The sequence below is a fragment of the Sebastes fasciatus genome, chromosome 4 (assembly GCF_043250625.1).
Source record: "Sebastes fasciatus isolate fSebFas1 chromosome 4, fSebFas1.pri, whole genome shotgun sequence".
Lineage (NCBI taxonomy): Eukaryota > Metazoa > Chordata > Actinopteri > Perciformes > Sebastidae > Sebastes > Sebastes fasciatus.
In genome coordinates, this window is record NC_133798.1 from 27,951,854 (window position 1) to 28,023,942 (window position 72,089).

Consider the following 72,089-nt stretch of genomic DNA (forward strand, 5'->3'; position numbering starts at 1 on the left):
TCTCAGCAAATCAAAACAAGATAATGTCCAAAGTCAGGCTGGTCGACCCATCGCACCTTTCTATGGACCTTTTCCTGCCTACCCCACTGTCCCTAAACATCGAGAAAAAGAAAAAGAAAACATCTGAGGTCCCATTATATTTAGAAACCATCATTTCCCAAGCATGTAATACACAAAAAAGAAAATTCATTTTCAATAATACTAAGGTAACATCTAAGAGAAGACATAAGACTGTATAACGCTGCAGTTTCTCAGCAGCCTTGATTCAGGTGTAGTATCGATGACGTCTTGACTCTGGATGTTGTATCGCCAGTCCACGTTCAGAGTTCTTCAGGCCATTCGTATTTTCATGTTTGAAGTGTCTGAATCCATTCAGCCCATCGGAGTCCCTGACAATCCACCACCCTCACAGTGTTCTTCCCCCAATATGTTCTAGAATGAAAGAAAAGAAAACCAGTATCTTTTGCATACATAACAGATACAAATTAAAACATCAAACACAGAATAAGAACACTTCTATAAGTAAAAATGTGAAATTAGAAATCATATTATCCATTAATCATATTGTTCATTTGTTGCCATACCCCCCCTTCGAGACTACACAAAGTCTTGAAAGAGCAAACCCAAATCAACACTACAAACTACGCAAGCAAAAACAGAGGTAAAGAACAGGATTATAATCCTCTGAGATATTTAAAATGGATATTCCTCCACCAATTCGATCTTTATTGCGTCATCCTCTTCCACGTCCGTGTCAGCTTCGTGTAATAATGGCATCAGCGTTTGATCGCCGGGCAGCACAACTCCAACCCATTTAATTATCATGGCCTTTGCAAAGGTCAACAACATCGTGCAAAAACAAAACATCACGCACAACGACATGACGAGCGCTACCAAAACCTGAACTAACACTGCTCCTAATGGCCCCAATTTATCCTGCAACCAAGCATTTGCAGACCATCCCGCGTCTTCTGATGGGCCAAACGCATCTCTTATGAGCTTCAATGCCCCTATGACACTAGTCATATTATCAGAGCTATCGGGAATCAAAGTGTAGCAAGCATCCCCTGTTAAATTTAAAGCAACACATAAGCCCCCTTGTTTGGCCAAAATATAATCAAGAGCCATGTCATGTTTCAGCAACGTCATTCTGTGACTTCTCTGGGTGTTTGACAACAATTCGAAACCTCTTATGGTTTCGTTCGCAAAGCCTTGCAAGGTGTAGGTAATGTTGTCGATGTGATCTGCCAAGAATGCCACCCCATACCATGGAAATAATCCTATACCCCACTTCTCTCCTAAACTTATTCTCCAATGGTAGGATTCCAACTTGTGAAACTGTGCCAACTCACGTTTTCTCCTACTACTTGAAGCAACATCAGATTGGACCCCCTTTGGCCCTTCTCCCTTCTGGCTAGTAAGAACCTCATATGGAAGTTTCAACAGTGCCATATAACAGCATCCTGTCCACCCATATGGTAGAAATATGTATGCCTTATTCCCACAGACCCACCAAATATCCTTGAAATTCCCGATAGTCACATTCCCTGGCAATATCTGATTATGTACCCTTACAATTGTCTTCTTTTTGTGTTGTGGTACCTGAAAAGACGCTTCATACGAATCATCACTATTCCCACGTTCCATTTTACCCAAGTCCATCATATATTTATCACACTTTGATAACCCCATAAACGTTCCCGGTCCTTCATGAGTTGTATTTGAACAAAAACAGCTGTTAGCTCCCACTGCTGTCACCTCCATTATATCAGGGACCGCTGTTCTGATATCTTCATGCTGATCAAGTACATTTACATATGGTAAACCTGCCAACCAAGAACAAGTCAATCTAGGCTTAAAAAGGTTCATTGCTAAAGCCATCACTTTATCCACTGATGATTGCTGTTGATACAAGAGCCATGATAATGCATAACTTTGACACATAGTGGTTAGTGGTTCTGGTATAGTCTCTAAAATCGAAGGCCATGAGCTTGGCGATCGGATTTTCACCAGACACGGACCATCCGTTTTCACAACCGATCTTACGGAGTGGGTTACTTGCTGAAACCATAAGTTCCTACCTGCCCAAGGGTCTACGATTTGTAACACTGAAGAATCAAACCCAAACGCCTTCCATTTAGTGTCTCTCTTTTGTATTGTATGGTATTGATCCATCATGTACCCTGGTGTCTGATCAGAGTCAGCAAAGTTATTATCTATGTTTAAAATAGTCCTCTGAGCTGTCGTAGATGACTCTACATACTTTTCTTCTATCCTCTGTTCTCTAACTTCAACAATGTCATTATTTCTGTTCACGCTAGGCTCTATTTTTGAGCATTCATCCCCTTTGAAGTCATAACTAGAGTAGTAGCCAGAGTCGGTGTATGAACATTCTTAGTTGTTTTTGGAACTAATGTAACAAGCTTTATCTGTGTACTAATCACCTTTGGAGTGGTTACTGTAGTAAATTGTCTCTGAACTTCTTTAGTACCCCTAGAAACTCCAATAGGCCCCAAATCTTTTATCAGGAGTGACACTCTACGAGTCACACGACCTGTGATCCAATAATTTTGATATGGAACAAATTTAAACTCCGGTTCTTCATAAGAACACATGTATTTTCCTTCGTCTTCCCGGGTAACGTTACGCAGGACAAGGGAACAATCATCTTTAATTTTCGTCCACCTAACCTCATTATACAAAATATACTTCCTCTGATCACGAGGCACAACGTCATCGTCAGGTCTTGTCAACAGCAAATCTTCACCACGACTATTTTCCCATTTGGGAAACAAGTTCCCTCCATTATTCCATCTCCCACACTGACAAGGAAGGTAAGCTGTTCCTCCTAACTTAGCTCTGATCACAGTACTCAAAGGAGGTGACGTTATAGATATCACCTGAGGCGCCTTTGTAGTTACATGTGATGCCTTTATACTTTCAATAGCTTTTGCCATTGAAGGAGTAGATTTCCCTTCCATCTGTCCAGCTTTCGTCTGGAGAGTTGATGTCATCGTTGTCAATTCTCTTGTTTCCCCAACCTCTTGTGAATCTATACTCTTATTCCCCCCTAGTATTACTAGAGACACCACGCGAACTCCAAATCCTAGCTCGGACCGCTCACTTCCAATATGTCGATCGTAAAAAGAACACCTGTAATCACCTTGATCTTCCTGTTGAGGCTTATATACATAGAGACTACAGTCTCCCTCAACCTTCACTCTCCTTTTGTCATTAACTAATGTATATTTCCCTAATGGTACTGTCTCTGACAGATCTAGGATCTTACCATGGTTATCTTCCCACTGAACTCTGAGTTTCCCTTTACCACTATTTTCTTCTGTACACTGACATGGAAGCCTAACTGACTGTCCCAAGGTTACTTCAACCCTGGTTCTAATAACGGTCTGGTTTGACTCTTCTCCTAACTGGTCTCGGGCTCCTTGGTCTAACTGGATCCCTGGGTTGTCCTGCAGCGGAGTCACCGCCCTTTGATATCTCTGGCGCTTTGCAGGCAACTGAAATAGGCCCTGCTGGGTCTGGGACATGTTGAAAGACAATGTCTCTATATCTTCTGTCCTGTCCATCAACTGCCGAGTCATCTCTGGCATCATCAGGAATGTGTACAGACACATCAACATTGTCCACAACCTGGGTGATCTCTCCTTCTGAATTCTGACTCTGGGGATTTTCATGCATCTCCCTCTCTGGAGTGTGTTCTCCCACATTGTCTTCGGGCTCTCTTGAGCCTTCAACATCTTGGATCAGTGACTGTGGCGCCCCTTCACTTGGTGCTTTGACACAATGTGATAAATGATACCATGTAGGAGACCCCTTAACCTGGACCGCGGTTCCTGTACTGCGAACCACTTCAAATGGTCCCTCACGGCGTTCGTTATACCACTTCCGTCTAAACACCTTCACGAACACCTTGTCTCCAGGTAGCACTGTGATCCTTTTTTGCTCATCGAGCTCCTCCTGCACCTCCTCCTTAGCTTGCCTGTCAGACACATATGTGAATATTCTTTTATGTAGATTAACCATGTATGTGACATACGTTTGCATTTCATCTTCTAAAAGGGCCAAACTTGGACCTTTCCCACTTGTCCGCAGACAAGGTGTTGGCATCAGTCTTCCTGTAACCAACTCATGAGGTGTCATATGTAAATCGCGGAGCTCACTAGAGCGACATACCATTAACGCCAATGGAAGTGCTGCTATCCAGTTTAACCCCGTGTGTTGGCATATTTTGACAATACGATTTTTCAGAACACCGTTCATTCTCTCGCAAATTCCTTGACTTTGTGGGTGGTAAATTGCCCCAAGACGTTGTTTAATTCCTAGTTTTTGCAAAATCAATTTCACCGTCTTATCCACAAACTCTTTCCCATTGTCTGAGGATATTCGATCTGGAAGTCCCCACCTGCTTATGACCTCTCTACATAAGAACTTGGCAACCGATTGAGCATTCCCTTCAATCGGTTTTATCATGTCAACATAGTCCACAACTAGTTACACCTGCCTATGACATAATCAATCTGTTCAAGCAAACATGGTGCCCAAAAATCACACTCTTTTGTAATCTTTCTCTTAACTTCCCCCCTTGCAGCGTGAGCTAAGCCATGCGCCTCCTGAATCATCAGACCCAACAGGTCTGGAGGTGATAGTATCAGCCCCTCATGATTTCTCCAAAGTCCAGTAGCATCTCGGGTGGCACCTCGGTCTAGCCACAACTGTTAATTTCTTTGATCTCTTCCTCTCCAGGGCTGCGCTTGATCAAAAGCTGGCTGTAGGTAGGCGACAACTGGAACCACCGGCGGTGTCTGGAACGATTGGAGCTGAACCTGGTTCGGCTGTGGTAGTGGTACCATTTGATTTAGTGGAGCCTGATTCTGCATAATCAGAGCCTGCTTCTTCTCCATCCTCTTATTATCCATCAGTTGCATGTGATTAAGTTTCCTGAGGGTCTCGTGGTCCTGGTCTTTTTGATCATTTTCCTTTTTCCTATACAGCTCCACTTGGTGGGCTATATGATCCGTGTAACCACTCTTTGCCATGCTTCCAAGCCCAACCACCTCTGCCAATTTGCTTCTCACTGGCAGGGGCAGCCCCTTCTGTATTCTGGTTCGCAAAATCGACTGCTCCATTTGATTCAAATCCGGGTCATTTCCTGTGACATTTCTCCACACTTGATGAACTCTCGACACATAGGCCCTCGGGTTTTCCTCTTGTCCCAGTGGATCAATAAAAATATTGTCCGGATGTACATTTGTCGGAAATGTTTCTTTCAGCGCCCTGCACACTTGACCTCTACTTGCAGAAAACAGCTCTGAATCATTCACAGCAGTTCCCACATATCGATTAAGTCCAGCTTTCTGTAGAATCTCTCCCATACCGTGAACTCCAATGAGGTTGGCCAAGAGTCTCTTGATATCTCCCATGGCCAGTTGCTCTCCCACTATGATCTCTTCCAACTTCGAAATCCAAGGATGTGCTCCATCTTGAAGAGTAGGTAACTTTTCAAGTATGTTTGACATATCTGTACTCTGCCAAGGCTTATACTCCAAATTCTGTCCTCGGATGACCACTGGACATATTTTGTTGAGATTTAGCTGTTTTCTAGAGCGCCCTCCAGTTGTTGTGGCAGATCGTTCGGAGTTTTCATTCTCTAACTGGTCCTTCCGAGACCACAGTTCCTCTAGCTGGTACTCTAGATCTATTAGGTCTTCTGGATTATCAGTTCTTAGTCGTTCGCGGTGACATCGGTCTATGCTTATTTTGATCTTTCTTAAGGCCTTCCGGGCTTCCTCTTCCTGGCCCTCTTCATCCTCACTGTCATCAGAGATAGCATTTCCTCTTATTTCCGCTCTTGCCAACATCCGTCTGACTGCAGGGTCATATCCTCCCCTGCTCCCTTCCTGATCGCTTTGGTCACTCTCGTTTCCATGGTCCTGCTTTTGCGTCCCAGACCCTAACCTTGATTTCTTCTTGGATCTTGGATACATCGTTATAGTTGTCTCCGCTCGTCCTGTTTCTATTGTTCTGTCCTCCTCGTTTCTGATACGGTAGTCACCCTCCTGACTGATCACCGGGATCTGAGGATAGATTTTCTTAGCCTTCTTCTTTGCCTCATACGGTGGTGGTCCCTTCACTGGGTTCATGTGTGAGAACGATGAATTGGTGTCTTTCCTTAGTTTTTCTGTTTGTTCTGTGTTTTGTTTTATTTCTTCTGCAACTTTATCCCTCTTATCGTTTGCAGCTTTGATCAGTTTCTGTCCCTCATCTTCAAATAACTGGAGAATGCCAAGCTCCACTTGCCTCTTCTCTTTGCGTTTTATCCCCTTTTTTCCCTTCTTTTGCTCAGCTTTGTATGTGGATACAAGTACCAGCATTATTTTAATTACATCTGGGTTAAGAGTCCCCTCCATTGGCCATGGTTGGTCAATTTCAGGCCAGCGTTTGTGCCATTTTTCCGATATTTTTGCAATGTTTGCGATGCCCCTAATTAAAGGATTATTCTTCTGTACTATCTCAACAGGAGTGATTATTTTTGGATTTTTAGTGTTCTTTTTCCTCATTATAACGGCTTCCTTATGTTCCGTTATTGTACTTTTAAGAAGTAATTGTTAAAATTAAAACTCCTCAAGGCTATTTAGAAGATTACTTTCCCCCTTTTTTTTTTTTTTTTTTTTTAAATCCAATTACCCAATTAATCAATTAACCAATTTAGCCAATCCAACCAATCAACCAATTATCCAATTAATCAATATTCAGCTCAAATCGTCAAACAGTCACCACCTTGAATGTCCACCACATCACAGATCAGACAAACTACGCACCATAACATAACTGAACATCTGTAATTGTCAGCAGAGTTTAGACTAAACAATCATATGCCATTAATTAATCAAATGCATTAACTGATCAATCCGTTGCCAAGTTCTCTATTAATTCATTTATTTATTTCTTCTGAATGAGCAGGTCAGTTTCCTCTTAGGCTTAATAAATGAAAGTAGGTCTATATGTGTACCATCAATATTGCTTATGACTGAGAACACATACAAATATGGGAATGCAGGTTTTGTTTTTGTTAAAGAGTTTGTGAATAAATTGTACCGGCCTTTTTAGTAGATTGACCTGGAGAGCCTCCAAGTTGACGTCAGTAATCCACCCTCCGTGATGTGCCGGCCCGCTGCCGTGCCTCCCGTCTCAATTCTCATTCACCATAAATGACATAACAGACAAAAAACATGTAATGATTTAGTCTCTTGTGAACCCATTAGGTCCCTTTAACAGCATCATCAATTTTATTCCTAACTTAAACCCCTACCTAAACATTAAAGCACTTAGTAAACCCCACTGATCCAAACAGTTCAAACGGCCAAGGATACTCCCACATTCCAACCTCCTCTAGGGAATTCTGAGACGAGTGAGAGATAGGGGGGGGTTTCAAACGCTACCCTTCTTAAACGAAGTTCATGGTTTTATACATTCTTTATTCTTATTATTATATATTTCTATTCTTTTCCAAGGGTTATACGGGTACTGCAGTTACACAACTCCACTTTATTCGTCCTGGTTTATAGTTATTTATCTTATGTGTATGCGTTTATCGTAACCAGGCTCATTTCAGTGGCTCATCGTTTTATTCTTTTACTGTATCTCCCGGAAGTCCCTCTTTTGCAGAGAAAACAAGCGTCCACTCCTACCGGCCGTGTCATCACGCCCAACGGCGTGAGTGACAGCAGAGATCCAGAGAGGGTGCGCTTCGATCTCTGATCCAGAGCAATTCCCACAATCAACAGCTTATGTTTTACATTATTTAATTAATTTAGTCTTCTGGAAACAGAAGCTCATGGTTTTATACAATACATCGGGCCACGTATCTATTCTTACAAATTATTAACTTTGACACATATATTCTCTTCCCATGCATTTTATGGCACACATATGGCGCCAAGTGTCACACACCCACATTTTTCCCAGCTGCATCTCCTCCCAAAGTCCATACACACACATTCTCTTCACTCCAACTTTAGATATCTTCATTCATACAGCATGCTTTCTGCCGCTATTTTCCTTACTTTTTCTCATAAAATTTGTGCTGCCGTTGAGGTGTAAAAATCTCCGAAGAGAGGCTACTTCTTGAACACCGTTCGTCAACAAGCGTCAGAGTGGTAACGGTCATTCGAATTGTGATTCTACACTCTCCAGTTATTAAACTGACCATAAGATGTCGTTTTCAGGTTTTAATTGCGGCCCATACTACATGCTCCTCCACTTGAGGGCTTTCTATTCTATCCGATTTGCGGCTTGTCATATGATCATTTCCTTTATTTCCTTCATTTCCTTTATTTCCTTATCTCTCTTAACACTCTTTTCATTTATTTATTCAAATTACCTGGATCCAGGTTTCCCAATCTTGTCTTTCTAAGTTAATTCCGGACTATGTCAGAGCCATCGTTACTCAGTGTCTAATATGCATTTTTTATGCATGTGTCTTAGCGTTAATCTTGCACAATACTCTTTAGTACACCTTATAGTTACCATGACTATTCTAAACTATTCCTTGTATTTCTCATACTTCTTTTCTTTACTTTTTTCTTTTCTCTATTCATTCCCCCTTTTTTTTCATTAAATTTAGCATGGAGCCTCACTTTAAACATCAAATCAACAGTACATGTCTATAACAAGAAGGTTCTTAATTTACGGTGTGTCCAAACAACTCCACATAACAGCCCCAATTTATGACCAGCATTACCGTTTTGTGAAGTTGTCGCTGAGGCCACTTCCGATCCTGTATTCGTGACGCCAAATTATGTCGTATCTCTCCTGCGACAGTGCTGTTGAAGTGATGAGGAAGGATGCTCCGCGGACACTGTTCTTTTTGGTATAATAGAGTTTATTACAAACAAGCAACAAATGTCATAACGAACGTCTAGAACGTCCGGAGGTCTCAACTCAAATCTGAGAGTCCTGCCTTTGGGGCTCTCGCGCCTCCTTATATCGGGCACAGCTGTTATGCAACATCTGTCATGTAACATGCGAGCTGAGCATAAGTCCATGTGTGTCCTACATGTTTATCTTTCAACCCCTGGACTTTGGACCCTATGTCCACGTATGCTATTTACCCATGTTTGCATAAGAGGGGCCCCGCTGTCTTGTATAAGACCTGAAAATATACCACAAAACGCCCAGGACACATGGAGACTCCAGCACCCCAGGGCATGTTGTAATATTTCACCTTCTTCCCTGCCTTGTAAAAATCAGTTTTCTTGCTCCCGTCTGGATTGAGAAAGCGGTCATATTTGAATGACTGTGGGTCGGGGTGGATCTCTGGGTCGACTTGAACAGCCAGGTAAGGAAACAATGCCATTCTGTCACCCTCGCGAATGAAGTATTCACGACCATCAGCCATCTTCAGGGTCATATCCTGAAGCACTGCTCTTGTGAGGAGAGGTGCAGTGGTGAGTCGGAGGGTCTCTTCTACAGCGCTGTCCAGGATCGGTGTTTTCATCAGTATTTCACGGGTCAGGTTGATTAAAGGGCCACCATGTTTGACTTCTTGCTTAAATTCCTTCAGAACTTTATCGACCTCTGACTTCACTGCTGTCATGGCTTCTGGGTGTTTTATGAGGAAGAGGAGCAGCCAGAATGCAGAAGGTCCTGTGTTGCCCTGAGAGGCCCAAAGAAGCGCAAACGTGTACCTGTCTATCATTGACTCCTTCATACCCATCTCCTCTTTGGCCCGCTGGAGGTCCCACACCCATCGGCTGATGTTATCCTTGACCTTCATCTTCTGCACTGAAAGAGTGTTCCAGAAGTACCTCAATAGCCTGCCTGCTTCCAGCCTCTCCCTTGGTGGCAGGACCCCATAAGCCAGTTTGGGAAAGAGTTGGTCATATTTACGAAACTCGTGAAATAAGGCTTCTGATTCAGCTCTGTCTTTCTCTTTGGCTTTTTCCTCACTTCCTTCTGACTCATGTGGCTCATTGCCAAACAGAGACAAGTAGCCAGCCCTGAAAACAATATTGTAGCTGTACATAAACAGTCCGTCCTCCATCCAAGTTCTTCGGTCTTCAGCCGAGTCGTTGTTGTGCAGCATGAGGTTCTGCAAATTACTCGTAATGGCTTGTGTCATTACCTCTAGGCCGTCCCCCTTGAGGTTCTTGTTGTTGGACATCTGGAGAATGTCGTGATCCCCCTCTATGGCTGTGTAACCAAACACCCTGCGCACCAAATGGTCAATAAACTTGCGGAAGTCCAGTTTTTCTCGGCTCTCCTTAACAAGTGACCCAAACGACAGAGGGTCCTGAATAAAGGTGATGTAAAATCCTCCCAGCTGTATTGTGAACACATCGCCATGCTTTTGCTTCATCCTCTCTAGGAACTTACTGGTGTTTCTGCGAAACTCTAAAACATGACCAAGCCAAGGGATGGACCCCTTATCCAGAGGGGGTTCTCCTGGTCGCCGCTGTCTAAACACCCCGAGGAGGTACAGCCCTCCAATCAGAGCGGCAAGAAAGCCAAGAAGGATCGGCAGCAGCATTCCCATGACTGATTCCTCTAACAGCCACACAGAGATTTGGAGTTAAGGTCCAAATCCTGCATGATATACAGACTTTTGCTCCTCCCTTTGCTTGTTGGATTGGTTTCAGCATCCTAGGAACTGCCTACTAAATACTTTTCCACAACAACAGGAAAGAAGAAACATGAAGCAACACTTTTGCTGTGCGTCAACTGACTAAACACATGGTTTTCTGAATGATTCAATTATAGGTATTTCACAAAAATGCCCACAAACAGGCAACATTATAATACAAGTTCTTTTACCTTATTTGTAGCAGACGTTGTTGACACAAAAAGAAAGGTAAAGATGTTGGAATGGAATTTGTGCCTACAGGTCAACATCATGTGAAACTTTCTGAGAAGTAAAACAATGTCCCTGTCATAGAAAGTTATACAACCATATTTCAGGTAAAAATATAGAGCTGAATTTCTCTAACATATATCTGGATTTTGTGATATCAAATGGATCACACAACACCCAACTGATTGGGAGTATAGCCCTGATCCTGACAACAGTTCACTGTGTTGATTAAATGTGGCAATTGCTTATCTATTATAGCTGCTGGATAAACCTTATATGGGAGGGTTCAAGGCGTTATGTTTATTTGGTCAAGGACAATATGCTTGCTTTTGTCTCATGAAATCCTTAAACCCTGGCTTCATAAAATATGATTATTTGGTCAAAATATTTATGTATGTGAATGTTTATTTATGATTACAGCGTACAAGACTTACCTGATAAAACCTGACCTTGACCGTCTAGTGAAACTTTATTGACAGAAAAGAAGCTACTGAAGATAACATCTGCCCTGTCTGATATAGGGGTTACACAAAGGGACATGATGACCATGTTACAGAAATGTATGTTAAGTATTAATGAGATAACTGCATCTTTGCTTTATTTTGCTTTTCTCCACATTAAGCTTTTATGTGCTGAGAGTTGAGAAATCATAAACGAATGTGCTGTACACATAAATAATTAAAGCAAAATATTTGGATTTAATAAGGAGTAAGAGATATGAAATTAAGTGCTTTTAGAGCAATATTTACAGTACTGAATTCACCACTTTAAGTTTTTTATATTGATCTTTTCAAAAGTAGAAAAAGAAGCAAGATAATATCCTCACAAAATGTATTTGAACATAAATTGTCAAGAGATATCTGATTTCTAAAGTCTGCTCTGTGTTGCTCCTCGACTATGTAGTCGAGACATGTAGCACCACCTTCTGGAATGTATATGTAATTGCAGCAGCAGGCTGTAAACAGTACAACTGTGAAACCATACAGTCTATGTGTGAAACATACAACCTAGCTTTATTTATCCATCCATTATCCATTATCTGTTACCGATTATCCTATTCAGGGTCGCGGGGGGGCTGGAGCCGATCCCAACTGACATTGGGCGAAGGCGGTATACACCCTGGACAGGTCGCCAGACTATCACAGGGCTTAGCTTTACTCATACAAGAGTATATAGTATGAGTTAGAGTAGAGTAGAGTTATATTTAATTACTGTTTGTATTGAGTTAAACAGCTCTCTAATGTTAGGCTAGAGGTGTAGATCTCCATTGTGATTTATAAGCAGAAGAGAGTTATATTAAGTTATATTGAAAGTAAAAGTGTCCATTTTTGAAGGCTACACCTAACAAAATGACAGAAATGTAATAAAATATTTATTGGCCTATAGCTACCAAATTTTATAGAGGCACCCATTAATTACGTTTATTCCACTATCTGTGGATCCCTTAGATTAAGTTTGTACAAGTGACAGGTGATGTACATGAAATTTCTAAATATTTTGTCTGACAAAATGACAAAATTTCTGACCATATTCTCGAGGTCCTTTATCATGTGAATGTTGTCCATCCTCTGTTAAATCTCTGTCACTCAACACAACAGGCTATTTCGTGCATTGTTTCTGTATTTGTTACCTTTTATGAGCAGTTTAGTGTGAAAATATGAGGTAAAACAACACATTTTTGCACAAGAGAGAGCAGCTGAGGCTGAACAAAATAGACTAACACAGGACAGAATAGATCATAGTTCTTACCTATCGTGTTATAGCAAATTATATATTTATCCAAATTAATAAAAAGTAATTCTGTTAAAGCTACATCCATTATGCACTTATTGTGATATCATTGGTTTTGTAAAGGCGGAGTAATTATTGGATGATTAAAATGAAGGTGAAGTGGGTCAAAATCTCAGGCCCTGACAGCAAAGGTCAGAAGAAGTCACAAAATAGTAAATTTGGTACCATCAGGTCCAACCAGCTGAGATGGAACTCCCTGCATGAGTGTGTGTTCAGACATAACTTCAGTGGAGTTTTAACTGCTCAGATGAGTAATTATCATTTTCATTTAGGCATGAACTGTTTCTTTAAATCTGTGTTGTATTACTCTCAAAACATCTCACTGGTTGTGTTCCTACAGCACAACTAGGGGACATAATGCAATGGACATTTGCAACAGTAAAATGTTTTTAAAAGAATGAAAAGCTTGAATAAATATTGGGATACACCCACAATTCAGTATTTAAGGATGATAACAGTTCATTTCTAATTAGGAAGTAAGGCTTGAAACTCTTGATACAACTTCTTCCGTGTGTGTTTTTTGGCACGCTACTCCTCCGGCAGCGTTGCCAACACCTGTACAAAAAATACATCAAAACGTGCGGAATGATCGGGAATCGCGTGCTATGATCTGGCTAAGAGATTCGCGCAGCGGTTTCCGAGAAAATCGCGTGAAAGCGCGATTTTTTTCTCCATTGGAATGCATTGAAAATCGACGTGAAGAGTGCTCATAAACACTCCTCTTTGGGGCCATACAGAGTCGCCATACTTTAACATAGAAACGGGATTAAAAGTTTAAACGGGTCACGAGACTTGGGACTTTATTTGGCCAAATGGAAATTTTTTGATAGCTGGCACGGTTTTCACGAAATCGCAGTTTACGTTTTGTGAAATTTTCAGACCGTTTCAGATTTTATAATGGGTGTGTATTGCGTGGGTCGTTAAGGGCTAGAGCGCGTGACATCATCGCTAGAGTGCGGGAAAGCTTTGAAATCTTTTGAAAATTTTCCGAACAAATTGCTCTGTAGCCCACAACGTCCACTACTCATACACAATTAATACATCAAAACGTAGGTATTTTTGTGCCGGTCGCAAACATGTAGCTATGGAATCAGTCGGACTTACACATTTGGCGACACATGCCTGAACGTGAGAGCAACTGCAGGCTTCGCTCCCATAGGGCCCCATATTAAATTTCACAGAATTTTTTTGATCAGAGAAAAAAGTTAATAGTTTTCGAAACTGCCGCCGAGGTCACATTTTTGAAACTACAGACCCAAATGTCGCACCATTTGTTCATCAGAGACTCCTAACTGGTCTCATGAACAATCTAAGCGATAGGAGTCACGGTTTCTGTCGTAGAAGCACTTTTATGACATGTACGTCTCTGGTTAACTCCTATTATAAACTGCCCCACTGCATCAGTTGCCAATCGCCACGGCAACTTCAGATTGCTGCTAGACAGCTGATTCACATTAGCCAATCAGAGCAGGCTGACTAACACACCCACACACACACACACACACGCACACACACACACGCACACTATTTACTGTATCACGCCATTTAAGTGAGCCAGCATGCTCTAAACCAGGGCTTCAATGGATCAGGGCCATAATTAATGTGATCAATTACACCTGTGATTAAAAGCCCCCAACTCTCATTGTATGATAACAGGAACTAGGTATTCACCTACTTTTCAAAATAAAATCCCTCAACTCTTACTGTATGTTAACAGGAAACTAAACACTCCTCACGACCCCCCAATCACCATGGCAACCACTGACAGACACGCACGCAGCGAAAGGGCCTACAGTGATGACCTCACTATGGACAGACAGTCTGAATTCTGCCCCCCCCTCCATACACACACCACCCCTAGCCCCCCCCCCCCCACCAGCACCAGGCACACTGGTCAAAATTTCTTGCGAAATTTTCTAGTTCTTATTCAGACTTCTGCCTAAACTTTGGCACGCTACTCCTCCGGCAGCGTTGCCAACACCTGTACAAAAAATACATCAAAACATGCGGAATGATCGGGAATCGTGTGCTATGACCTGGCTAAGAGATTCACGCAGCGGTTTCCGAGAAAATCGCGCAAAAGCGCGATTTTTTTGCTCCATTGGAATGCATTGAAAATCGACGTGACGAGTGCTCATAAACACTCCTCTTTGGGGCCATACAGAGTCGCCATACTTTAACGTAGAAACGTGATTAAAAGTTTAAACGGGTCACGAGACTTGGGACTTTATTTGGCCAAATGGAAATTTTTTGATAGCTGGCACAATTTAAGCGATAGGAGTCACGGTTTCTGTCGTAGAAGCACTTTTATGATATGTACGTCTCTGGTTAACTCCTATTATAAACTGCCCCACTGCAGCAGTGGCCAATCACCACGGCAACTTCAGATTGCTGCTAGACAGCTGATTCACATTAGCCAATCAGAGCAGGCTGACTAACACTAACACACCCACACACACACACACACACACACACACACACACGCACACTATTTACTGTATCACGCCATTTCAGTGAGCCAGCATGCTGTAAACCAGGCTTCAATGGATCAGGGCCATAATTAATGTGATTACACCTGTGATTAAAAGCCCCACCAACTCTCATTGTATGATAACAGGAACTAGGTATTCACCTACTTTTCAAAATAAAATCCCTCAACTCTTACTGTATGTTAACAGGAAACTAAACACTCCTCACAGCCCCCCAATCACCATGGCAACCACTGACAGACACACACGCAGCGAAAGGGCCTACAGTGATGACCTCACTATGGACCTCAGACAGTCTGAATTCTGCCCCCCCCCTCCACACACACACCACCCCTAGCCCCCACCCATCCCCCCAGCACCAAGCACACTGGTCAAAATTTCTTGCGAAATTTTCTAGTTATTGTTATTATTTATAGAGTTTATTAAATATATATATCGTGTATAAGCTTCTTCCGATTCGACAAAGTGGCAAAAAAACAACAAAAACCTATTAATGCAACTTTAAACATTAGCGTTACTCCTGAATCATGTTGGGGACTTCTTAGGCACTTTTATTTAATTAACATTCAAAAATCATTATTTATATTTTTATTAGAATATCATAATAACAACAGTACAGAAATGCTCCTTTCAGAGTGTTATATTATTATAATATATTTTGTTGTTGTAATTTGTCAATATAAAGCACTGCATCATATTTTATATCATAATTATTAGCTTGTCATGTTTATTATGAAAATTTGGAAAGTAACTAAAGTTGTAACTAAAAGAGTAGAAGTAGAAAATACTCACGTAAAGTACAAGTACCTGAAAGTACAGTACTTGAGTAACTGTACTTTGAAAATATACCGATTGGAATAATTTATATATTTATTCTCTGTCTGTTATTCAAAACATCTTCATTCTTTTATTTAAAACATAAACTGCTGTAAGTAGAAGTATAAAATGACATTTTTATGCTACTTTATACTTTTACTCCACTACATTAATGAAAATGGAACAAATGGAAATACTAAAGTAAAGTACAAGTACCTTCCAACACAGAATTACAGGAAGAGAGAAATACTATATAAGTATGTGATGATGTGTTCTCTATCACCCTCTAGTGGCTCCTCTCAGTCATTGTGTCCACACAGCAGAAAATAAAGACAACAATAGAGACACAAACTCTAACAGAACTACAGTTTTTCTCAGTCGCTTTGGCTCATTTCTTGAAACAGTCTTAACTTTCTCTAAACTGTAAATGCAATTATCACAACTGTTTGATGGGACATCACAACTCTATTACATGTCTGCAAAACGTAGTAAATCACGCTAAACACTTCAAATCTAGTTATTGTGTCAGTAAACTGGCCAACGGCACCAAAATGAAAAGTTGTTTTGTCATCATGTGAGGCGGACTGGTCAAAATGATTACGTGTTTTTTCACCATCAACCCTGGAAATGTTTCTTATATATTAATATCTGTTTTGTTGACACTGACTGCTTACTGTACTACACCAGGATGTCAGTTCTGTCTAGCTGAAGGCTGTTATATATCACACAGAGCTTTATACATTCACATTTCAACAGTTGGTCAAAGTTTACTGGGAAAAGTCAATACTGTACAATAGTACACAGATATGTACATGTGTTTATAGTAAATGTATTTGTGTAGCAATGTGTTACATGTATTATAAACAACAAAAAGTCATGTACTGTGAACAGAACATGTTTAATCTCACTGAGAGTCAACTCATCAGGGGTCCCTTGACCTCTGACCTCCAGATATGTGAATGAAAATGGGTTCTATGGGTACCCACGAGTCTCCCCTTTACAGACATGCCCACTTTATGATAATCACATGCAGGTTTTTGAATATTTCTGCATACTGGGGTCCATAAACAGTCTTGAATTACATAAATTGGATTTCACTGTAAAGCTGAGACTCTTGTGGATCCAATGAGCCCAACTGTATTCATGTGTAATGATGTTAGTCCCCATAGTAGACATTTCATTGTAGTGAGACCAGTTTTTGAAACGTGACCTCAGTGTATAAAATGACCTGTGGTGACCTCTAGGATAATCACAGCCTCATGAAACTTTACAGCCATAAACTAGAGACCTAGAGCATTCAGAGGATGGATGGAGTAGGTTTGGAGCGTTATTTAGCCTCCTTCCTGACAAGCTAGTATGACATGGTTGGTACCGATGGATTCTTTAGGTTTTCTAAATACCAGTATCTTCACTCTAGTTTTAAAATTGAAAAGCAGTAAAGTGTGTCAAGTCTCAGCGGGTTAATAGAAAAGTATGTTGAAAAATGAAATTTAAATAGAAATCATACCCAAAAAGTTCAGTCAGTCTGAGTCCACCCAAAGAGCACCTGAGTGGGAACCATCCCTTTATTTCTAGCACCCTCTGCTGTAACCCTCCAACATTACAGCTCCAGTCACACTGAGCATGAGTCAGAACTCCACGAGGTCAAAGACGGAGTCTCAGCCTTCATTTAATGTGCACTCATTTAGTGTCCACTTTGTAAGAAAAGACATTCAAAGGGCTTACCACCTTCTAACTTGGCTTTAAAGAACGAGCGTGAGAGTTTCTTACAGGAGAGAGATCAGAGATCTTCAGAGGCTCTCTGCAGTCTGCACTCTGAGAAACTCAAACTCTTCTGTCTGGACCATCAGCAGCCGGTGTGTGTCGTCTGCAGAGATTCAGAAAAACACACAAATCACAGATTCAGACCCATCGATGAAGCTGCACGACAACACAAGAAGGAACTTCAGGAAATTCTGGAGCCCTTAAAGGAGAAGTTAAAGTGAAGTTTGATCAAACAGCAGAACACATGAAGGTCCAGGCCCGACACACAGAGAGGCAGATTAAGGAGCAGTTTAAGAAGCTTCACCAGTTTCTAGAAGAGGAAGAGGAGGCCAGGATGGCTGCACTGAGGGAGGAAGAGGAGCAGAAGAGTCAGATGATGAAGGAGAAGATGGAGGCTGTGAGCAGAGAGATAGCAGCTCTTTCAGACACAGTCAGAGCCACAGAGGACGAGCTGAGAGCTGAAGACGTCTCATTCCTGCTCAACTACAAGGCTGCAGTGGAAAGAGTCCAGCAGCGCCCCCTGCTGGAGGATCCACAGCTGCTCTCAGGAGCTCTGATAGACCAGGCCAAACACCTGGGCAACCTGACCTTCAACATCTGGAACAAGATGAAGGACATGGTCTCCTACACTCCTGTGATTCTGGACCCAAACACTGCTCATCCAGAACTGATCCTGTCTGAACATCTGACCAGTGTGAGACAAGGAGAGAGACAGCAGCTTCCTGATAATCCAGAGAGGTTTGATGATTACTACTCTGTCCTGGGCTCTGAGGGCTTTAACTCAGGGATTCACAGCTGGGACGTCCAGGTTGGAGACAGTACATGCTGGTCAGTGGGTGTGTTAGCAGAGTCTGTCCAGAGGAAGGGAGTCATAGAGTCTGGATTATGGACAATAGGGTTCGATGATGGTGAATACAAAGCATTCTCCCCATCAGGTCCATCCACTGATCTCGTAGTCCAGAAGAAGCTCCAGAGGATCAGAGTGAATCTGGACTTGAACGAAGGAAAGCTGTCGTTCTCTGATCCTGATACTAACACACACATACACACCTACACACACACTTTCAATGAGAGGATGTTTCCATTCATTGCCCCTCTGGATGAACTGAAGGTATTACCAGTGAAGGTCTCTGTGACTGTAGGACAACAGAAATAGATGATGATGATGATGATGATGATGATGATGACGATGATAATGATGATAATGATGATGATGATGATGGTGGTGATGATGATAAATAATTGAAGCTTGTGATCTGATCTCAGTTCCCCGCTCTATATGTAAATATTCACGTAGTAAACACACTCATTTTTTGTCTGTATTTCAAAATGACAGAAAAAAATGTAAAAATGACATGCTTCATTTGTGATTTATATGTAAATGGTCTTAGATTTACAGTATTTTTTGTAAACACAATAGTAAATATCTGTATTTAAGCTTTTCTTGATCATTTTTAAAGATAATTATTCTGTTTTTTAGATGTTTATGACTATATTTTAACAATTAATTTCTGTTAGAAGAAAAGGATTTCATGGAATTCTAAAAATATTTCTTGTAAAAATACAGATTTTTTTTGCAAAACTTCTGAGAGTTAATGTAAATTCGGGGTTTTGCAACGTAAAATTAAATGTTTCATTTGTGATTTATATGTAAATGGTCTTAGATTTACGGTGTATGACTATTCTAACAATAAATATATATGTTAAAAGTAAAATATTTCTTATAATATTACAGTAATAAAGACTAATTATATAAAGATAATTACTGTTTTATTTTTTTACAGTTTATTTATGTTAATTAACGGACAGTATTTTTCCGTTTTTTAACAGACATTTCTGGCGCCCCTGCTGCCGGAAAATGTCCGTTATTTTACACTTTGTTTGTTTTTTTACAGTGTATAGTAGTCTGATAGTCTGTAGATATGTAGCCTAGAAACAAGATATATTTTAATAAAACACAGTTGTACTGACAGGATACAGTAGAGCACAGAGGTCGTTACCATGACGCCAGGCGTCTTCCTGTCTATTCACCTGAGGACTCAGAGACCTGCGGATCCCAGCGGGACGTCAGTAGAGTAGACGGTCCTTAATGTGGACCAGAACACATTCACTACACACTGCTAAAAGAATGAGGTCATATGAGACCCAGACCACCTCTGAATGTGGTCTGAGGGATCTGATCTCAATGCGTCTTTAGTGCGTTCACACCTGTACTTAGAGCTGTCCACTTGTGATCACTGAGGACGCATGTTAATACCAGGTCTAAACAGGGCCTACGGTCCAGGTCTGAACGGGGCCTCTATGGTCCAGGTCTGAACAGGGCCTACGGTCCAGGTCTGAACGGGGCCTCTATAGTCCAGGTCTGAACAGGGTCTATGGTCCAGGTCTGAACGGGGCCTACGGTCCAGGTCTGAACAGGGTCTATGGTCCAGGTCTGAACAGGTTCTATGGTCCAGGTCTGAACGGGGCCTTTGGAACCAGGTCTGAACAGGGTCTATGGTCCAGGTCTAGAACAGGGTCTATGGTCCAGGTCTGAACGGGGCCTATGGTCCAGGTCTGAACGGGGCCTACGGTCCAGGTCTGAACAGGGTCTATGGTCCAGGTCTGAACAGGTTCTATGGTCCAGGTCTGAACGGGGCCTTTGGAACCAGGTCTGAACAGGGTCTATGGTCCAGGTCTAGAACAGGGTCTATGGTCCAGGTCTGAACGGGGCCTCTATGGTCCAGGTCAGAACAGGGCCTACGGTCCAGGTCTGAACGGGGCCTATGGTCCAGGTCTGAACGGGGCATACGGTCCAGGTTTGAACAGGGCCTACGGTCCAGGTCTGAACAGGGCCTATATGGTCCAGGTCTGAACGGGGCCTATGGTCCAGGTCTGAACAGGGCCTACGGTCCAGGTCCAGGTCTGAACAGGGCCTATGGTCCAGGTCTGAACAGGGCCTACGGTCCAGGTCTGAACAGGATCTATGGTCCAGGTCTGAACAGGGCCTATATGGTCCAGGTCTGAACGGGGCCTATGGTCCAGGTCTGAACAGGGCCTACGGTCCAGGTCCAGGTCTGAACAGGGCCTATGGTCCAGGTCTGAACAGGGCCTACGGTCCAGGTCTGAACAGGATCTATGGTCCAGGTCTGAACGGGGCCTATATGGTCCAGGTCTGAACGGGGTCTATGGTCCAGGTCTGAGGACATTTACATGCCAATACACACTCATAGCTCCGCCCCTAAACTTTAGCCCCGCCTCTTCCATAACTCAGGACCCGTTAGTCGTAGACGGACTCTTCATCATTGCAGTCAGCAGAGTTCCTGTTTCTTTGTGCCTGGCTGCATGGATTATGGGTTTATTTAGTAACATGATGGTGGTGGGAGGGGCTACTCTTTGGTTTACCATTATTGATTACTGATTATATCTTTAATGTGAAGTTTCTGTGTATTTGAACAGCAGGTTCAAACATTGATTTGTTTATTCATGTAAAGTGTTAAAGAGATTTTATTTCACATCATCTGTTCACTGTAATTCATCATTAGAAATGAGATTAAAGCTTCAACAGGAAAATTAAAGTGTCTCATGAAGCACTGTGTGTCAAGTTGTTTTAGTCATAAATCAGAATTAAACACGAACGAATCTGGTACTCAGCCAAATATACTTTTCTGTAAACTTTTCAGTATAAACCAGGTATACTTGAATTTTTCTGTATTCTTGCCAAGTAAACTTAGACTTTTATGTATACTTGTCAGTATAAACCAAGTATACTTGAATTTGTCTGTGTACTTGCTAAGCACACTTAGACGTTTATGTATACTTGTCAGTATAAGCCAAGTATACTTGAATTTGTCTATGTATTTGCCAAGCACACACTTCTCTGTTTATTTGTCAGTATAAGCAAAGCACACTTAGACTTTTATGTATACTTGTCAGTATAAGCCAAGTATACTTAAAGGTTCCATATCATGCTCATTTTCAGGTTCATATTTGTATTTTGTGTTTCTACTAAAACATGTTTACATGCTGTAATGTTAAAAAAAAAATTATTTTCCTCATTCTGTCTGCTTGAATATACCTGTATTTACCATCTGTCTGAAATGCTCCGTTTTAGTGCATTTCAACGGAATTGCGTTGCTAGGCAACAGTTTGGGTCCATGTTTACTTCCTGTCAGCTGATGTCATTAACATACACTGCAAACAGGAATAAACTGGGTCACATTTAGAATGTTTAGGTTTTAAACCGTGTAATGGTCTAAATATTGTATATTTGTGACATCACAAATGGGACAGAAATCCTAACAGCTTGTTTCAAACGCACAATTTCTGAATACGGGCTGTGTGTATTTCTCTGTATATTGAGCGCTTTGATACTTTCACAGTATTTATAAAGCACTTAAACCTGCTTTATAATATAAAAGACATGAAAATCTTACTTTTTACAATATGGGTCCTTTAAGTATAATTTTGTTAAGTATATCTCTAATAAGTACATAAAAAGTAAACTGAAAGTATATGAATATAGTAAAAATACTAATAGCACACTTGAACAAACTTCTTGTTTGTAAGGGTGAATCCCTTTACGTCTGATTATCAGGTGAACTTTAGTCAGATTTAAAACAGTTACAAAATCGACACGCTGCTTTTCACAATTTATTAACAAAATGATAAAATAAATAAATACAAATTGATCAAATGCTCCTAATATCAACTCCTCCCCATGTTCCCTACAGTATTTCCTAAACACTGCATACAAAGAATTCATCACAGAAGAGGCTCAATACAGAGGTAAGAATCCCACCAGACCAGTCACAATGTCAGGCCAACAGAAGACACATCTGGAACAGAAGTCAAAAAAATAAACACATTCCTTTCCAAAATCATTATGAAAAAATACAAACAATTATACAAATATTCAGATTGTGTAATTACCAATTTACACATTATTCAGCACACCAGGTGAACTTTTTCTTTATTCATATCGCTACAATGCATCTCACCAAATGGAAGATTAAAAAAAGACTTCTTTTATTTTTTTATTTTTATTTTTTTGCACTCAACACGCCCCCGATGGAATTAGCTGTGGATGAGGTAAGAAGCTTCAGGTGTACGGTTGGATCCGGACAGGATGGATGTGAGCGGTAACAACGGGTTGATGATGTCATGTATCGACAGAATACTAGAAGGCCACAATCATGACTTGATCGCTTTAAAACTAAAAAGACTAGAGTCGGAGTAAGCGACTTTACAGGATGCTTCCAGAAGAATCGGCCACAGAAGGAACTGGACATGTCTGAATTAATGCATATAAGACGTCCTCACATACTGACTGAAGAGCTCTCAGCTGCCCACTAATGGTCTTCTTCCAGCTCGGTGAACGCACACGATGCGGACGCAGAAATTAACTTCTAATGATATGCTTCGACTACGTAAAAGGCTTCCAAACAGAAATGCACATTTGCAGTGTTCTTTGGATAAATTCACTTTTAGACTAAATAGAAAGCGAGGACTCGGCCTCAGCCCTGCTGGGATCCCAACATTCAGCATGGTGCATTAGCCAAATCAAAACCGACACTAAAACATGATGTCAGGAAGAAATGTTCACGCTGGATGACCACCGCACCGCTAAACTGCACACGTTTGAATGTTCAAAGAAAAAAAGGTGACTTGAGTTTCACATAAAAACTTAAAAAACAAAACAAATGCATATTAAAAAGATTTGACAAATCTTGTATAAAAATTTGCATAAGAAGGCATGCGCTCCACCAGACTGAGTGGACAGATGTTGCTAATCGGGTAAGCTAAGTCTGCCCGTCGGGGTGCAGGTTAGTTTGTTCACACACAGGCTGCGGCTCACATGACCTGATTGAGCAAACTCATCCCTCCCAAACACAAGAAGAAGAAGAACCACGGCACAGAGGGAACGATGGACGAGTCACAGGACAACGAGTCCGGACCAACACGCCTCCAGGAACCAGATTGATGAATGCGATTGACAGATTTTACACTCTGATAATAATAATAATAATAATAATAATACTGGTCAAACCAAAAGTGCATCACAAAACGACTGGTTGTCACACCGAGCAAAGATCTCATCATCAACAATCCCTCTTTATTAAAACGACCTCTGACCTTCGCCAGCGTCTGCAGCGATCTTTTTTTCTTCTTCTCAATGTAAATCACGTAAAAATGAAAATAAAACACATTTAAGGCAACTCCTATAATAAACAACAACAAAACACTATCTGGTCAATCTAAACGGCATAATCTGAAATGTAGTTTCCACTTGCATCGACTACTGGCAGCCTGAGGTGAAGGGACCGGGTCCGGGTCTCGGTGGGATGGGACAGACCAGGGGAGGGCGGGTCGGGTCGGGTGGGAGGGTTATCTGGAGGGTTAGTAAGGTTCTACAAGTCACAGTGCAAGTCAAGAGACAAATATTATCTGCTGTTTGAAGAAAGGCACTCGAGGTACCTACTGTACAGAGGGAGAGGTCCAGTTGGGCTGGAACACGAGTTCAGGCTCGTTCTGAGTGACGAGACGATGACTGATCTGCTCTATCCATGAGTGAACAACAGGTTGAAAGAAGAAGAACATCCACCCGAGTACGCCGACAAACAACAAAACACACAATGAACGGGATTCATGAGGAACTTGGGGACATTTTCTGTTAGAGCTGCATCCCTGGCCGGTCTTTTCCTTCCATGTTCTGAACTCTTCATCACAGACTAATGACATTTACCAGACAACACTGTGGCCAAACATAAAGATGTTACAGAGATTTTCTCTCGTTACTTCTCCTGGGATCTTCTGAATGAAGGCAGTTTGTACAGCTGATGTACAGCTTATATATATATATATATATATATATATATCATATGTTTCTATCTACAGTGGATCAGATGACTGAATGTAATGCCGCCTCACTCCACAGAGAGTTTTTTTTCCATTTATTTATTTTGTTGTAGAAATATTTTTAATAAAACTAACTCATATGTTGGGAATGAATTGGCATTAAACAAAACTAGAGTCAGAATAGAGATATAGAATTAACTAAAATGCATAAACGATGAAAATAACGTGAATGTATTTCCTAAACAGATTATTTATTATTGTTATTATTTAGTTTTGTTTTTTAGTGCAACATAACAGAAGATAAGTGAACAAGGCATGATGATGAGAGAGGACAAGCAAAAACTACAGCCAGAACAGCATATATAAATAACTAAAAGAGAAAATAATGATTCATGATAATCATTAAAAAGTATAGAGTTTATTAAATATATATATCGTGTATAAGCTTGTTCCGATTCGATTAAGTGGAAAAAAATAACAACAAAAACCTATTAATGCAACTTTAAACATTAGCGTTACTCCTGAATCATGTTGGGGACTTCTTAGGCACTTTTATTTAATTAACATTCAAAAATCATTATTTATATTTTTATTAGAATATCATAATAACAACAGTACAGAAATGCTCCTTTCAGAGTGTTATATTATTATAATATATTTTGTTGTTGTAATTTGTCAATATAAAGCACTGCATCATATTTTATATCATAATTATTAGCTTGTCATGTTTATTATGAAAATTTGGAAAGTAACTAAAGTTGTAACTAAAGGAGTAGACGTAGAAGATACTCACGTAAAGTACAAGTACCTGAAAGTACAGTACTTGAGTAACTGTACTTTGAAAATATACCGATTGGAATAATTTATATATTTATTCTCTGTCTGTTATTCAAAACATCTTCATTATTTTATTTAAAACATAAACTGCTGTAAGTAGAAGTATAAAATGACATTTTTATGCTACTTTATACTTTTACTCCACTACATTAATGAAAATGGAACAAATGGAAATACTAAAGTAAAGTACAAGTACCTTCCAACACAGAATTACAGGAAGAGAGAAATACTATATAAGTATGTGATGATGTGTTATCTATCACCCTCTAGTGGCTCCTCTCAGTCATTGTGTCCACACAGCAGAAAATAAAGACAACAATAGAGACACAAACTCTAACAGAACTACAGTTTTTCTCAGTCGCTTTGGCTCATTTCTTGAAACAGTCTTAACTTTCTCTAAACTGTAAATGCAATTATCACAACTGTTTGATGGGACATCACAACTCTATTACATGTCTGCAAAACGTAGTAAATCACGCAAAACTCTTCATTCATGCTTCAAAATCTAGTTATTGTGTCAGTAAACTGGCCAACAGCACCAAAATGAAAAGTTGTTTTGTCATCATGTGAGCCGGACTGGTCAAAATGATTACTTGTTCTTTCACTATCAACCCTGGAAATGTTTCTTATATACTAATATCTGTTTTGTTGACACTGACTGCTTACTGTACTACACCAGGATGTCAGTTCTGTCTAGCTGAAGGCTGTTATATATCACACAGAGCTTTTTACATTCACATTTCAACAGTTGGTCAAAGTTTACTGGGAAAAGTCAATACTGTACAATAGTACACAGATATGTACATGTGTTTATAGTAAATGTATTTGTGTAGCAATGTGTTACATGTATTATAAACAACAAAAAGTCATGTACAGTGAACAGAAAATGTTTAATCTCACTGAGAGTCAACTCATCAGGGGTCCCTTGACCTCTGACCTCCAGGTATGTGAATGAAAATGGGTTCTATGGGTACCCACGAGTCTCCCCTTTACAGACATGCCCAAGTTATGATAATCACATGCAGGTTTTTGAATGCAGTAAAAATGTGTTGTTGTCTCCTATTCTAAAATAGTGTATTTGAATATTTCTGCATACTGGGGTCCATAAACAGTCTTGAATTACATAAATTGGGTTTCACTGTAAAGCTGAGACTCTTGTGGATCCAATGAGCCCAACTGTATTCATGTGTGATGATGTTAGTCCCCATAGCAGACATTTCATTGTAGTGAGAGCAGTTTTTGAAACGTGACCTCACTGTATAAAATGACCTGTGGTGACCTCTAGGATAATCACAGCCTCATGAAACTTTACAGCCACAAACTAGAGACCTAGAGCATTCAGAGGATGGATGGAGTAAGTTTGGAGCGTTATTTAGCCTCCTTCCTGACAAGCTAGTATGACATGGTTGGTACCGATGGATTCTTTAGGTTTTCTAAATACCAGTATCTTCACTCTAGTTTTAAAACTGAAAAACAGTAAAGTTGGTCGGGTATCAAAGGGTTAATACAAAAGCATGTTGAAAAATTAAATTGAAATAGAAATCATACCCAAAAAGGTCAGTCAGTCCGAGTCCACCCAAAGAGCACCTGAGTGGGAACCATCCCTTAATTTCTAGCACCCTCTGCTGTAACCCTCCAACATCACAGCTCCAGTCACACTGAGCATGAGTCAGAACTCCACGGGGTCAAAGACAGCGTATCAGCCTTCATTTAATATCCTCGAGACAAACCAGGAAGCAGGTTGTTATTCTGCCTCACTGAGACAACACACACACACACACACACACACACACACACACACACACACACACACACACACACTGAGAGACGGACGATAAGATTCACCTTCAGACCAAAACCACCACTTCCACTGAGAGAGGACATCTACAGGAGGGAATACTGGAATACTACCACTTCAACCAGCTGCTGAATCCACAAACTGAACCAGAGTTTTACAAGAACAAAGACTCAAAGTGAAAGTAACTTTCAGGGAACAGGGAGTGGCTGAGCCGTCTGCCTGCTGTGTTTTCAGCTTCACTCAGAGACTATGGCTTCCAGATTAGAGGACGATTTCTGCTGTTCTGTCTGCCACGACATCTTTAAAGATCCTGTCATGCTGTCATGTAGCCACAGCTTCTGTAAAGTCTGTCTGCAGAGCTGGTGGACAGATAAACACGTCCAAGAGTGTCCACTTTGTAAGAAAAGACATTCAAAGAGCTTACTACCTCCTAACTTGAATTTAAAGAATGTGTGTGAGAGTTTCTTACAGGAGAGAGCTCAGAGATCTTCAGAGGCTCTCTGCAGTCTGCACTCTGAGAAACTCAGACTCTTCTGTCTGGACCATCAGCAGCCGGTGTGTGTCGTCTGCAGAGATTCAGAAAAACACACCAACCACAGATTCAGACCCATCGATGAAGCTGCACGACAACACAAGAAGGAACTTCAGGAAACTCTGGAGCCCTTAAAGGAGAAGTTAAAGGTTTTTGAAGACGTTAAAGTGAAGTTTGATCAAACAGCAGAACACATGAAGGTCCAGGCCCGACACACAGAGAGTCAGATTAAGGAGCAGTTTAAGAAGCTTCACCAGTTTCTAGAAGAGGAAGAGGAGGCCAGGATGGCTGCACTGAGGGAGGAAGAGGAGCAGAAGAGTCAGATGATGAAGGAGAAGATGGAGGCTGTGAGCAGAGAGATAGCAGCTCTTTCAGACACAGTCAGAGCCACAGAGGACGAGCTGAGAGCTGAAGACGTCTCATTCCTGCTCAACTACAAGGCTGCAGTGGAAAGAGTCCAGCAGCGCCCCCTGCTGGAGGATCCACAGCTGCTCTCAGGAGCTCTGATAGACCAGGCCAAACACCTGGGCAACCTGACCTTCAACATCTGGAACAAGATGAAGGCCATGGTCTCCTACACTCCTGTGATTCTGGACACAAACACTGCTGATACAAGACTCATCCTGTCTGAAGATCTGACCAGTGTGAGAGGAGGAGAGGAACAGCAGCTTCCTGATAATCCAGAGAGGATTGATCGTTACTACTCCTCTGTCCTGGGCTCTGAGGGCTTTAACTCAGGGACTCACAGCTGGGACATCCAGGTTGGAGGCAGTACATTCTGGGAACTGGGTGTGTTAGCAGAGTCTGTCCAGAGGAAGGGAGACATATGGTCTGGATTATGGAGAATACGGTTCTGTGATGGTGAATACACAGCATTCTCCCCATCAGATGAATCCACTGATCTCGTAGTGCAGAAGAAGCTCCAGAGTATCAGAGTGAATCTGGACTGGAACGAAGGAAAGCTGTCGTTCTCTGATCCTGATACTAACACACACATACACACCTACACACACACTTTCACTGAGAGGATGTTTCCATACATTAGCACTGTGGATCAGGATGAGCTCCCACTGAAGGTTTTACCAGTGAAGGTCTCTGTGACTGTAGGACAACAGAAATATGATGATGATGATGATGATGATGATGATGATGATGATGATGATGATGATGATGATGATGGTGATGATGGTGACTTCCCCGCTCTATATGTAAATTAACACGTAGTAAACACACGGCTACTACAGCAGACGTTGTGATGTAACATTACAGGAATGTCAGTAGTAATATCCTACATATTTGTGAATTCAGGTACATTTTATTAACATTTTATTAACATCAAAATAAACGCAGAGACCTGTGGATCCCAGCGGGACGTCAGTAGAGTAGACGGTCCTTAATGTGGACCCGGACACATTCACTACACACTGCTAAAAGAATGAGGTCATATGAGACCCAGACCAGCTCTGAATGTGGTCTGAGGGATCTGATCTCAATGCGTCTTTAGTGCGTTCACACCTGTACTTAGAGCTGTCCACTTGTGATCACTGAGGATGCATGTTAATACCAGGTCTAAACAGGGCCTATGGTCCAGGTCTGAACAGGGCCTATGGTCCAGGTCTGAAAGTACATGCATGGTGTATCTGAATATTTCTGCATACTGGGGTCCATAAACAGTCTTGAATTACATACATTGGGTTTCACTGTAAAGCTGAGACTCTTGTGGATCCAATGAGCCCAACTGTATTCATGTGTGATGATGTTAGTCCCCATAGTAGACATTTCATTGTAGTGAGAGCAGTTTTTGAAACGTGACCTCACTGTATAAAATTACCTGTGGTGACCTCTAGGATAATCACAGCCTCATGAAACTTTACAGCCATAAACTAGAGACCTAGAGCATTCAGAGGCTGGATGGCGTAAGTTTGGAGCGTTATTTAGCCTCCTTCATGACAAACTAGTATGACATGGTTGGTATCAATGGATTCTTTAGGTTTTATAGATACCAGTATCTTCACTCTAGTTTTAAAACTGAAAAACAGTAAAGTTGGTCGGGTCTCAGAAGGTTAATACAAAAGCATGTTGAAAAATGAAATTGAAATAGAAATCATACCCAAAAAGTTCAGTCAGTCCGAGTCCACCCAAAGAGCACCTGAGTGGGAACCATCCCTTTATTTCTAGCACCCTCTGCTGTAACCCTCCAACATCACAGCTCCAGTCACACTGAGCATGAGTCAGAACTCCACGAGGTCAAAGACGGAGTCTCAGCCTTCATTTAATATCCCTTTGACAAACCAGGAAAACAGGTTGTTATTCTGCCTCACTGGGATGACACACACACACACACACACACACACACACACACACACACACACAGACACACACACTGAGAGACGGACGATAAGATTCACCGTCAGACCAAAACCACCACTTCCACTGAGAGAGGACATCTACAGGAGGGAATACTGGGAATACTGGAATACTACCACTTCAACCAGCTGCTGAATCCACAAACTGAACCAGAGTTTTACAAGAACAAAGACTCAAAGTAACTTTCAGGGAACAGGGAGTGGCTGAGCCGTCTGCCTGCTGTGTTTTCAGCTTCACTCAGAGACTATGGCTTCCAGATTAGAGGACGATCTCTGCTGTTCTGTCTGCCACGACATCTTTAAAGATCCTGTCATCCTGTCATGTAGCCACAGCTTCTGTAAAGTCTGTCTGCAGAGCTGGTGGACAGATAAACACGTCCAAGAGTGTCCACTTTGTAAGAGAAGACATTCAAAGAGCTTACTACCTCCTAACTTGGATTTAAACAAGGTGTGTGAGAGTTACTTACAGGAGAGAGATCAGAGATCTTCAGAGGCTCTCTGCAGTCTGCACTCTGAGAAACTCAAACTCTTCTGTCTGGACCATCAGCAGCCGGTGTGTCTCGTCTGCAGAGATTCAGAAAAACACACCAACCACAGAATCAGACCCATCGATGAAGCTGCACGACAACACAAGAAGGAACTTCAGGAAACTCTGGAGCCCTTAAAGGAGAAGTTAAAGGTTTTTGTAGAAGTTAAAGTGAAGTTTGATCAAACAGCAGAACACATGAAGGTCCAGGCCCGACACACAGAGAGGCAGATTAAGGAGCAGTTTAAGAAGCTTCACCAGTTTCTAGAAGAGGAAGAGGAGGCCAGGATGGCTGCACTGAGGGAGGAAGAGGAGCAGAAGAGTCAGATGATGAAGGAGAAGATGGAGGCTGTGAGCAGAGAGATAGCAGCTCTTTCAGACACAGTCAGAGCCACAGAGGACGAGCTGAGAGCTGGAGACGTCTCATTCCTGCTCAACTACAAGGCTGCAGTTGAAAGAGTCCAGCAGCGCCCACTGCTGGAGGATCCACAGCTGCTCTCAGGAGCTCTGATAGACCAGGCCAAACACCTGGGCAACCTGACCTTCAACATCTGGAACAAGATGAAGGACATGGTCTCCTACACTTCTGTGATTCTGGACCCAAACACTGCTGATACAAGACTCATCCTGTCTGAAGATCTGACCAGTGTGAGACAAGGAGAGAGACAGCAGCTTCCTGATAATCCAGAGAGGTTTGATTACGACTGCTCTGTCCTGGGCTCTGAGGGCTTTAACTCAGGGACACACAGCTGGGACGTCCAGGTTGGAGACAGCACATACTGGTCAGTGGGTGTGTTTGCAGAGTCTGTCCAGAGGAAGGGATTAATACTGTCTGGATTATGGAGAATAAGGTTCAGTGATGGTAAATACAAAGCATTCTCCCCACCACTTCAATCCACTTTTCTCGTAGTCCAGAAGAAGCTCCAGAGGATCAGAGTGAATCTGGACTTGAACGAAGGAAAGCTGTCGTTCTCTGATCCTGATACTAACACACACATACACACCTTCACACACACTTTCACTGAGAGGATGTTTCCATACATTAGCACTGTGGGTTATCTCCCACTGAAGGTTTTACCAGTGAAGGTCTCTGTGACTGTAGGACAACAGAAATAGATGATGATGATGATGATGATGATGATGATGATGATGATGATTATGATGATGATGATGATGATGATGATGATGATGATGATGATGATGATGGTGGTGATGATGATGGTGGTGATGATGATAAATAATTGAAGCTTGTGATCTGATCTCAGTTCCCCGCTCTATATGTAAATATTCACGTAGTAAACACACTCATTTTTTGTCTGTATTTCAAAATGACAGAATTTTTTTTTTTTTAAATTACATGTTTCTTTTGTGATTTATAAGTAAATGGTCTTAGATTTACAGTATTTTTTTGTAATCACAATAGTAATTATCTGTATTTAAGCTTTTCTTGATCATTTTTAAAGATAATTATTCTGTTTTTTAGATGTTTATGACTCTATTTTAACAATTAATTTATGTTAGAAGAAAAGGATTTCATGGAATTCTACAAATATTTCTTGTAAAAATACAATTTTTTTTTGCAAAACTTCTGAGAGTTAATGTAAATTTGGGCTTTTGCAACGTAAAATTAAATGTTTCATTTGTGATTTATATGTAAATGGTCTTAGATTTACGGTGTATGAATATTTCAACAATAAATATATGTTAAAAGTAAAATATTTCTTGTAATATTACAGTAATAAAGGCTAATTATATAAAGATAATTACTGTTTTTTTTTACAGTTTATTTATGTTAATTAACGGACAGTATTTTTCTGTTTTTTAACAGACATTATCTGGCGCCCCTGCTGCCGGAAAATTTCCGTAATTTCACACTTTGTTTTTTTACAGTGTATAGTAGTCTGATGGTCTGTAGATATGTAGCCTAGAAACAAGATATATTTTAATAAAACACAGTTGTACTGACAGGATACAGTAGAGCACAGAGGTCGTTACCATGACGCCAGGCGTCTTCCTGTCTATTCACCTGAGGACTCAGAGACCTGCGGATCCCAGCGGGACGTCAGAAGAGTAGACGGTCCTTAATGTGGACCAGAACACATTCACTACACACTGCTAAAAGAATGAGGTCATATGAGACCCAGACCAGCTCTGAATGTGGTCTGAGGGATCTGATCTCAATGTGTCTTTAGTGCGTTCACATCTGTACTTAGAGCTGTCCACTTGTGATCACTGAGGATGCATGTTAATACCAGGTCTAAACAGGGCCTATGGTCCAGGTCTGAACAGGGCCTATGGTCCAGGTCTGAACGGGGCCTATGGTCCAGGTCTGAACAGGGCCTATGTTCCAGGTCTGAACGGGGCCTACGGTCCAGGTCTGAACGGGGCCTATGTTCCAGGTCTGAACGGGACCTATGGTCCAGGTCTGAACGGGGCCTTTGGTCCAGGTCTGAACAGGGCCTATAGTCCAGGTCTGAACAGGGCCTATGGTCCAGGTCTGAACAGGGCCTATATGGTCCAGGTCTGAACAGGGCCTATATGGTCCAGGTCTGAACAGGGCCTATGATCCAGGTCTGAACGGGGCCTATATGGTCCAGGTCTGAACAGGGCCTATGGTCCAGGTCTGAAAGGGGCCTATGATCCAGGTCTGAACGGGACCTATGGTCCAGGTCTGAACAGGGTCTACGGTCCAGGTCTGAGGACATTTACATGCCAATACACACTCATAGCCCCGCCCCTAAACTTTAGCCCCGCCTCTTCCATAACTCAGGACCCGTTAGTCGTAGACGGACTCTTCATCATTGCAGTCAGCAGAGTTCCTGTTTCTTTGTGCCTGGCTGCATGGATTATGGGTTTATTTAGTAACATGATGGTGGTGGGAGGGGCTACTCTTTGGTTTACCATTATTGATTATTGATTATATCTTTAATGTGAAGTTTCTGTGTATTTGAACAGCAGGTTCAAACATTGATTTGTTTATTCATGTAAAGTGTTAAAGAGATTTTATTTTACATCATCTGTTCACTGTAATTCATCATTAGAAATGAGATTAAAGCTTCAACTGGAAAATTAAAGTTTCTCATGAAGCACTGTGTGTCAAGTTGTTTTAGTCATAAATCAGAATTAAACACGAACGAATCTGGTACTCAGCCAAATATACTTTTCTGTAAACTTTTCAGTATATATCAAGTATACTTGAATTTTTCTGTATACTTGCCAAGCACACTTAGACTTTTATGTATACTTGTCAGTATAAGCCAAGTATACTTAAAGGTCCCATATCATGCTCATTTTCAGGTTCATATTTGTATTTTGTGTTTCTACTAAAACATGTTTACCTGCTGTAATGTTAAAAAAAAACTTTATTTTCCTCATTATGTCTGCTTGAATATACCTGTATTTACCATCTGTCTGAAATGCTCCGTTTTAGTGCATTTAGACGGAATTGCGTTGCTAGGCAACAGTTTGGGTCCATGTTTACTTCCTGTCAGCTGATGTCATTAACATACACTGCAAACAGGAATAAACTGGGACACATTTAGAATGTTTACGTTTTAAACCTTGTAATGATCTCAATATTGTATATTTGTGACATCACAAATGGGACAGAAATCCTAACGGCTTGTTTCAAATGCACAATTTCGGAATACGGGCTGTGTGTATTTCTCTGTATATTGAGCGCTTCGATACTTTCACAGTATTTATAAAGCACTTAAACCTGCTTTATAATATAAAAGACATGAAAATCTTACTTTTTACAATATGGGTCCTTTAAGTATAATTTTGTTAAGTATATCTCTAATAAGTACATAAAAAGTAAACTGAAAGTTTATGAATATAATAAAAATACTAATAGCACACTTGAACAAACTTCTTGTTTGTAAGGGTGAATCCCTTTACGTCTGATTATCAGGTGAACTTTAGCCAGATTTAAAACAGTTACAAAGTCGACACGCTGCTTTTCACAATTTATTAACAAAATGATAAAATAAATAAATACAAATTGATCAAATGCTCCTAATATCAACTCCTCCCCATGTTCCCTACAGTATTTCCTAAACACTGCATACAAAGAATTCATCACAGAAGAGGCTCAATACAGAGGTAAGAATCCCACCAGACCAGTCACAATGTCAGGCCAACAGAAGACACATCTGGAACAGAAGTCAAAAAAATAAACACATTCCTTTCCAAAATCATTATGAAAAAATACAAACAATTATACAAATATTCAGATTGTGTAATTACCAATTTACACATTATTCAGCACACCAGGTGAACTTTTTCTTTATTCATATCGCTACAATGCATCTCACCAAATGGAAGATTAAAAAAAGACTTCTTTTATTTTTCATTTATTTTTTTTTTGCACTCAACACGCCCCCGATGGAATTAGCTGTGGATGAGGTAAGAAGCTTCAGGTGTACGGTTGGATCCGGACAGGATGGATGTGAGCGGTAACAACGGGTTGATGATGTCATGTATCGACAGAATACTAGAAGGCCACAATCATGACTTGATCGCTTTAAAACTAAAAAGACTAGAGTCGGAGTGAGCGACTTTACAGGATGCTTCCAGAAGAATCGGCCACAGAAGGAACTGGACATGTCTGAATTAATGCATATAAGACGTCCTCACATACTGACTGAAGAGCTCTCAGCTGCCCACTAATGGTCTTCTTCCAGCTCGGTGAACGCACACGATGCGGACGCAGAAATTAACTTCTAATGATATGCTTCGACTACGTAAAAGACTTCCAAACAGAAATGCACATTTGCAGTGTTCTTTGGATAAATTCACTTTTAGACTAAATAGAAAGCGAGGACTCGGCCTCAGCCCTGCTGGGATCCCAACATTCAGCATGGTGCATTAGCCAAATCAAAACCGACACTAAAACATGATGTCAGGAAGAAATGTTCACGCTGGATGACCACCGCACCGCTAAACTGCACACGTTTGAATGTTCAAAGAAATAAAAGGTGACTTGAGTTTCACATAAAAACTTAAAAAACAAAACAAATGCATATTAAAAAGATTTGACAAATCTTGTATAAAAATTTGCATAAGAAGGCATGCGCTCCACCAGACTGAAGCTAAGTCTGCCCGTCGGGGTGCAGGTTAGTTTGTTCACACACAGGCTGCGGCTCACATGACCTGATTTAGCAAACTCATCCCTCCCAAACACAAGAAGAAGAAGAACCACGGCACAGAGGGAACGATGGACGAGTCACAGGACAACGAGTCGGGACCAACACGCCTCCAGGAACCAGATTCATGAATGCGATTGACGGATTTTACACTCTGATAATAATAATAATAATAATAATACTGGTCAAACCAAAAGTGCATCACAAAACGACTGGTTGTCACACCGAGCAAAGATCTCATCATCAACAATCCCTCTTTATTAAAAACGACCTCTGACCTTCGCCAGTGTCTGCAGCGATCTTTTTTTCTTCTTCTCAATGTAAATCACGTAAAAATGAAAATAAAACACATTTAAGGCAACTCCTATAATAAACAACAACAAAACACTATCTGGTCAATCTAAACGGCATAATCTGAAATGTAGTTTCCACTTGCATCGACTACTGGCAGCCTGAGGTGAAGGGACCGGGTCCGGGTCTCGGTGGGATGGGACAGACCAGGGGAGGGCGGGTCGGGTCGGGTGGGAGGGTTATCTGGAGGGTTAGTAAGGTTCTACAAGTCACAGTGCAAGTCAAGAGACAAATATTATCTGCTGTTTGAAGAAAGGCACTCGAGGTACCTACTGTACAGAGGGAGAGGTCCAGTTGGGCTGGAACACGAGTTCAGGCTCGTTCTGAGTGACGAGACGATGACTGATCTGCTCTATCCATGAGTGAACAACAGGTTGAAAGAAGAAGAACATCCACCCGAGTACGCCGACAAACAACAAAACACACAATGAACGGGATTCATGAGGAACTTGGGGACATTTTCTGTTAGAGCTGCATCCCTGGCCGGTCTTTTCCTTCCATGTTCTGAACTCTTCATCACAGACTAATGACATTTACCAGACAACACTGTGGCCAAACATAAAGATGTTACAGAGATTTTCTCTCGTTACTTCTCCTGGGATCTTCTGAATGAAGGCAGTTTGTACAGCTGATGTACAGCTGATATATATATATATATATATATATATATATATATATCATATGTTTCTATCTACAGTGGATCAGATGACTGAATGTAATGCCACCTCACTCCACAGAGAGTTTTTTTTCCATTTATTTATTTTGTTGTAGAAATATTTTTAATAAAACTAACTCATATGTTGGGAATGAATTGGCATTAAACAAAACTAGAGTCAGAATAGAGATATAGAATTAACTAAAATGCATAAACGATGAAAATAACGTGAATGTATTTCCTAAACAGATTATTTATTATTGTTATCATTTAGTTTTGTTTTTTAGTGCAACATAACAGAAGATAAGTGAACAAGGCATGATGATGAGACAGAGGACAAGCAAAAACTACAGTCAGAACAGCATATATAAATAACTAAAAGAGAAAAAATAATGATTCATGATAATCATTAAAAAGTATAGAGTTTATTAAATATATATATATCGTGTATAAACTTCTTCCGATTCGACAAAGTGGCAAAAAACAACAACAAAAACCTATTAATGCAACTTTAAACATTAGCGTTACTCCTGAATCATGTTGGGGACTTCTTAGGCACTTTTATTTAATTAACATTCAACAATCATTATTTATATTTTTATTAGAATATCATAATAACAACAGTACAGAAATGCTCCTTTCAGAGTGTTATATTATTATAATACATTTTGTTGTTGTAATTTGTCAATATAAAGCACTGCATCATATTTTATATCATAATTATTAGCTTGTCATGTTTATTATGACAATTTGGAAAGTAACTAAAGTTGTAACTAAAGGAGTAGAAGTAGAAAATACTCAAGTAAAGTACAAGTACCTGAAAGTACAGTACTTGAGTAACTGTACTTTGAAAATATACCGATTGGAATAACTTATATATTTATTCTCTGTCTGTTATTCAAAACATCTTCATTCTTTTATTTAAAACATAAACTGCTGTAAGTAGAAGTATAAAGTCACATTTTTATGCTTTATACTTTTACTCCACTACATTAATGAAAATGGAACAAATGGAAATACTCAAGTGAAGTACAAGTACCTTCAAACACAGAATTACAGGAAGAGAGAAATACTATATAAGTATGTGATGATGTGTACTCTATCTCCCTCTAGTGGCTCCTCTCAGTCATTGTGTCCACACAGCAGAAAATAAAGACAACAATAGAGTCACAAACTCTAACAGAACTACAGTTTATCTCAGTCGCTTTGGCTCATTTCTTGAAACAGTCTGTCTCTAAACTGTAAATTCAATTATCACAACTGTTTGATGGGACATCACAACTCTATTACATGTCTGCAAAACGTAGTAAATCACGCAAAACTCTTCATTCATGCTTCAAAATCTAGTTATTGTGTCAGTAAACTGACCAACAGCACCAAAATGAAAAGTTGTTTTGTCAAAATGATTATGTGTTTTTTCACCATCAACCCTGGAAATGTTTCTTATATACTAATATCTGTTTTGTTGACACTGACTGCTTACTGTACTACACCAGGATGTCAGTTCTGTCTAGCTGAAGGCTGTTATATATCACACAGAGCTTTTTACATTCACATTTCAACAGTTGGTCAAAGTTTACTGGGAAAAGTCAATACTGTACAATAGTACACAGATATGTACATGTGTTTATAGTTAATGTATTTGTGTAGCAATGTGTTACATGTATTATAAACAACAAAAAGGCATGTACAGTGAACAGAAAATGTTTAATCTCACTGAGAGTCAACTCATCAGTTTTGATCAGCAGACATGTGAAAGTAGTTATTGTAATCACTCTTTGGCACACATGAGACAAAACACGTGAAATTTGCTTGACTGAATGAGAAATTATAATCTGTTGTGAACGACAAACTAATTGTTCAGAGATTTGAGCTCTTTGTGGTGAATAAAAAATAATTCTCATATGAGAATTGAGCCAAAGCGAATACTTAGATACTGGTATCATCTGAAACTAGAAAACCTAAAGAATCCATTGGTACCAACCGTGTCATACTAGCTTGTAGAGAAGGAGGTTAAATAACGCTCCAAACTGTCATGTCCATTTTCAAAGGGGTCCCTTGACCTCTGACCTCCAGATATGTGAATGAAAATGGGTTCTATGGGTACCCACGAGTCTCCCCTTTACAGACATGCCCACTTTATGATAATCACATGCAGGTTTTTGAATGCAGTATAAATGTGTTTTTCTCTCCCATTCTAAAATAGTGTATCTGAATATTTCTGCATACTGGGGTCCATAAACAGTCTTGAATTACATACATTGGGTTTCACTGTAAAGCTGAGACTCTTGTGGACCCGATGAGCCCAACTGTATTCATGTGTGATGATGTTAGTCCCCATAGTAGCCATTTCATTGTAGTGAGAGCAGTTTTTGAAACGTGACCTCACTGTATAAAATGACCTGCGGTGACCTCTAGGATAATCACAGCCTCATGAAACTTTACAGCCACAAACTAGAGACCTAGAGCATTCAGAGGATGGATGGAGTAAGTTTGGAACGTTATTTAGCCTCCTTCTTGACAAGCTAGTATGACATGGTTGGTACCAATGGATTCTTTAGGTTTTCTAGATACCAGTATCTTCACTCTAGTTTTAAAACTGAAAAACAGTAAAATGTGTCGGGTCTCAGAGGGTTAATACAAAAGCATGTTGAAAAATGAAATTGAAATAGAAATCATACCCAAAAAGGTCAGTCAGTCCGAGTCCACCCAAAGAGCACCTGAGTGGGAACCATCCCTTTATTTCTAGCACCCTCTGCTGTAACCCTCCAACATCACAGCTCCAGTCACACTGAGCATGAGTCAGAACTCCACGAGGCCAAAGACGGAGTCTCAGCCTTCATTTAATATCCCTTTGACAAACCAGGAAACAGGTTGTTATTCTGCCTCACTGAGACGACACACACACACACACACACACACACACACACACACACACACACACACAGACACACACACTGAGAGACGGACGATAAGATTCACCTTCAGACCAAATCCACCACTTCCACTGAGAGAGGACATCTACAGGAGGGAATACTGGGAATACTGGAATACTACCACTTCAACCAGCTGCTGAATCCACAAACTGAACCAGAGTTTTACAAGAACAAAGACTCAAAGTGAAAGTAACTTTCAGGGAACAGGGAGTGGCTGAGCCGTCTGCCTGCTGTGTTTTCAGCTTCACTCAGAGACTAAATGGCTTCCAGATTAGAGGATGATTTCTGCTGTTCTGTCTGCCACGACATCTTTAAAGATCCTGTCATCCTGTCATGTAGCCACAGCTTCTGTAAAGTCTGTCTGCAGAGCTGGTGGACAGATAAACACGTCCAAGAGTGTCCACTTTGTAAGAGAAGATCTTCAAAGGACCCACCTCCTAACTTGGCTTTAAAGAACCTGTGTGAGAGTTACTTACAGGAGAGAGATCAGAGATCTTCAGAGGCTCTCTGCAGTCTGCACTCTGAGAAACTCAGACTCTTCTGTCTGGACCATCAGCAGCCGGTGTGTCTCGTCTGCAGAGATTCAGAAAAACACACCAACCACAGATTCAGACCCATCGATGAAGCTGCACGACAACACAAGAAGAAACTTCAGGAAACTCTGAAGCCCTTAAAGGAGAAGTTAAAGGTTTTTGAAGAAGTTAAGGTGGAGTTTGATCAAACAGCAGAACACATGAAGGTCCAGGCCCGACACACAGAGAGGCAGATTAAGGAGCAGTTTAAGAAGCTCCACCAGTTTCTAGAAGAGGAAGAGGAGGCCAGGATGGCTGCACTGAGGGAGGAAGAGGAGCAGAAGAGTCAGATGATGAAGGAGAAGATGGAGGCTGTGAGCAGAGAGATAGCAGCTCTTTCAGACACAGTCAGAGCCACAGAGGACGAGCTGAGAGCTGAAGACGTCTCATTCCTGCTCAACTACAAGGCTGCAGTGGAAAGAGTCCAGCAGCGCCCCCTGCTGGAGGATCCACAGCTGCTCTCAGGAGCTCTGATAGACCAGGCCAAACACCTGCGCAACCTGACCTTCAACATCTGGAACAAGATGAAGGACATGGTCTCCTACACTCCTGTGATTCTGGACCCAAACACTGCTCATCCAAGTCTCATCCTGTCTGAAGATCTGACCAGTGTGAGACGAGGAGAGGAACAGCAGCTTCCTGATAATCCAGAGAGGATTGATGGTTACTACTACTCTGTCCTGGGCTCTGAGGGCTTTAACTCAGGGACTCACAGCTGGGACGTCCAGGTTGGAGACAGTACATACTGGTCACTGGGTGTGTTAGCAGAGTCTGTCCAGAGGAAGGGAGACATACGGTCTGGATTATGGATAATATGGTTCAGAGATGGTAAATACAAAACATTCTCCCCATCAGGTCCATCCATTGTTCTCGTAGTGCAGAAGAAGCTCCAGAGGATCAGAGTGAATCTGGACTGGAACAAAGGAAAGCTGTCGTTCTCTAATCCTGATACTAACACACACATACACACCTTCACACACACTTTCACTGAGAGGATGTTTCCATACATTAATACTGTGGATCTCCTACTGGAGGTTTTACCAGTGAAGGTCTCTGTGACTGTAGGACAACAGAAATAGATGATGATGATGATGATGATGATGATGATGATGATGATGATGATGATGATGATGATGATGATGTTGATGGTGATGATGTTGATGATGATGGTGACGGTGGTGACTTCCCCACTCTATATGTAAATTAACACGTAGTAAACACACAGCTACTACAGCAGACGTTGTGATGTAACATTACAGGAATGTCAGTAGTAATATCCTACATATTTGTGAATTCAGGTACATTTTATTAACATTTTATTAACATCAAAATAAAAGGTTATTGTACCGGCAGAGAGCCGGGGATGTGTGAGAGCGCGAGCGGGTACCAGCTCCGTGCAAAGCAGCAGAACAAAAACACAGACACATCTCCAACAGTCTGATAATAATGACCTTCCCCTGACTACACTTTAAAAAAAAACTTTTTTTACAGTTTTTTTCAAGAAATTTTAAATTTTTTGTCTGTATTTCAAAATGACAGAATTTTTTTTTTTTTAAATTACATGTTTAATTTGTGATTTATATGTAAATGGTCTTAGATTTACAGTATTTTTTTGTAATCACAATAGTAAATATCTGTATTTAAGCTTTTCTTGATCATTTTTAAAGATAATTATTCTGTTTTTTAGATGTTTATGACTCTATTTTAACAATTAATTTATGTTAGAAGAAAATGATTTCATGGAATTCTAAAAATATTTCTTGTAAAAATACAGATTTTTTTTGCAAAACTTCTGAGCGTTAATGTAAATTTGGGCTTTTGCAACTTAAAATTAAATGTTTCATTTGTGATTTATATGTAAATGGTCTTAGATTTACGGTGTATGACTATTCTAACAATAAATATATATGTTAAAAGTAAAATATTTCTTGTAATATTACAGTAATAAAGGCTAATTATATAAAGATAATTACTGTTTTTTTTTTTTACACTTTATTTATGTTAATTAACGGACTGTATTTTTCCATTTTTTAACAGACATTTTCTGGCGCCCCTGCTGCCGGAAAATTTACAGTGTATAGTAGTCTGATGGTCTATTCACCTGAGTCCTCTGAGACCTGCGGATCCCAGCGGGACGTCAGTAGAGTAGACGGTCCTTAATGTGGACCAGGACACATTCACTACACACTGCTAAAAGAATGAGGTCATATGAGGCCCAGACCACCTCTGAATGTGGTCTGAGGGATCTGATCTCAATGCGTCTTTAGTGCGTTCACACCTGTACTTAGAGCTGTCCACTTGTGATCACTGAGGACGCATGTTAATACCAGGTCTGAACAGGGCCTATGGGCCAGGTCTGAACGGGGTCTATGGGCCAGGTCTGAACGGGGTCTATGGTCCAGGTCTGAACGGGGCCTACGGTCCAGGTCTGAGGACATTTACATGCCAATACACACTCATAGCCCCGCCCCTAAACTTTAGCCCCGCCTCTTCCATAACTCAGGACCCGTTAGTCGTAGACGGACTCGTCATCATTGCAGTCAGCAGAGTTCCTGTTTCTTTGTGCCTGGCTGCATGGATTATGGGTTTATTTAGTAACATGATGGTGGTGGGAGGGGCTACTCTTTGGTTTACCATTATTGATTATTGATTATATCTTTAATGTGAAGTTTCTGTGTATTTGAACAGCAGGTTCAAACATTGATTTGTTTATTCATGTAAAGTGTTAAAGAGATTTTATTTCATATCATCTGTTCACTGTAATTCATCATTAGAAATGAGATTAAAGCTTCAACTGGAAAATTAAAGTGTCTCATGAAGCACTGTGTGTCACGTTGTTTTAGTCATAAATCAGAAATAAACACGAACGAATCTGGTACTCAGCCAAATATACTTTTCTGTAAACTTTTCAGTATAAGCCAAGTACACTTAGACTTTTATGTATACTTGTCAGTATAACCCAAATATACTTGAATTTGTCTATGTACAAAAAAGACATGAAAATCTTACTTTTTACAATATGGGTCCTTTAAGTATAATTTTGTTAAGTATATCTCTAATAAGTACATAAAAAGTAAACTGAAAGTATATGAATATAATAAAAATACTAATAGCACACTTGAACAAACTTCTTGTTTGTAAGGGTGAATCCCTTTACGTCTGATTATCAGGTGAACTTTAGTCAGATTTAAAACAGTTACAAAGTCGACACGCTGCTTTTCACAATTTATTAACAAAATGATAAAATAAATAAATACAAATTGATCAAATGCTCCTAATATCAACTCCTCCCCATGTTCCCTACAGTATTTCCTAAACACTGCATACAAAGAATTCATCACAGAAGAGGCTCAATACAGAGGTAAGAATCCCACCAGACCAGTCACAATGTCAGGCCAACAGAAGACACATCTGGAACAGAAGTCAAAAAAATAAACACATTCCTTTCCAAAATCATTATGAAAAAATACAAACAATTATACAAATATTCAGATTGTGTAATTACCAATTTACACATTATTCAGCACACCAGGTGAACTTTTTCTTTATTCATATCGCTACAATGCATCTCACCAAATGGAAGATTAAAAAAAGACTTCTTTTATTTTTCATTTATTTTTTTTTTGCACTCAACACGCCCCCGATGGAATTAGCTGTGGATGAGGTAAGAAGCTTCAGGTGTACGGTTGGATCCGGACAGGATGGATGTGAGCGGTAACAACGGGTTGATGATGTCATGTATCGACAGAATACTAGAAGGCCACAATCATGACTTGATCGCTTTAAAACTAAAAAGACTAGAGTCGGAGTGAGCGACTTTACAGGATGCTTCCAGAAGAATCGGCCACAGAAGGAACTGGACATGTCTGAATTAATGCATATAAGACGTCCTCACATACTGACTGAAGAGCTCTCAGCTGCCCACTAATGGTCTTCTTCCAGCTCGGTGAACGCACACGATGCGGACGCAGAAATTAACTTCTAATGATATGCTTCGACTACGTAAAAGGCTTCCAAACAGAAATGCACATTTGCAGTGTTCTTTGGATAAATTCACTTTTAGACTAAATAGAAAGCGAGGACTCGGCCTCAGCCCTGCTGGGATCCCAACATTCAGCATGGTGCATTAGCCAAATCAAAACCGACACTAAAACATGATGTCAGGAAGAAATGTTCACGCTGGATGACCACCGCACCGCTAAACTGCACACGTTTGAATGTTCAAAGAAATAAAAGGTGACTTGAGTTTCACATAAAAACTTAAAAAACAAAACAAATGCATATTAAAAAGATTTGACAAATCTTGTATAAAAATTTGCATAAGAAGGCATGCGCTCCACCAGACTGAGTGGACAGATGTTGCTAATCGGGTAAGCTAAGTCTGCCCGTCGGGGTGCAGGTTAGTTTGTTCACACACAGGCTGCGGCTCACATGACCTGATTTAGCAAACTCATCCCTCCCAAACACAAGAAGAAGAAGAAGAACCACGGCACAGAGGGAACGATGGACGAGTCACAGGACAACGAGTCGGGACCAACACGCCTCCAGGAACCAGATTCATGAATGCGATTGACGGATTTTACACTCTGATAATAATAATAATAATAATAATAATACTGGTCAAACCAAAAGTGCATCACAAAACGACTGGTTGTCACACCGAGCAAAGATCTCATCATCAACAATCCCTCTTTATTAAAAACGACCTCTGACCTTCGCCAGCATCTGCAGCGATCTTTTTTTCTTCTTCTCAATGTAAATCACGTAAAAATGAAAATAAAACACATTTAAGGCAACTCCTATAATAAACAACAACAAAACACTATCTGGTCAATCTAAACGGCATAATCTGAAATGTAGTTTCCACTTGCATCGACTACTGGCAGCCTGAGGTGAAGGGACCGGGTCCGGGTCTCGGTGGGATGGGACAGACCAGGGGAGGGCGGGTCGGGTCGGGTGGGAGGGTTATCTGGAGGGTTAGTAAGGTTCTACAAGTCACAGTGCAAGTCAAGAGACAAATATTATCTGCTGTTTGAAGAAAGGCACTCGAGGTACCTACTGTACAGAGGGAGAGGTCCAGTTGGGCTGGAACACGAGTTCAGGCTCGTTCTGAGTGACGAGACGATGACTGATCTGCTCTATCCATGAGTGAACAACAGGTTGAAAGAAGAAGAACATCCACCCGAGTACGCCGACAAACAACAAAACACACAATGAACGGGATTCATGAGGAACTTGGGGACATTTTCTGTTAGAGCTGCATCCCTGGCCGGTCTTTTCCATCCATGTTCTGAACTCTTCATCACAGACTAATGACATTTACCAGACAACACTGTGGCCAAACATAAAGATGTTACAGAGATGTTCTCTCGTTACTTCTCCTGGGATCTTCTGAATGAAGGCAGTTTGTACAGCTGATGTACAGCTTATATATATATATATATATATATATATATCATATGTTTCTATCTACAGTGGATCAGATGACTGAATGTAATGCCGCCTCACTCCACAGAGAGTTTTTTTTCCATTTATTTATTTTGTTGTAGAAATATTTTTAATAAAACTAACTCATATGTTGGGAATGAATTGGTATTAAACAAAACTAAAGTCAGAATAGAGCTATAGAATAAACTAAAATGCATAAACAATGGAAATAACGTGAATGTATTTCCTAAATGGATTATTTATTATTGTTATTAATTTGTTTTTGTTTTTTAGTGCAACATAACAGAAGATAAGTGAACAAGGCATGATGATGAGACAGAGGACAAGCAAAAACTACAGTCAGAACAGCATATATAAATAACTAGAAGAGAAAAAATAATGATTCATGATAATCATTAAAGAGTCTAGAGTTTATTAAATATATATATATATCATGTATAAGCTTGTTCCGATTCGACAAAGTGGCAAAAAACAACAACAAAAATCTATTAATGCAACTTTAAACATTAGCGTTACTCCTGAATCATGTTGGGGACTTCTTAGGCACTTTTATTTAATTAACATTCAAAAATCATTATTTATATTTTTATTAGAATATCATAATAACAACAGTGCAGAAATGCTCCTTTCAGAGTGTTATATTATTATAATATATTTTGTTGTTGTAATTTGTCAATATAAAGCACTGCATCATATTTTATATCATAATTATTAGCTTGTCATGTTTATTATGAAAATTTGGAAAGTAACTAAAGTTGTAACTAAAGGAGTAGAAGTAGAAAATACTCACGTAAAGTACAAGTACCTGAAAGTACAGTACTTGAGTAACTGTACTTTGAAAATATACCGATTGGAATAACTTATATATTTATTCTCTGTCTGTTATTCAAAACATCTTCATTCTTTTATTTAAAACATAAACTGCTGTAAGTAGAAGTATAAAGTCACATTTTTATGCTACTTTATACATTTACTCCACTACATTAATGAAAATGGAACAAATGGAAATACTAAAGTAAAGTACAAGTACCTTCAAACACAGAATTATAGGAAGAGAGAAATACTATATAAGTATGTGATGATGTGTACTCTATCTCCCTCTAGTGGCTCCTCTCAGTCATTGTGTCCACACAGCAGAAAATAAAGACAACAATAGAGACACAAACTCTAACAGAAGTTTTTCTCAGTCGCTTTGGCTCATTTCTTGAAACAGTCTTAACTTATTCTAAACTGTAAATGCAATTATCAAAACTTTGATGGGACATCACAACTCTATTACATGTCTGCAAAACGTAGTAAATCACGCAAAACTCTTCATTCATGCTTCAAAATCTAGTTATTGTGTCAGTAAACTGGCCAACAGCACCAAAATGAAAAGTTGTTTTGTCATCATGTGAGCCGGACTGGTCAAAATGATTACTTGTTCTTTCACTATCAACCCTGGAAATGTTTCTTATATACTAATATCTGTTTTGTTGACACTGACTGCTTACTGTACTACACCAGGATGTCAGTTCTGTCTAGCTGAAGGCTGTTATATATCACACTGAGCTTTTTACATTCCCATTTCAACAGTTGGTCAAAGTTTACTGGGAAAAGTCAATACTGTACAATAGTACACAGATATGTACATGTGTTTATAGTAAATGTATTTGTGTAGCAATGTGTTACATGTATTATAAACAACAAAAAGTCATGTACAGTGAACAGAAAATGTTTAATCTCACTGAGAGTCAACTCATCAGGGGTCCCTTGACCTCTGACCTCCAGGTATGTGAATGAAAATGGGTTCTATGGGTACCCACGAGTCTCCCCTTTACAGACATGCCCACTTTATGATAATCACATTCAGGTTTTTGAATGCAGTAAAAATGTGTTGTTGTCTCCTATTCTAAAATGGTGTATCTGAATATTTCTGCATACTGGGGTCCATAAACAGTCTTGAATTACATAAATTGGGTTTCACTGTAAAGCTGAGACTCTTGTGGATCCAATGAGCCCAACTGTATTCATGTGTGATGATATTAGTCCCCATAGCAGACATTTCATTGTAGTGAGACCAGTTTTTGAAACGTGATCTCACTGTATAAAATGACCTGTGGTGACCTCTAGGATAATCACAGCCTCATGAAACTTTACAGCCATAAACTAGAGACCTAGAGCATTCAGAGGATGGATGGAGTAAGTTTGGAGCGTTATTTAGCCTCCTTCCTGAAAAGCTAGTATGACATGGTTGGTACCAATGGATTCTTTAGGTTTTCTAGATACCAGTATCTTCACTCTAGTTTTAAAACTGAAAAACAGTAAAGTTGGTCGGGTATCAGAGGGTAAATACAAAAGCATGTTGAAAAATGAAATTGAAATAGAAATCATACCCAAAAAGGTCAGTCAGTCCGAGTCCACCCAAAGAGCACCTGAGTGGGAACCATCCCTTAATTTCTAGCACCCTCTGCTGTAACCCTCCAACATCACAGCTCCAGTCACACTGAGCATGAGTCAGAACTCCACGGGGTCAAAGACGGAGTCTCAGCCTTCATTTAATATCCCTTTGACAAACCAGGAAACAGATTGTTATTCTGCCTCACTGAGACAACACACACACACACACACACACACACACACACACACACACACACACACACTGAGAGACGGACGATAAGATTCACCTTCAGACCAAAACCACCACTTCCACTGAGAGAGGACATCTACAGGAGGGAATACTGGAATACTACCACTTCAACCAGCTGCTGAATCCACAAACTGAACCAGAGTTTTATAAGAACAAAGACTCAAAGTGAAAGTAACTTTCAGGGAACAGGGAGTGGCTGAGCCGTCTGCCTGCTGTGTTTTCAGCTTCACTCAGAGACTAAATGGCTTCCAGATTAGAGGACGATTTCTGCTGTTCTGTCTGCCACGACATCTTTAAAGATCCTGTCATGCTGTCATGTAGCCACAGCTTCTGTAAAGTCTGTCTGCAGAGCTGGTGGACAGAGAAACATGTCCAAGAGTGTCCACTTTGTAAGAAAAGACATTCAAAGGGCTTACTACCTCCTAACTTGGCTTTAAAGAACCTGTGTGAGAGTTTCTTACAGGAGAGAGCTCAGAGATCTTCAGAGGCTCTCTGCAGTCTGCACTCTGAGAAACTCAGACTCTTCTGTCTGGACCATCAGCAGCCGGTGTGTGTCGTCTGCAGAGATTCAGAAAAACACACCAACCACAGATTCAGACCCATCGATGAAGCTGCACGACAACACAAGAAGGAACTTCAGGAAACTCTGGAGCCCTTGAAGGAGAAGTTAAAGGTTTTTGAAGAAGTTAAAGTGAAGTTTGATCAAACAGCAGAACACATGAAGGTCCAGGCCCGACACACAGAGAGGCAGATTAAGGAGCAGTTTAAGAAGCTTCACCAGTTTCTAGAAGAGGAAGAGGAGGCCAGGATGGCTGCACTGAGGGAGGAAGAGGAGCAGAAGAGTCAGATGATGAAGGAGAAGATGGAGGCTGTGAGCAGAGAGATAGCAGCTCTTTTAGACACAGTCAGAGCCACAGAGGACGAGCTGAGAGCTGAAGACGTCTCATTCCTGCTCAACTACAAGGCTGCAGTGGAAAGAGTCCAGCAGCGCCCCCTGCTGGAGGATCCACAGCTGCTCTCAGGAGCTCTGATAGACCAGGCCAAACACCTGGGCAACCTGACCTTCAACATCTGGAACAAGATGAAGGCCATGGTCTCCTACACTCCTGTGATTCTGGACACAAACACTGCTGATCCAAAACTCATCCTGTCTGAAGATCTGACCAGTGTGAGACAAGGAGGGGAACAGCAGCTTCCTGATAATCCAGAGAGGTTTGATTACGACTACTCTGTCCTGGGCTCTGAGGGCTTTAGCTCAGGGACTCACAGCTGGGACGTCCAGGTTGGAGGCAGTACATTCTGGGAACTGGGTGTGTTAGCAGAGTCTGTCCAGAGGAAGGGAGTCATAGAGTCTGGATTATGGACAATAGGGTTCGATGATGGTGAATACAAAGCATTCTCCCCATCAGGTCCATCCACTGATCTCGTAGTCCAGAAGAAGCTCCAGAGGATCAGAGTGAATCTGGACTGGAACGAAGGAAAGCTGTCGTTCTCTGATCCTGATACTAACACACACATACACACCTTCACACACACTTTCACTGAGAGGATGTTTCCATACATTAGCACTGTGGGTTATCTCCCACTGAAGGTTTTACCAGTGAAGGTCTCTGTGACTGTAGGACAACAGAAATATGATGATGATGATGATGATGATGATGATGATGATGATGATGATGATGATGATGATGATGATGATGATGATGGTGATGATGGTGACTTCCCCGCTCTATATGTAAATAAACACGTAGTAAACACATGGCTACTACAGCAGACGTTGTGATGTAACATTACAGGAATGTCAGTAGTAATATCCTATATATTGTGAATTCAGGTACATTTTATTAACATCAAAATAAACGCAGAGACCTGTGGATCCCAGCGGGACGTCAGTAGAGTAGACGGTCCTTAATGTGGACCCGGACACATTCACTACACACTGCTAAAAGAATGAGGTCATATGAGACCCAGACCAGCTCTGAATGTGGTCTGAGGGATCTGATCTCAATGCGTCTTTAGTGCGTTCACACCTGTACTTAGAGCTGTCCACTTGTGATCACTGAGGACGCATGTTAATACCAGGTCTGAACAGGGCCTATAGTCCAGGTCTGAACAGGACCTACGGTCCAGGTCTGAACAGGGCCTATAGTCCAGGTCTGAACAGGACCTATGGTCCAGGTTTGAACGAGGCCTATGGTCCAGGTCTGAACAGGGCCTACGGTCCAGGTCCAGGTCTGAACAGGGCCTATGGTCCAGGTCTGAACGGGGCCTATGGTCCAGGTCTGAACGGGGCCTATATGGTCCAGGTCTGAACGGGGCCTATATGGTCCAGGTCTGAGGACATTTACATGCCAATACACACTCATAGCTCCGCCCCTAAACTTTAGCCCCGCCTCTTCCATAACTCAGGACCCGTTAGTCGTAGACGGACTCGTCATCATTGCAGTCAGCAGAGTTCCTGTTTCTTTGTGCCTGGCTGCATGGATTATGGGTTTATTTAGTAACATGATGGTGGTGGGAGGGGCTACTCTTTGGTTTACCATTATTGATTATTGATTATATCTTTAATGTGAAGTTTCTGTGTATTTGAACAGCAGGTTCAAACATTGATTTGTTTATTGATGTAAAGTGTTAAAGAGATTTTATTTCACATCATCTGTTCACTGTAATTCATCATTAGAAATGAGATTAAAGCTTCAACTGGAAAATTAAAGTGTCTCATGAAGCACTGTGTGTCAAGTTGTTTAAATGATAAATCAGAAATAAACATTAATTAAAACAGTGAAAGTGTATAAGGGTTTAGAACATTATGATAGAAGTATATGATGGTCATCCCCATGCTCTATTATGACTCATAATTTTTGGGTTGATACCATTTGTTACACAGATTTGGTGCTAAATTTATCAATTTTTTACCACTGGAGATTTGATAAAAATTATCAATAATCCCTCCAAAATACCACATTAAGACACCAAGACCTTGAGAAACACCATAGAAAAAGCCATGCTGTGATTTGGGATCAAAAACTTTTGACATTTGGAGATTTCTGCAAGAATTGACATTAAACAAGACTAGAGTCAGAATAGAGATATAGAATTAACTAAAATGCATAAACGATGGAAATAACGTGAATGTATTTCCTAAACAGATTATTTATTATTGTTATTATTTAGTTTTGTTTTTTAGTGCAACATAACAGAAGATAAGTGAACAAGGCATGATGATGAGACAGAGGACAAGCAAAAACTACAGCCAGAACAGCATATATAAATAACTAAAAGAGAAAAAATAATGATTCATGATAATCATTAAAAGGTGTAGAGTTTATTAAATATATATATCATGTATAAGCTTGTTCCGATTCGATAAAGTGGCAAAAAACAACAACAAAAACCTATTAATGCAACTTTAAACATTAGCGTTACTCCTGAATCATGTTGGGGACTTCTTAGGCACTTTTATTTAATTAACATTCAACTATCATTATTTATATTTTTATTAGAATATCATGATAACAACAGTACAGAAATGCTCCTTTCAGAGTGTTATATTATTATAATATATTTTGTTGTTGTAATTTGACAATATAAAGCACTGCATCATATTTTATATCATAATTATTAGCTTGTCATGTTTATTATGAAAATTTGGAAAGTAACTAAAGTTGTAACTAAAGGAGTAGAAGTAGAAAATACTCAAGTAAAGTACAAGTACCTGAAAGTACAGTACTTGAGTAACTGTACTTTGAAAATATACCGACTGGAATAACTTATATATTTATTCTCTGTCTGTTATTCAAAACATCTTCATTCTTTTATTTAAAACATAAACTGCTGTAAGTAGAAGTATAAAGTCACATTTTTATGCTTTATACTTTTACTCCACTACATTAATGACAATGGAACAAATATAAATACTCAAGTAAAGTACAAGTACCTTCAAACACAGAATTATAGGAAGAGAGAAATACTATATAAGTATGTGATGATGTGTTATCTATCACCCTCTAGTGGTTCCTCTCAGTCATTGTGTCCACACAGCAGAAAATAAAGACAACAATAGAGACACAAACTCTAACAGAACTACAGTTTATCTCAGTCGCTTTGGCTCATTTCTTGAAACAGTCTTAACTTTCTCTAAACTGTAAATGCAGTTATCACAACTATTTGATGGGACATCACAACTCTATTACATGTCTGCAAAATGTAGTAAATCACGCAAAACTCTTCATTCATGCTTCAAAATCTAGTTATTGTGTCAGTAAACTGGCCAACGGCACCAAAATGAAAAGTTGTTTTGTCATCATGTGAGCCGGACTGGTCAAAATGATTACGTGTTTTCTCACCATCAACCCTGGAAATGTTTCTTATATACTAATATCTGTTTTGTTGGCACTGACTGCTTACTGTACTACACCAGGATGTCAGTTCTGTCTAGCTGAAGGCTGTTATATATCACACTGAGCTTTTTACATTCACATTTCAACGGTAGGTAAAAGTTTACTGGGAAAAGTCAATACTGTACAATAGTACACAGATATGTACATGTGTTTATAGTTAATGTATTTGTGTAGCAATGTGTTACATGTATTATAAACAACAAAAAGTCATATACAGTGAACAGAACATGTTTAATCTCACTGAGAGTCAACTCATCAGTTTTGATCAGCAGACATGTGAAAGTAGTTATTGTAATCACTCTTTGGCACACATGAGACAAAACACGTGAAATTTGCTTGACTGAATGAGAAATTATAATCTGTTGTGAACGACAAACTAATTGTTCAGAGATTTGAGCTCATTGTGTTGAAAAAATAATTCTCATACGAGAATTGAGCCAAAGCGAAAACTTCGATACTGGTATCATCTGAAACTAGAAAACCTAAAGAATCCATTGGTACCAACCGTGTCATACTAGCTTGTAGAGAAGGAGGTTAAATAACGCTCCAAACTGTCATGGCCATTTTCGAAGGGGTCCCTTGACCTCTGACCTCCAGATATGTGAATGAAATTGGTTTCTATGGGTACCCACGAGTCTCCCCTTTATGATAATCACATGCAGGTTTTTGAATGCAGTATAAATGTGTTTTTCTCTCCTATTCTAAAATGGTGTATCTGAATATTTCTGCATACTGGGGTCCATAAACAGTCTTGAATTACATACATTGGGTTTCACTGTAAAGCTGAGACTCTTGTGGATCCAATGAGCCCAACTGTATTCATGTGTGATGATGTTAGTCCCAATAGTAGCCAATTCATTGTAGTGAGACCAGTTTTTGAAACGTGACCTCACTGTATAAAATGACCTGTGGTGACCTCTAGGATAATCACAGCCTCATGAAACTTTACAGCCACAAACTAGAGACCTAGAGCATTCAGAGGATGGATGGAGTAAGTTTGGAGCGTTATTTAGCCTCCTTCATGACAAACTAGTATGACATGGTTGGTACCAATGGATTCTTTAGGTTTTCTAGATACCAGTATCTTCACTCTAGTTTTAAAACTGAAAAACAGTAAAGTGTGTCGGGTCTCAGAGGGTTAATACAAAAGCATGTTGAAAAATGAAATTGAAATAGAAATCATACCCAAAAAGTTCAGTCAGTCCGAGTCCACCCAAAAAGCACCTGAGTGGGAACCATCCCTTTATTTCTAGCACCCTCTGCTGTAACCCTCCAACATCACAGCTTCAGTCACACTGAGCATGAGTCAGAACTCCACGAGGTCAAAGACGGAGTCTCAGCCTTCATTTAATATCCCTTTGACAAACCAGGAAACAGGTTGTTATTCTGCCTCACTGGGATGACACACACACACACACACACACACACACACACACACAGACACACACACTGAGAGACGGACGATAAGATTCACCGTCAGACCAAAACCACCACTTCCACTGAGAGAGGACATCTACAGGAGGGAATACTGGGAATACTGGAATACTACCACTTCAACCAGCTGCTGAATCACAAACTGAACCAGAGTTTTACAAGAACAAAGACTCAAAGTAACTTTCAGGGAACAGGGAGTGGCTGAGCCGTCTGCCTGCTGTGTTTTCAGCTTCACTCAGAGACTATGGCTTCCAGATTAGAGGACGATCTCTGCTGTTCTGTCTGCTGCGACATCTTTAAAGATCCTGTCATCCTGTCATGTAGCCACAGCTTCTGTAAAGTCTGTCTGCAGAGCTGGTGGACAGAGAAACACGTCCAAGAGTGCCCACTTTGTAAGAGAAGACATTCAAAGAGCTTACTACCTCCTAACTTGGATTTAAACAAGGTGTGTGAGAGTGTCTTACAGGAGAGAGATCAGAGATCTTCAGAGGCTCTCTGCAGTCTGCACTCTGAGAAACTCAAACTCTTCTGTCTGGACCATCAGCAGCCGGTGTGTCTCGTCTGCAGAGATTCAGAAAAACACACCAACCACATAATCAGACCCATCGATGAAGCTGCACGACAACACAAGAAGGAACTTCAGGAAACTCTGGAGCCCTTAAAGGAGAAGTTAAAGGTTTTTGAAGAAGTTAAAGTGAAGTTTGATCAAACAGCAGAACACATGAAGGTCCAGGCCGGACACACAGAGAGGCAGATTAAGGAGCAGTTTAAGAAGCTTCACCAGTTTCTAGAAGAGGAAGAGGAGGCCAGGATGGCTGCACTGAGGGAGGAAGAGGAGCAGAAGAGTCAGATGATGAAGGAGAAGATGGAGGCTGTGAGCAGAGAGATAGCAGCTCTTTCAGACACAGTCAGAGCCACAGAGGACGAGCTGAGAGCTGAAGACGTCTCATTCCTGCTCAACTACAAGGCTGCAGTTGAAAGAGTCCAGCAGCGCCCACTGCTGGAGGATCCACAGCTGCTCTCAGGAGCTCTGATAGACCAGGCCAAACACCTGGGCAACCTGACCTTCAACATCTGGAACAAGATGAAGGACATGGTCTCCTACACTCCTGTGATTCTGGACCCAAACACTGCTGATACAAGACTCATCCTGTCTGAAGATCTGACCAGTGGGAGACGAGGAGAGAGACAGCAGCTTCCTGATAATCCAGAGAGGTTTGATTACGACTGCTCTGTCCTGGGCTCTGAGGGCTTTAACTCAGGGATTCAAAGCTGGGACGTCCAGGTTGGAGACAGTACATGCTGGTCAGTGGGTGTGTTAGCAGAGTCTGTCCAGAGGAAGGGAGTCATAGAGTCTGGATTATGGACAATAGGGTTCGATGATGGTGAATACAAAGCATTCTCCCCATCAGGTCCATCCACTGATCTCGTAGTCCAGAAGAAGCTCCAGAGGATCAGAGTGAATCTGGACTTGAACGAAGGAAAGCTGTCGTTCTCTGATCCTGATACTAACACACACATACACACCTTCACACACACTTTCACTGAGAGGATGTTTCCATACATTTGCACTGTGGGTTATCTCCCACTGAAGGTTTTACCAGTGAAGGTCTCTGTGACTGTAGGACAACAGAAATAGATGATGATGATGATGATGATGATGATGATGATGATGATGATGATGATGATGATGATGATGATGATGGTGGTGATGATGATGATGATTATGATGATGATGATGATGATGATGATGATGATGATGATGATGATGATGATGATGATGATGATGATGATGGTGGTGATGATTATGATGATGATGATGATGATGATGATGATGATGATGATGATGGTGGTGATGATGATGGTGGTGATGATGATAAATAATTGAAGCTTGTGATCTGATCTCAGTTCCCCGCTCTATATGTAAATATTCACATAGTAAACACACTCAGTTTTTGTCTGTATTTCAAAATGACAGAATTTTTTTTTTTTTAAATTACATGTTTCTTTTGTGATTTATAAGTAAATGGTCTTAGATTTACAGTATTTTTTTGTAATCACAATAGTAATTATCTGTATTTAAGCTTTTCTTGATCATTTTTAAAGATAATTATTCTGTTTTTTAGATGTTTTTGACTCTATTTTAACAATTAATTTATGTTAGAAGAAAAGGATTTCATGGAATTCTACAAATATTTCTTGTAAAAATACAATTTTTTTTTGCAAAACTTCTGAGAGTTAATGTAAATTTGGGGTTTTGCAACGTAAAATTAAATGTTTCATTTGTGATTTATATGTAAATGGTCTTAGATTTACGGTGTATGAATATTTCAACAATAAATATATGTTAAAAGTAAAATATTTCTTGTAATATTACAGTAATAAAGACTAATTATATAAAGATAATTACTGTTTTTTTTTACAGTTTATTTATGTTAATTAACGGACAGTATTTTTCTGTTTTTTAACAGACATTATCTGGCGCCCCTGCTGCCGGAAAATTTCCGTAATTTCACACTTTTTTTTTTTTACAGTGTATAGTAGTCTGATGGTCTGTAGATATGTAGCCTAGAAACAAGATATATTTTAATGAAACACAGTTGTACTGACAGGATACAGTAGAGCACAGAGGTCGTTACCATGACGCCAGGCGTCTTCCTGTCTATTCACCTGAGGACTCAGAGACCTGCGGATCCCAGCGGGACGTCAGAAGAGTAGACGGTCCTTAATGTGGACCAGAACACATTCACTACACACTGCTAAAAGAATGAGGTCATATGAGACCCAGACCACCTCTGAATGTGGTCTGAGGGATCTGATCTCAATGTGTCTTTAGTGCGTTCACATCTGTACTTAGAGCTGTCCACTTGTGATCACTGAGGATGGATGTTAATACCAGGTCTAAACAGGGCCTATGGTCCAGGTCTGAACGGGGCCTATGGTCCAGGTCTGAACAGGGCCTATGTTCCAGGTCTGAACGGGACCTATGGTCCAGGTCTGAACGGGGCCTTTGGTCCAGGTCTGAACAGGGCCTATAGTCCAGGTCTGAACAGGGCCTATGGTCCAGGTCTGAACGGGACCTATGGTCCAGGTCTGAACAGGGCCTATATGGTCCAGGTCTGAACAGGGCCTATGGTCCAGGTCTGAAAGGGGCCTATGATCCAGGTCTGAACGGGACCTATGGTCCAGGTCTGAACGGGGCCTATATGGTCCAGGTCTGAACAGGGCCTATGGTCCAGGTCTGAAAGGGGCCTATGATCCAGGTCTGAACGGGACCTATGGTCCAGGTCTGAACAGGGTCTACGGTCCAGGTCTGAGGACATTTACATGCCAATACACACTCATAGCCCCGCCCCTAAACTTTAGCCCCGCCTCTTCCATAACTCAGGACCCGTTAGTCGTAGACGGACTCTTCATCATTGCAGTCAGCAGAGTTCCTGTTTCTTTGTGCCTGGCTGCATGGATTATGGGTTTATTTAGTAACATGATGGTGGTGGGAGGGGCTACTCTTTGGTTTACCATTATTGATTATTGATTATATCTTTAATGTGAAGTTTCTGTGTATTTGAACAGCAGGTTCAAACATTGATTTGTTTATTCATGTAAAGTGTTAAAGAGATTTTATTTTACATCATCTGTTCACTGTAATTCATCATTAGAAATGAGATTAAAGCTTCAACTGGAAAATTAAAGTGTCTCATGAAGCACTGTGTGTCACGTTGTTTTAGTCATAAATCAGAAATAAACATGAACGAATCTGGTACTCAGCCAAATATACTTTTCTTTAAACTTTTCAGTATATATCAAGTATACTTGAATTTTTCTGTATACTTGCCAAGCACACTTAGACTTTTATGTATACTTGTCAGTATAAGCCAAGTATACTTAAAGGTCCCATATCATGCTCATTTTCAGGTTCATATTTGTATTTTGTGTTTCTACTAAAACATGTTTACCTGCTGTAATGTTAAAAAAAAACTTTATTTTCCTCATTATGTCTGCTTGAATATACCTGTATTTACCATCTGTCTGAAATGCTCCGTTTTAGTGCATTTAGACGGAATTGCGTTGCTAGGCAACAGTTTGGGTCCATGTTTACTTCCTGTCAGCTGATGTCATTAACATACACTGCAAACAGGAATAAACTGGGACACATTTAGAATGTTTACGTTTTAAACCTTGTAATGATCTCAATATTGTATATTTGTGACATCACAAATGGGACAGAAATCCTAACGGCTTGTTTCAAATGCACAATTTCGGAATACGGCCTGTGTGTATTTCTCTGTATATTGAGCGCTTCGATACTTTCACAGTATTTATAAAGCACTTAAACCTGCTTTATAATATAAAAGACATGAAAATCTTACTTTTTACAATATGGGTCCTTTAAGTATAATTTTGTTAAGTATATCTCTAATAAGTACATAAAAAGTAAACTGAAAGTTTATGAATATAATAAAAATACTAATAGCACACTTGAACAAACTTCTTGTTTGTAAGGGTGAATCCCTTTACGTCTGATTATCAGGTGAACTTTAGCCAGATTTAAAACAGTTACAAAGTCGACACGCTGCTTTTCACAATTTATTAACAAAATGATAAAATAAATAAATACAAATTGATCAAATGCTCCTAATATCAACTCCTCCCCATGTTCCCTACAGTATTTCCTAAACACTGCATACAAAGAATTCATCACAGAAGAGGCTCAATACAGAGGTAAGAATCCCACCAGACCAGTCACAATGTCAGGCCAACAGAAGACACATCTGGAACAGAAGTCAAAAAAATAAACACATTCCTTTCCAAAATCATTATGAAAAAATACAAACAATTATACAAATATTCAGATTGTGTAATTACCAATTTACACATTATTCAGCACACCAGGTGAACTTTTTCTTTATTCATATCGCTACAATGCATCTCACCAAATGGAAGATTAAAAAAAGACTTCTTTTATTTTTATTTTTTGCACTCAACACGCCCCCGATGGAATTAGCTGTGGATGAGGTAAGAAGCTTCAGGTGTACGGTTGGATCCGGACAGGATGGATGTGAGCGGTAACAACGGGTTGATGATGTCATGTATCGACAGAATACTAGAAGGCCACAATCATGACTTGATCGCTTTAAAACTAAAAAGACTAGAGTCGGAGTGAGCGACTTTACAGGATGCTTCCAGAAGAATCGGCCACAGAAGGAACTGGACATGTCTGAATTAATGCATATAAGACGTCCTCACATACTGACTGAAGAGCTCTCAGCTGCCCACTAATGGTCTTCTTCCAGCTCGGTGAACGCACACGATGCTGACGCAGAAATTAACTTCTAATGATATGCTTCGACTACGTAAAAGACTTCCAAACAGAAATGCACATTTGCAGTGTTCTTTGGATAAATTCACTTTTAGACTAAATAGAAAGCGAGGACTCGGCCTCAGCCCTGCTGGGATCCCAACATTCAGCATGGTGCATTAGCCAAATCAAAACCGACACTAAAACATGATGTCAGGAAGAAATGTTCACGCTGGATGACCACCGCACCGCTAAACTGCACACGTTTGAATGTTCAAAGAAAAAAAGGTGACTTGAGTTTCACATAAAAACTTAAAAAACAAAACAAATGCATATTAAAAAGATTTGACAAATCTTGTATAAAAATTTGCATAAGAAGGCATGCGCTCCACCAGACTGAGTGGACAGATGTTGCTAATCGGGTAAGCTAAGTCTGCCCGTCGGGGTGCAGGTTAGTTTGTTCACACACAGGCTGCGGCTCACATGACCTGATTTAGCAAACTCATCCCTCCCAAACACAAGAAGAAGAAGAAGAACCACGGCACAGAGGGAACGATGGACGAGTCACAGGACAACGAGTTGGGACCAACACGCCTCCAGGAACCAGATTCATGAATGTGATTGACGGATTTTACACTCTGATAATAATAATAATAATAATAATAATACTGGTCAAACCAAAAGTGCATCACAAAACGACTGGTTGTCACACCGAGCAAAGATCTCATCATCAACAATCCCTCTTTATTAAAAACGACCTCTGACCTTCGCCAGCGTCTGCAGCGATCTTTTTTTCTTCTTCTCAATGTAAATCACGTAAAAATGAAAATAAAACACATTTAAGGCAACTCCTATAATAAACAACAACAAAACACTATCTGGTCAATCTAAACGGCATAATCTGAAATGTAGTTTCCACTTGCATCGACTACTGGCAGCCTGAGGTGAAAGGACCGGGTCCGGGTCTCGGTGGGATGGGACAGACCAGGGGAGGGCGGGTCGGGTCGGGTGGGAGGGTTATCTGGAGGGTTAGTAAGGTTCTACAAGTCACAGTGCAAGTCAAGAGACAAATATTATCTGCTGTTTGAAGAAAGGCACTCGAGGTACCTACTGTACAGAGGGAGAGGTCCAGTTGGGCTGGAACACGAGTTCAGGCTCGTTCTGAGTGACGAGACGATGACTGATCTGCTCTATCCATGAGTGAACAACAGGTTGAAAGAAGAAGAACATCCACCCGAGTACGCCGACAAACAACAAAACACACAATGAACGGGATTCATGAGGAACTTGGGGACATTTTCTGTTAGAGCTGCATCCCTGGCCGGTCTTTTCCTTCCATGTTCTGAACTCTTCATCACAGACTAATGACATTTACCAGACAACACTGTGGCCAAACATAAAGATGTTACAGAGATGTTCTCTCGTTACTTCTCCTGGGATCTTCTGAATGAAGGTAGTTTGTACAGCTGATGTACAGCTTATATATATATATATATATATATATATATCATATGTTTCTATCTACAGTGGATCAGATGACTGAATGTAATGCCACCTCACTCCACAGAGTTTTTTTTCCATTTATTTATTTTGTTGTAGAAATATTTTTAATAAAACTAACTCATATGTTGGGAATGAATTGGTATTAAACAAAACTAAAGTCAGAATAGAGCTATAGAATAAACTAAAATGCATAAACGATGGAAATAACGTGAATGTATTTCCTAAATGGATTATTTATTATTGTTATTAATTTTTTTTTGTTTTTTAGTGCAACATAACAGAAGATAAGTGAACAAGGCATGATGATGAGACAGAGGACAAGCAAAAACTACAGTCAGAACAGCATATATAAATAACTAGAAGAGAAAAAATAATGATTCATGATAATCATTAAAAAGTATAGAGTTTATTAAATATATATATCGTGTATAAGCTTCTTCCGATTCGACAAAGTGGCAAAAAACAACAACAAAAACCTATTAATGCAACTTTAAACATTAGCGTTACTCCTGAATCATGTTGGGGACTTCTTAGGCACTTTTATTTAATTAACATTCAAAAATCATTATTTATATTTTTATTAGAATATCATAATAACAACAGTACAGAAATGCTCCTTTCAGAGTGTTATTTTATTATAATACATTTTGTTGTTGTAATTTGTCAATATAAAGCACTGCATCATATTTTATATCATAATTATTAGCTTGTCATGTTTATTATGAAAATTTGGAAAGTAACTAAAGTTGTAACTAAAAGAGTAGAAGTAGAAAATACTCAAGTAAAGTACAAGTACCTGAAAGTACAGTACTTGAGTAACTGTACTTTGAAAATATACCGACTGAAATAACTTATATATTTATTCTCTGTCTATTATTCAAAATATCTTCATTCTTTTATTTAAAACATAAACTGCTGTAAGTAGAAGTATAAAGTCACATTTTTATGCTTTTTACTTTTACTCCACTACATTAATGAAAATGGAACAAATGGAAATACTCAAGTAAAGTACAAGTACCTTCCAACACAGAATTATAGGAAGAGAGAAATACTATATAAGTATGTGATGATGTGTACTCTATCTCCCTCTAGTGGCTTCTCTCAGTCATTGTGTCCACACAGCAGAAAATAAAGACAACAATAGAGACACAAACTCTAACAGAACTACAGTTTTTCTCAGTCGTTTTGGCTCATTTCTTGAAACAGTCTTAACTTTCTCTAAACTGTAAATGCAATTATCACAACTGTTTGATGGGACATCACAACTCTATTACATGTCTGCAAAACGTAGTAAATCACGCTAAACACTTCATTCATGCTTCAAAATCTAGTTATTGTGTCAGTAAACTGACCAACGGCACCAAAATGAAAAGTTGTTTTGTCATCATGTGAGCCGGACTGGTCAAAATGATTACGTGTTTTTTCACCATCAACCCTGGAAATGTTTCTTATATACTAATATCTGTTTTGTTGACACTGACTGCTTACTGTACTACACCAGGATGTCAGTTCTGTCTAGCTGAAGGCTGTTATATATCACACTGAGCTTTTTACATTCCCATTTCAACAGTTGGTCAAAGTTTACTGGGAAAAGTCAATACTGTACAATAGTACACAGATATGTACATGTGTTTATAGTAAATGTATTTGTGTAGCAATGTGTTACATGTATTATAAACAACAAAAAGTCATGTACAGTGAACAGAACATGTTTAATCTCACTGAGAGTCAACTCATCAGTTTTGATCAGCAGACATGTGAAAGTAGTTATTATAATCACTCTTTGGCACACATGAGACAAAACACGTGAAATTTGCTTGACTGAATGAGAAATTATAATCTGTTGTGAACGACAAACTAATTGTTCAGAGATTTGAGCTCTTTGTGGTGAATAAAAAATAATTCTCATATGAGAATTGAGCCAAAGCGAATACTTAGATACTGGTATCATCTGAAACTAGAAAACCTAAAGAATCCATTGGTACCAACCGTGTCATACTAGCTTGTAGTGAAGGAGGTTAAATAACGCTCCAAACTGTCATGGCCATTTTCAAAGGGGTCCCTTGACCTCTGACCTCCAGATATGTGAATGAAAATGGGTTCTATGGGTACCCACGAGTCTCCCCTTTACAGACATGCCCAAGTTATGATAATCACATGCAGGTTTTTGAATGCAGTATAAATGTGTTTTTCTCTCCCATTCTAAAATGGTGTATCTGAATATTTCTGCATACTGGGGTCCATAAACAGTCTTGAATTACATACATTGGGTTTCACTGTAAAGCTGAGACTCTTGTGGATCCAATGAGCCCAACTGTATTCATGTGTGATGATGTTAGTCCCCATAGCAGACATTTCATTGTAGTGAGACCAGTTTTTGAAACGTGACCTCAGTGTATAAAATGACCTGTGGTGACCTCTAGGATAATCACAGCCTCATGAAACTTTACAGCCACAAACTAGAGACCTAGAGCATTCAGAGGATGGATGGAGTAAGTTTGGAACGTTATTTAGCCTCCTTCCTGACAAGCTATTATGACATGGTTGGTATCAATGGATTCTTTAGGTTTTCTAGATACCAGTATCTTCACTCTAGTTTTAAAACTGAAAAACAGTAAAGTGTGTCAGGTCTCAGAGGGTTAATACAAAAGCATGTTGAAAAATGAAATTGAAATAGAAATCATACCCAAAAAGTTCAGTCAGTCCGAGTCCACCCAAAGAGCACCTGAGTGGGAACCATCCCTTTATTTCTAGTACCCTCTGCTGTAACCCTCCAACATTACAGCTCCAGTCACACTGAGCATGAGTCATAACTCCACGAGGTCAAAGACGGAGTCTCAGCCTTCATTTAATATCCCTTTGACAAACCAGGAAACAGGTTGTTATTCTGCCTCACTGAGACAACACACACACACACACACACACACACACACACACTGAGAGACGGACGATAAGATTCACCTTCAGACCAAAACCACCACTTCCACTGAGAGAGAACATCTACAGGAGGGAATACTGGGAATACTGGAATACTACCACTTCAACCAGCTGCTGAATCCACAAACTGAACCAGAGTTTTACAAGAACAAAGACTCAAAGTAACTTTCAGGGAACAGGGAGTGGCTGAGCCGTCTGCCTGCTGTGTTTTCAGCTTCACTCAGAGACTAAATGGCTTCCAGATTAAAGGACGATCTCTGCTGTTCTGTCTGCCACGACATCTTTAAAGATCCTGTCATCCTGTCATGTAGCCACAGCTTCTGTAAAGTCTGTCTGCAGAGCTGGTGGATAGAGAAACACGTCCGAGAGTGTCCACTTTGTAAGAAAAGACATTCAAAGAGCGTACTACCTCCTAACTTGGATTTAAACAAGGTGTGTGAGAGTTACTTACAGGAGAGAGATCAGAGACCTTCAGAGGCTGTCTGCAGTCTGCACTCTGAGAAACTCAAACTCTTCTGTCTGGACCATCAGCAGCCGGTGTGTCACATCTGCAGAGATTCAGAAAAAAACACCAACCACAGAATCAGACCCATCGATGAAGCTGCACGACAACACAAGAAGGAACTTCAGAAAACTCTGGAGCCCTTAAAGGAGAAGTTAAAGGTTTTTGAAGAAGTTAAAGTGAAGTTTGATCAAACAGCAGAACACATGAAGGTCCAGGCCCGACACACAGAGAGGCAGATTAAGGAGCAGTTTAAGAAGCTTCACCAGTTTCTAGAAGAGGAAGAGGAGGCCAGGATGGCTGCACTGAGGGAGGAAGAGGAGCAGAAGAGTCAGATGATGAAGGAGAAGATGGAGGCTGTGAGCAGAGAGATAGCAGCTCTTTCAGACACAGTCAGAGCCACAGAGGACGAGCTGAGAGCTGAAGACGTCTCATTCCTGCTCAACTACAAGGCTGCAGTGGAAAGAGTCCAGCAGCGCCCCCTGCTGGAGGATCCACAGCTGCTCTCAGGAGCTCTGATAGACCAGGCCAAACACCTGGGCAACCTGACCTTCAACATCTGGAACAAGATGAAGGACATGGTCTCCTACACTCCTGTGATTCTGGACCCAAACACTGCTGATCCAAGACTCATCCTGTCTGAAGATCTGACCAGTGTGAGATGGGGAGAGGAACAGCAGCTTCCTGATAATCCAGAGAGGTTTGATGGTTACAACTACTCTGTCCTGGGCTCTGAGGGCTTTAACTCAGGGACTCACAGCTGGGACGTCCAGGTTGGAGGAAGTACAGACTGGGAACTAGGTGTGTTAGCAGAGTCTGTCCAGAGGAAGGGAGTCATACGGTCGGGATTATGGACATTATGGTTCTATAATGGTAAATACGGAGTATCCTCCCCACCAGATGAATACACTGTTCTCGTAGTGCAGAAGAAGCTCCAGAGTATCAGAGTGAATCTGGACTGGAACGAAGGAAAGCTGTCGTTCTCTGATCCTGATACTAACACACACATACACACCCACACACACACTTTCACTGAGAGGATGTTTCCATACATTAGCACTGATGATGATGATGAGCTCTCACTGAAGGTTTTACCATTGAAGGTCTCTGTGACTGTAGGACAACAGAAATAGTCATGATGGTGATGATGATGATGATGATGACGGTGGTGACTTCCCCGCTCTATATGTAAATAAACACGTAGTAAACACACAGCTACTACAGCAGACGTTGTGATGTAACATTACAGGAATGTCAGTAGTAATATCCTACATATTTGTGAATTCAGGTACATTTTATTAACATTTTATTAACATCAAAATAAAAAGTTATTGTACCGGCAGAGAGCCGGGGATGTGAGAGAGTGAGCGGGTATCAGCTCTATGCAAAGCAGCAGAACAAAAACACAGACACATCTCCAACAGTCTGATAATAATGACCTTCCCCTGACTACACTTTAAAAAAAAAAAATTTTTACAGTTGTTTTTAAGAAATTTTAAATTTTTTGTCTGTATTTCAAAATGACAGAATTTTTTTTTTTAAATTACATGTTTCTTTTGTGATTTATATGTAAATGGTCTTAGATTTACAGTATTTTTTTGAAATCACAATAGTAATTATCTGTATTTAAGTTTTTTTTGATCATTTTTAAAGATAATTATTCTGTGTTTTAGATGTTTATGACTCTATTTTAACAATTAATTTATGTTAGAAGAAAAGGATTTCATGGAATTCTAAAAATATTTCTTTTAAAAATCCAGATTTCTTTTGCAAAACTTCTGAGAGTTAATGTAAATTTGGGCTTTTGCAATGTAAAATTAAATGTTTCATTTGTGATTTATATGTAAATGGTCTTAGATTTACGGTGTATGACTATTCTAACAATAAATATATGTTAAAAGTAAAATATTTCTTGTAATATTACAGTAATAAAGGCTAATTATATAAAGATAATTACTTTTTTTTTTTTACAGTTTATTTATGTTAATTAACGGACAGTATTTTTCCTTTTTTTAACAGACATTTTCTGGCGCCCCTGCTGCCGGAAAATTTCCGTAATTTCACACTTTTTTTGTTTTACAGTGTATAATAGTCTGATGGTCTGTAGATATGTAGCCTAGAAACAAGATATATTTTAATAAAACACAGTTGTACTGACAGGATACAGTAGAGCACAGAGGTCGTTACCATGACGCCAGGCGTCTTCCTGTCTAGTCACCTGAGGACTCAGAGACCTGTGGATCCCAGCGGGACGTCAGTAGAGTAGACGGTCCTTAATGTGGACCAGGACACATTCACTACACACTGCTAAAAGAATGAGGTCATATGAGACCCAGACCACCTCTGAATGTGGTCTGAGGGATCTGATCTCAATGCGTCTTTAGTGCGTTCACACCTGTACTTAGAGCTGTCCTCTTGTGATCACTGAGGACGCATGTTAATACCAGGTCTGAACAGGCCCTATGGTCCAGGTCTGAACGGGGCCTATGGTCCAGGTCTGAACGGGGCCTATGGTCCAGATCTGAACAGGGCCTATGGTCGTGGTCTGAACGGGGTCTATGGTCCAGGTCTGAACGGGGTCTATGGTCCAGGTCTGAATGGGGCCTACAGTCCAGGTCTGAACGGGGCCTATAGTCCAGGTCTGAACGGGGCCTACGGTCCAGGTCTGAACGGGGCCTACGGTCCAGGTCTGAACGGGGCCTACGGTCCAGGTCTGAACAGGACCTATAGTCCAGGTCTGAACGGGGTCTATGGTCCAGGTCTGAACGGGGCCTTTGGACCAGGTCTGAGGACATTTACATGCCAATACACACTCATAGCTCCGCCCCTAAACTTTAGCCCCGCCTCTTCCATAACTCAGGACCCGTTAGTCGTAGACGGACTCGTCATCGTTGCAGTCAGCAGAGTTCCTGTTTCTTTGTGCCTGGCTGCATGGATTATGGGTTTATTTAGTAACATGATGGTGGTGGGAGGGGCTACTCTTTGGTTTACCATTATTGATTATTGATTATATCTTTAATGTGAAGTTTCTGTGTATTTGAACAGCAGGTTCAAACATTGATTTGTTTATTCATGTAAAGTGTTAAAGAGATTTTATTTCACATCATCTGTTCACTGTAATTCATCATTAGAAATGAGATTAAAGCTTCAACTGGAAAATTAAAGTGTCTCATGAAGCACTGTGTGTAAAGTTGTTTTAGTGATAAATCAGAAATAAACACGAATGAATCTGGAACTCAGCCAAATATACTTTTCTGTAAATTTGTCAGTATAAGCCAAGTATACTTGAATTTATCTATGTACTTCCCAAGCACACACTTCTCTGTTTATTTGTCAGTATAAGCCAAGTACACTTAGACTTTTCTGTATACTTGCCAAGCACACTTAGACTTTTATGTATACTTGTCAGTATAAGCCAAGTATACTTTAAGGTCCCATATCATGCTCATTTTCAGGTTCATACTTGTATTTTGTGTTACTATTAGAACATGTTTACATGCTGTAATGTTAAAAAAAAACGTTATTTTCCTCATTCTGTCTGCTTGAATATACCTGTATTTTCCATCTGTCTGAGATGCTCCGTTTTAGTGCATTTCAACGGAATTACGTTGCCTGGCAACAGTTTGGGTCCATGTTTACATCCTGTCAGCTGATGTCATTAACATACACTGCAAACAGGAATAAACTGGTACACATTTAGAATGTTTACGTTTTAAACCGTGTAATGGTCTAAATATTGTATATTTGTGAAATCACAAATGGGACAGAAATCCTAACGGCTTGTTTCAAACGCACAATTTCTGAACACGGGCTGTGTGTATTTCTCTGTATATTGAGCGCTTCGATACTTTCACAGTATTTATAAAGCACTTAAACCTGCTTTATAATATAAAAGACATGAAAATCTTACTTTTTACAATATGGGTCCTTTAAGTATAATTTTGTTAAGTATATCTCTAATAAGTACATAAAAAGTAAACTGAAAGTATATGAATATAATAAAAATACTAATAGCACACTTGAACAAACTTGTTGTTTGTAAGGGTGAATCCCTTTACGTCTGATTATCAGGTGAACTTTAGCCAGATTTAAAACAGTTACAAAGTCGACACGCTGCTTTTCACAATTTATTAACAAAATGATAAAATAAATAAATACAAATTGATCAAATGCTCCTAATATCAACTCCTCCCCATGTTCCCTACAGTATTTCCTAAACACTGCATACAAAGAATTCATCACAGAAGAGGCTCAATACAGAGGTAAGAATCCCACCAGACCAGTCACAATGTCAGGCCAACAGAAGACACATCTGGAACAGAAGTCAAAAAAATAAACACATTCCTTTCCAAAATCATTATGAAAAAATACAAACAATTATACAAATATTCAGATTGTGTAATTACCAATTTACACATTATTCAGCACACCAGGTGAACTTTTTCTTTATTCATATCGCTACAATGCATCTCACCAAATGGAAGATTAAAAAAAGACTTCTTTTATTTTTATTTTTTGCACTCAACACGCCCCCGATAGAATTAGCTGTGGATGAGGTAAGAAGCTTCAGGTGTACTGTTGGATCCGGACAGGATGGATGTGAGCGGTAACAACGGGTTCATGATGTTATGAATGCCTAGAAGCACAAGGCAAAGCCTTGTGCAAAGCACACTGGTCTATTATTCGTCGGGCTTATTCCAGTGTGCCTAGAAGCACAAGGCAAAGCCTTGTGCAAAGCACACTGGTCTATTATTCGTCGGGCTTATTCCAGTGTGCCTAGAAGCACAAGGCAAAGCCTTGTGCAAAGCACACTGGTCTATTATTCGACGGGCTTATTCTTCCGCAGCTTCTGCCTAAACTTTGCCGCGCTACTCCTCCGGCAGCGTTGCCAACACCTGTACAAAAAATACATCAAAACGTGCGGAATCATCGGGAATCGTGTGCTATGACCTGGCTAAGAGATTCGCGCAGCGGTTTCCGAGAAAATCGCGCGAAAGCGCGATTTTTTTGCTCCATTGGAATGCATTGAAAATCGACGTGAAGAGTGCTCATAAACACTCCTCTTTGGGGCCATACAGAGTCGCCATACTTTAACGTAGAAACGGGATTACAAGTTTAAACGGGTCACGAGACGTGGGACTTTATTGGGCCTTTCATCCACCTTCTTAAAACCTCACTATGGTCCTCAGACCCCCCCCCCCAGCACCAGGCACACTGGTCAAAATTTCTTGCGAAATTTTCTAGTTCTTATTCAGACTTCTGCCTAAACTTTGGCGCGCTACTCCTCCGGCAGCGTTGCCAACACCTGTACAAAAAGTACATCAAAACGTGCGGAATGATCGGGAATCATGTGCTATGACCTGGCTAAGAGATTCGCGCAGCGGTGTCCGAGCAAATCGCGCGAAAGCGCGATTTTTTTCTCCATTGGAATGCATTGAAAATCGATGTGAAGAGTGCTCAAAAGCACTCCTCTTTGGAGCCATACATAATCGCCATACTTTAACGTACAAGCGTGATTAAAAGTTTAAACGGGTCACGAGACTTGGGACTTTATTTGGCCAAATGGAAATTTTTTGATAGCTGGCACGGTTTTCACGAAATCGCAGTTTACGTTTTGTGAAATTTTCAGACCGTTTCAGATTTTATAATGGGTGTGTATTGCGTGGGTCGTTAAGGGCTAGAGCACGTGACATCATCGCTAGAGTGCGGGAAAGCTTTGAAATCTTTTGAAAATTTTCCGAACAAATTGCTCTGTAGCCCACAACGTCCACTACTCATACACGATTAATACATCAAAACGTAGGTATTTTTGTGCCGGTCGCAAACATGTAGCTATGGAATCAGTCGGACTTACACATTTGGCGACACATGCCTGAACGTGAGAGCAACTGCAGGCTTCGCTCCCATAGGGCCCCATATTAAATTTCACAGAATTTTTTGGATCAGAGAAAAAAGTTAATACTTTTCGAAACTGCCGCCGAGGTCACATTTTTGAAACTACAGACCCAAATGTCGCACCATTTGTTCATCAGAGACTCCTACCTGGTCTCATGAACAATCTAAGCGATAGGAGTCACGGTTTCTGTCGTAGAAGCACTTTTATGACATGTACGTCTCTGGTTAACTCCTATTATAAACTGCCCCACTGCAGCAGTTGCCAATCGCCACGGCAACTTCAGATTGCTGCTAGACAGCTGATTCACATTAGCCAATCAGAGCAGGCTGACTAACACACCCACACACACACACACACACACGCACACTATTTACTGTATCACGCCATTTCAGTGAGCCAACATGCTCTAAACCAGGGCTTCAATGGATCAGGGCCATAATTAATGTGATCAATTACACCTGCGATTAAAAGCCCCCAACTCTCATTGTATGATAACAGGAACTAGGTATTCACCTACTTTTCAAAATAAAAGCCCTCAACTCTTACTTTATAATAACAGGAAACTAAACACTCCTCTCGGCCCCCCAATCACCATGGCAACCAGTGACAGAATGATCGGGAATGGTGTGCTATGACTGTTCTAAGAGATTCGCGTAGCGGTCTCCGAAAAAATCGCGCAAAAGCGCGATTTCCTTGCTCCATAGGAATGAGTGGCAAATCGACGTGAAGAGAGCTCAAAAATACTCGTCTTTAGGGCCATACAGAGTCGCCATACTTTAACGTAGAAAAATGATTAAAAGTTTAAACGGGTCACGAGACTTGGGACTTTATTGGGCCTATCATCCCCCTCTTCTAACCTCACTATAGTCTTCAGACCCCCCCACAGCACCAGGCACACTGGTCAAAACTTCTTGCGAAATTTTCTAGTGAAGTCTTACTATTCCTCTTCTTACGGTTTTTGCCACGCTACTCCTCCCCCAGCGTTGCCAACACCTCTAAAAAAAGTACATCAAAACGTGCGGAATGACCGGGAATGGTGTGCTATGACTGTTCTAAGAGATTCGCGTAGCGGCCTCCAAAAAAATGCGCGAAAGCGCGATTTCTTTGCTCCATAGGAATGAGTGCCAAATCGACGTGGAGAGAGCTCAAAAACACTCGTCTTTTGGGCCGTACAGAGTCGCCATACTTTAACGTAGAAAAATGATTAAAAGTTTAAACAGGTCACGAGACTTCGGCCTTTATTGGGCCTATCATCCCCCTTCTTATAACCTCACTGTGGTCCTCAGACCCCCCACAGCACCAGGCACACTGGTCAAAATTTCTTGCGAAATTTTCTAGTGTTCATTACAATTCCTCTTTTCAGTATTCTCCTCAGTGTACATTACAACATGTACACAAGCCACCATATGAAAATGCACCATGTTTAAGGTTTTTTCTTTGAAGCAGCGCAACATAAAAAATGCCTCTAATGTAATATCTGATTTCTCATTGCACTGTGTGAAACAGGAAAGGTCCAGTGGAGTGAATCCCACCCCTATCAAACCAAACCGGTCTCCTCTTCCATAAGGGCTGCAGCTGACACCGATGATCATACAGAGGATTAACAAAGGTGACATTCATGGTGGGTGAGAATCCACCAAAAAATACAGAACCTGATGATTCACAGTCAAAACTGACAACGACAATTTATTTTCTACAGTATACTGTATGTAGGAGGAGATAAAAGAAGGGAGAAAATCAAGTAAATTATAGGG

At 40.3% G+C, this 72,089-nt stretch overlaps 6 protein-coding genes and 1 pseudogene across 6 annotated transcripts in view; 6 read left to right on the forward strand and 1 right to left on the reverse strand.

Annotated features, from left to right (window-relative positions):
* The window catches only part of LOC141766454 (5-beta-cholestane-3-alpha,7-alpha-diol 12-alpha-hydroxylase-like), an 11,808-nt gene extending 1,217 nt beyond the window's left edge, over positions 1–10,591 (reverse strand). The window contains exon 1 of the mRNA XM_074633334.1: positions 9,188–10,591. Coding sequence (XP_074489435.1) covers positions 9,188–10,555 — 1,368 coding nt within the window. The 5' untranslated portion in view covers positions 10,556–10,591. The remainder of the gene's footprint in view (positions 1–9,187) is intronic.
* Positions 10,592–27,370: 16,779 nt separating this feature from the next.
* Positions 27,371–33,712, forward strand: LOC141766455 (E3 ubiquitin-protein ligase TRIM39-like). Its single transcript, XM_074633335.1, has 2 exons — positions 27,371–29,325; positions 33,198–33,712. The coding sequence occupies exon 1, from the start codon at positions 27,452–27,454 to the stop codon at positions 28,949–28,951; it is 1,500 nt and encodes a 499-aa protein (XP_074489436.1). The 5' UTR covers positions 27,371–27,451; the 3' UTR covers positions 28,952–29,325; positions 33,198–33,712.
* On the forward strand, positions 30,279–31,852 carry LOC141766456 (E3 ubiquitin-protein ligase TRIM39-like). The gene has a single exon (XM_074633336.1). It carries the CDS (start codon positions 30,348–30,350, stop codon positions 31,740–31,742), a length of 1,395 nt encoding a protein of 464 aa, XP_074489437.1. The 5' UTR covers positions 30,279–30,347; the 3' UTR covers positions 31,743–31,852.
* A 5,864-nt stretch (positions 33,713–39,576) lies between the features above and the next one.
* On the forward strand, positions 39,577–42,231 carry LOC141766489 (nuclear factor 7, brain-like; annotated as a pseudogene).
* A 6,020-nt stretch (positions 42,232–48,251) lies between these two features.
* Positions 48,252–50,176, forward strand: LOC141767090 (E3 ubiquitin-protein ligase TRIM35-like). Its single transcript, XM_074634334.1, has one exon. It carries the CDS (start codon positions 48,606–48,608, stop codon positions 50,145–50,147), a length of 1,542 nt encoding a protein of 513 aa, XP_074490435.1. The 5' UTR covers positions 48,252–48,605; the 3' UTR covers positions 50,148–50,176.
* Positions 50,177–54,145: 3,969 nt separating this feature from the next.
* On the forward strand, positions 54,146–55,974 carry LOC141767091 (nuclear factor 7, brain-like). Its single transcript, XM_074634335.1, has one exon. The coding sequence runs from the start codon at positions 54,443–54,445 to the stop codon at positions 55,835–55,837; it is 1,395 nt and encodes a 464-aa protein (XP_074490436.1). The 5' UTR covers positions 54,146–54,442; the 3' UTR covers positions 55,838–55,974.
* Positions 55,975–64,168: 8,194 nt separating this feature from the next.
* Positions 64,169–65,212, forward strand: LOC141766858 (E3 ubiquitin-protein ligase TRIM35-like; the record flags this gene model as incomplete). Its single annotated transcript, XM_074634034.1, has 1 exon — positions 64,169–65,212. A coding segment is annotated over exon 1 (1,044 nt), but the record flags the coding sequence as incomplete, so codon positions are not given.
* Between the last annotated feature and the right edge of the window lie 6,877 nt (positions 65,213–72,089).

Bases quoted from the DNA above. Each gene is read 5' to 3' on its own strand.
- LOC141766455 (XM_074633335.1), top strand. From the start codon at position 27,452: ATGGCTTCCAGATTAGAGGACGATTTCTGCTGTTCTGTCTGCCACGAC.
- LOC141766456 (XM_074633336.1), top strand. From the start codon at position 30,348: ATGGCTTCCAGATTAGAGGACGATCTCTGCTGTTCTGTCTGCCACGAC.
- LOC141767090 (XM_074634334.1), top strand. From the start codon at position 48,606: ATGGCTTCCAGATTAGAGGACGATTTCTGCTGTTCTGTCTGCCACGAC.
- LOC141767091 (XM_074634335.1), top strand. From the start codon at position 54,443: ATGGCTTCCAGATTAGAGGACGATCTCTGCTGTTCTGTCTGCTGCGAC.